The following is a 72,089-nucleotide window of genomic DNA, read 5'->3' on the forward strand; positions in this document are numbered from 1 at the left end:
ATTAAATAAATGTGATCTTTTTGACAGTTATGAATTTTTGAAAATTGATTCAATGTTAAGGGCCCCTTCACACATAATGCGAATAAGTACAAATCAGTGCGAATCACGGCAGAACAGCTCATATGAGTGAACCATGAAAACCTTGAGCTGACAGCAGGCGTGAATGAACCCGCTGCAATGGTTTTGTGCATGCGACGGTGTAGTGCACGAGCATGCACAAAACCATTGCAGTGGGAACACAGTGTGAGCAGCTGGAGTATGTGTAACCACATTGTGCAGCTGCTGTGAAAAAAACAAAAAAATAAATAAAAATACAAGCCATCCAAGGGATTCAAACCTGCAATGTACAAAAGCTCTGGTTGCCAGCCGGATATCTTTGGCTGCTTTCAGTGATGCCGGTATTTGGTTAGACTCTTTCTCTCCGATTTGTTATGTGTCGGACGCAGCTCGGAGAACCGACCAGCGTTTGAAGGACCCAGTATGAAATAAGCAGAGCACGGTACAAAGGCTAACTGAATTTAATACATAACAGTGATACAAAAAATAACAAAAGAAAGTGCGGTCTGGCGTGGTGCGCTCCCAGCAGCGCTAACGGTCCGGAGCCAGAAGCTGTTCGGACCCAAGGACCCCGCCGACACCCCCCCAGGTGGCCGCAACAAACCGAGTCTGTGAAAGAAGGAACCATTATGTGAGTCCACACTCTACACACAGAGAGAACACTTAAAGGTGTACAAACAGCAAACACTTCCTGGCTTGATTACTGATCAGCTTCCCACCCTGCAGGCATGGAACATCCAGTTCACAAAACTCCACTGCAGTGGAAGCCGATACATGACTAACATACAGCTCAATATAAAAAGGTGTGAGGGACACCACATTTACTGACTGTATAAATGTTAGTCACAAAATCTAACGTACCTCAGGAAGTGTGCTGACGAGCGTGAGACTTCACCCCCTCCTCTTTCACAGACCGTGCATCAAACCCTGGACGTTCTCTGCATCCACTGATGATGAGATGGCTCCCGAGACGACGATCTCACCCGTCTGGTCACAAGGTCGAGTCTCTGGCAAATACACACTGTATACTCCAGTCTTAAATGCCACCATGTTCCACTCCATATAGATGCACCTCAGCTGTGAGTCCTGACGAGCCGCAGGTGATCAGGGTGAGGTCCTGATAACCTCAGCAACACAGCCACTCAGTCCCAAATGCAAGCCACCTGGAAGGAAAAACAAAAGACAGAAACAAAAAGGCAGCCAGGCCCCCCAGCCATACAACAGTACCCCACCCTCACGGGAAGCCTCCCGGCGACCACACAAACCTGGCCCAGGAGAAACACCCCCCTCCAGGGACCATGGCTGGAAACCGCATCTGCATTCGTCTTCCAATAGAATGGTTGATGTCCTCTCCTCTGGCTGCATCCTTGCCTTTGTTTCAGTCAGTCACTTAGCACAGGTGTGGCCAGGAGTTCTTAAACCTGTGCGGTCAGCCTTTATCCAACCATGTGCGGTCATTAGTCATAAAACAAAAAAGACAAACACAAACAACCAAACCACCCCCCCTCCCCAGGGGACCGTCCCATCAAACCCCGGGAAGAGGAGAAAAGAAAAAACCCCAAACTTAAGCTTACAAATAAAAACGCTAAAACACCCCCCCCCCCCCAAACGACATGTAGGGACCAACACCCCCCAGAGGACTTCCCGCCAGCTCCAGGAGTAATAACCACAGCCGAGGTCCCTCTGGGATCCAACGTCACCCACGGGGACTCCCAGCGCCTCCCAGAGGACCACTCGTCAACCCCAGGAGACGCCTCCCCTCATGACCAACGGACCCAGCCCCGGCCGTCTATGGCTAGATGGACCCACAGCCCTTTCCCCCCCAGAGGACACCACAGTCAAACCCTGAGGGCGGAAACTGGGGGGAAAAACAAGAAGAGAGGAAAAAAAACATACAAACAAAACAACCCCAACCCCACCCCCTTGGCGCAGTGGAAACTGGAAGCACGTCCAGTGTCACCAACCGTGACTATACCCCAGAAGCCAACCGGGAGGAGTGGAACAGCGGTTATGGCAAACGGCACAAAACGGCGCCACTCCTCCGACTTCTACACCAGCCACTAGCTGCGGGTATATCCCACTGCCCCAAACCTCAGCCACGCCGATGGCAGACGGCCAAAGGCGTGCTGAAGCCGGAGGTGGAACAGGGAATCAAAAAACACCCCCCCCCCAGGTGCAGAGGTTACCTGGGAAACGCCCAGCATAACCACACTGCACCACTCCAGCAACGCCGACACTACGGCTCACCCGGCTGGAGCCAGAGGAGAAGAGAGGGAAGAAAAAGAAAATACCCCAAACCCCCCCCCCCCCCCCCCTTCCCGGGTGCAGAGGCTACCTGGGAAATGCCCAACACAACCAAACTGCACCCCTCCAGCAACGCCGACACTACGGCTCACCCGGCTGGAGTCAGAGGAGAAGAGAGGGCATAACAAAAGCAAACAAAAAAAAAAAAGAAAAAAAAAAAACCCAAGTACCACCCCATCACCCCCCAGGGGACCGTCCCATCAAACCCTGGGGAGGTGAAACAAAAATAAATAAAAAGAAAGACTAACAGACCAACATACAGTTGTTTGGGTCCTTTTTTATTTTATTTTTTTTTTTTTTTTTTTGACAGAACTGCAGGGTCACGACCCAGACACTAATAGTGTAAAACAAAAAATAAAATCCCACACAAAAACCAACTCAAAAAACACCCACACGAAATGAACTAACACAAAACAAATAAGTGATTTATACCATCAAGCTCAAACAAATGGAACACACCTGTTCCAACTTAAGAGCTTGACGGTAATGTGACTCAGTCACCAACAGAGGGAGCCAGAGTGCTAAAAATAAAAAACCCCCTTTGGTGACAGAGAAAACAAACGAGCTGCTTTTCTGTGCGCAGCTGTGAGCAACACACAACCAAAAATGTGATTCAACTAAATAACACCGGAGCTGACACAACAGACGCAGTAGCTATCATTACCCGGGGAAATGGGGCTACGACTGTAACACAGGAAGCACCGCGACCCGTGCCACAGAGCTCCGCCGTGCGCGTTCACCCATTACAGACTCAGTCCTGCAGCTCCCGTTTAAACCTCTTATCCGGTCGGAGCGTGACGCGAAGCCGTCGCCAGTCACACTCCACCACGACCCTCGGATAAGGCACAAACACAGGAACACGGCTGCAAGAGAGCACAAATCAGTATTCAGCAATGGGTCTCAAACACGCACCATCCGGGCGGAGAGCACCCGCAACTGATCCGGATAACTACTGAACGTCTGCTGCCGCCTTCCCGGCGCGTTACCGTCTCTGCTACCGCTGGGTCCGTGATGTTTGGCCAGAGACTACTGTTATGTGTCGGACGCAGCTCGGAGAACCGACCAGCGTTTGAAGGACCCAGTATGAAATAAGCAGAGCACGGTACAAAGGCTAACTGAATTTAATACATAACAGTGATACAAAAAATAACAAAAGAAAGTGCGGTCTGGCGTGGTGCGCTCCCAGCAGCGCTAACGGTCCGGAGCCAGAAGCTGTTCGGACCCAAGGACCCCGCCGACACCCCCCAGGTGGCCGCAACAAACCGAGTCTGTGAAAGAAGGAACCATTATGTGAGTCCACACTCTACACACAGAGAGAACACTTAAAGGTGTACAAACAGCAAACACTTCCTGGCTTGATTACTGATCAGCTTCCCACCCTGCAGGCATGGAACATCCAGTTCACAAAACTCCACTGCAGTGGAAGCCGATACATGACTAACATACAGCTCAATATAAAAAGGTGTGAGGGACACCACATTTACTGACTGTATAAATGTTAGTCACAAAATCTAACGTACCTCAGGAAGTGTGCTGACGAGCGTGAGACCTCACCCCCTCCTCTTTCACAGACCGTGCATCAAACCCTGGACGTTCTCTGCATCCACTGATGATGAGATGGCTCCCGAGACGACGATCTCACCCGTCTGGCCACAAGGTCGAGTCTCTGGCAAATACACACTGTATACTCCAGTCTTAAATGCCACCATGTTCCACTCCATATAGATGCACCTCAGCTGTGAGTCCTGACGAGCCGCAGGTGATCAGGGTGAGGTCCTGATAACCTCAGCAACACAGCCACTCAGTCCCAAATGCAAGCCACCTGGAAGGAAAAACAAAAGACAGAAAAAAAAAGGCAGCCAGACCCCCCAGCCATACAACACAATTGTTCTGTCTCAGTTATTTTCATTAGTTACTTCATCCAAACCATCAACATGTTTATTAGACCCCATTCCTACCAGGCTGCTCAAGGAAGCCCTACCATTATTTAATGCTTCGATCTTAAATATGATCAATCTATCTTTGTTAGTTGGCTATGTACCACAGGCTTTTAAGGTGGCAGTAATTAAACCATTACTTAAAAAGCCATCACTTGACCCAGCTATCTTAGCTAATTATAGGCCAATCTCCAACCTTCCTTTTCTCTCAAAAATTCTTGAAAGGGTAGTTGTAAAACAGCTAACTGATCATCTGCAGAGGAATGGTCTATTTGAAGAGTTTCAGTCAGTTTTAGAATTCATCATAGTACAGAAACAGCATTAGTGAAGGTTACAAATGATCTTCTTATGGCCTCGGACAGTGGACTCATCTCTGTGCTTGTTCTGTTAGACCTCAGTGCTGCTTTTGATACTGTTGACCATAAAATTTTATTACAGAGATTAGAGCATGCCATAGGTATTAAAGGCACTGCGCTGCGGTGGTTTGAATCATATTTGTCTAATAGATTACAATTTGTTCATGTAAATGGGGAATCTTCTTCACAGACTAAAGTTAATTATGGAGTTCCACAAGGTTCTGTGCTAGGACCAATTTTATTCACTTTATATATGCTTCCCTTAGGCAGTATTATTAGACGGTATTGCTTAAATTTTCATTGTTACGCAGATGATACCCAGCTTTATCTATCCATGAAGCCAGAGGACACACACCAATTAGCTAAACTGCAGGATTGTCTTACAGACATAAAGACATGGATGACCTCTAATTTCCTGCTTTTAAACTCAGATAAAACTGAAGTTATTGTACTTGGCCCCACAAATCTTAGAAACATGGTGTCTAACCAGATCCTTACTCTGGATGGCATTACCCTGACCTCTAGTAATACTGTGAGAAATCTTGGAGTCATTTTTGATCAGGATATGTCATTCAAAGCGCATATTAAACAAATATGTAGGACTGCTTTTTTGCATTTACGCAATATCTCTAAAATCAGAAAGGTCTTGTCTCAGAGTGATGCTGAAAAACTAATTTATGCATTTATTTCCTCTAGGCTGGACTATTGTAATTCATTATTATCAGGTTGTCCTAAAAGTTCCCTAAAAAGCCTTCAGTTAATTCAAAATTCTGCAGCTAGAGTACTGACGGGGACTAGAAGGAGAGAGCACATCTCACCCATATTGGCCTCTCTTCATTGGCTTCCTGTTAATTCTAGAATAGAATTTAAAATTCTTCTTCTTACTTATAAGGTTTTGAATAATCAGGTCCCATCTTATCTTAGGGACCTCGTAGTACCATATCACCCCAATAGAGCGCTTCGCTCTCAGACTGCAGGCTTACTTGTAGTTCCTAGGGTTTGTAAGAGTAGAATGGGAGGCAGAGCCTTCAGCTTTCAGGCTCCTCTCCTGTGGAACCAGCTCCCAATTCAGATCAGGGAGACAGACACCCTCTCTACTTTTAAGATTAGGCTTAAAACTTTCCTTTTTGCTAAAGCTTATAGTTAGGGCTGGATCAGGTGACCCTGAACCATCCCTTAGTTATGCTGCTATAGACGTAGACTGCTGGGGGGTTCCCATGATGCACTGTTTCTTTCTCTTTTTGCTCTGTATGCACCACTCTGCATTTAATCATTAGTGATCGATCTCTGCTCCCCTCCACAGCATGTCTTTTTCCTGGTTCTCTCCCTCAGCCCCAACCAGTCCCAGCAGAAGACTGCCCCTCCCTGAGCCTGGTTCTGCTGGAGGTTTCTTCCTGTTAAAAGGGAGTTTTTCCTTCCCACTGTAGCCAAGTGCTTGCTCACAGGGGGTCGTTTTGACCGTTGGGGTTTTACGTAATTATTGTATGGCCTTGCCTTACAATATAAAGCGCCTTGGGGCAACTGTTTGTTGTGATTTGGCGCTATATAAAAAAATTGATTGATTGATACTTTACCACTCTGCTACCATCGCTGTTCTATAACAGGTGTGGAAAAATGCCTGAAATTAACAAGGACGTAAACATATTTTTTAAAAAAGAGAAAAAAAGTGCTGTGATAACTGACCAAATGGCATTTGTTCCAGTGTATTTCTGCTGATATGTGACTGAAAGTGGTGTATTTGTTGCACTGTTGGCTTGTCATATAGCCTGCAGTGCGCCGCTCACAGGACATGTGTGTCCTGTCAGACAGATGTGACATTCAGATTGCCTGCTGCGTGTCCACATGAACTGACGGTCTGTTTCAGCTGGGACAGCCTAACAATGTGCGTGTTCTCCAGCCCGTCGCAAAAGCGATATATGGTTTTATGTATTTCCACGTGAGGACAGCAAGTGCACACACACACACACGGCCATCAAAACACATTACGTGTTCTGCAGGTGTGACGTCCAGGACCAGACGTGTCAACACCCACTGCTGTTGGCAGCCAACCATGCCCTCTGTCCGTTCAGTGCACAGATCAAGGTGTCACTCTGTGACGAGAGGCGCCTCGCATGGGGGTGTGTGAACCACACGCACATGTGTTGTAAGGGGAGACAACACTCTGGCACGCCACGTGTACTTGGCAACTCCAGTCGTAGGGGCACTTAGACAAATTTCATATCCAGCTCGGAAGTGATCATCTGCTGACTGTTTTCGTGATGACAGCACGAATGGCAACACATTTTCTAAGTACCAAGCGAGTGGTGTTAGATGTTCGTGTGTATCACCTGGAATTTGGCTGACACCTGCTGTGAATGGGCTCTCACAGTGCAAACTCTGTCTTTCAGCCACAGGTGTGCACAAGTACTTGTAGCAACAGGTGTACGAGGTGTTGGAGGCAGCTATGATTTTACATGTAGTGCATACGATTCCTGCTTTATGTGCAATTCAACTACATTCATACTATGTGTGAACGGGCCCTAAAGATAGGAATTTAAAATCTTCATAATGATATATGAAAAATTGTGGGCTGCAGGCTGTTCACAAACAAACAGAGGTGAAACCATAACTTCCAGCAATGACATATAAGTGTAAAGCACATTGCATGAGCCTGTGAAGAGCTGCTTGGTAGCATTTGCAAATATATATTAGTTCCTTTTTAAAAATGCACAAATTGCTCTCAACACTTTGCTGCAGGAATTTCGTCACACCACAGTGAAGAAACAAGCTCGATAAAATGTTTTGGTGATATAGACCTTGGGTCAGATAAGAGTTAATCAGTTAATCCTGTTGTCTTCCAAAACATTTTATTCATTACTGTTTTATCTAGTTCCAGTCTTAAGAATACTTGCACTGTGTGAGAAGTTATTTGAATAACAGAAAACAATTTGTGAAGTTGGGGGAATATACATCATCATGCTTGGACATTGCTTGTGGTGTCCCACAGGGGTCCGTATTGGGTCCGAAACTCTTTTTACTTTATATAAATGATATTTTTAATGTGTCCAAGATATTAAAATTAGTATTATTTGCAGATGACACAAGTATTTTTTGTTCTGGGGAGGATTTGCAGAAACTACTAAGGAACATCACTACAGAAATGGGAAAGCTGAAAATGTGGTTTGGCAGAAATAAATTATCATTAAACTTAATTAAAACAAAATATATGTTATTTGGCAAATGTAATAAAGACATACAAGTACAGTTACAAGTACAGGGGGGTGGATATTGAAAGAGTATATTAAACTAGGTTTCTTGGGGTGATAATTGATGATAATATAATCTGGAAGTCTCATATAAAACATATACAGAGCAAACTGTCAAGAAGCATTTCAGTTCTGAACAAAGTTAAATACATTCTGGACCACAACTCACTCCGCATTCTCTATTGCTCACTGATCTTACAATATTTACACTATTGTGCAGATGTCTGGGGCAATAATTCTAAATGTACAACACAACCATTGTTCATACTGCAGAAGAGAGCCATAAGAATAATTCATAATACTGGTTATAGAGACCACACAAATTCACTATTCTTAAAATCAAAATTTTTATAATTTACTGATCTGGTTCATTTTCAATCAGTACAAATCGTGTATAAAGCAATAAACAATTTACTTCCTGGAAATATTAAAAACATGTTCTTTAATAGAGTAGGGGATTATAATCTGAGGGGGGAGTTTAACTTAAAACACCAGTGGGCACGTACAACATTAAAAGGTTTTTGTATTTCTGTTTGTGGAGTGAGGATGTGGAACAGATTGAGGGTGGAGCTCAAGTAATGTCCAAGCATGAACCAGTTTAAGCAGCAGTATAGGTACATGGCTTTTTCTAGGTACTGTATAAGGAGGAAGGGTGTTGAGGGTTAGGGTGTTTTGATCATTGTTTAGTTGTGTGCACTTTGTTTTTCTATCTTGTAAATATGTAGTATAAAATCACACGCATTGCATATGTATGTAGGTATGTGTGTGTGTATATATGTATATATCTACACTAGAGATGTTTATGATGACGGGACTTGAGTTTGTGTTGTGTTAAATGGGTGATTCTTAGACTACGGGCACTTATTATGTCCTTTAATCATATTGTATGAAAAACAGAAAAAGGGGAAATTTCACACTTTTATAGTTATCTTTACAATGGAAGTGTGTTAAGAAATTTGTTCTAGTAGTCTATGATGACTTTTTTTTTACCTTTTTTCAGCATCATTATATGCAAATATTGCCGTTTTGTGCTTGTCCCACACCCAGACTTTTGATCTTCAATGATAAAAATGAATGGTAAAGAAACGTTTTTTCTAATGTTTTAAAATATCTCAATAAAATATCAGTAAAATAATCAAAACATAATTGGGGTATTCAATGTCATACAACTGTTGTGATTTTTTAAAACAAAATGTAGCTGTCCCACACTATTGCCGTAATTTCCACCACAACACTAATGTCCCTTTAAACAGTTTGTATGAAAGATTGTTTGGGTAGTTTCTATGGAGATAAACAGTGACATCAGAGCATATGTATATAGCGCCAAATCACAACAAACAGTTGCCCCAAGGCGCTTTATATTGTAAGGCAATGGTGTGGTGGAAATTACATTTACAAGGCCAATAGTGCCCGTAGTTAAAGAATCACCCAAATGTGTTTGTAGCATGGCCCAAGCAGAGGGTCACCCCTTAGAGTCTGGTCTGCTTGAGGTTTCTTCCTCAATACATCAGAGGGAGTTTTTCCTTACCACTGTCGCCTGTGTGCTTGCTCTGGGGGTTGGTAATGAGTATATATGTATGTTTGTATGTATATAAGGGGTGGGCGTTTATAAGCTTTGCTTCTGCTCACCCCCTTTTGGTCACACGTCACTGTGGAATTGTCTTGTGTATCAGTTTTTTGTTACTGTTGAGTTTGTGCGCCAAATTCATTCATTCATTCTAAGAATTGACTTTATCTACTACATCTACAAAATCTCAAGAGATTTTGACTTGTTTAAAACCCCTGCTGGAGCTGTAGTCACCCCAGCACGAACAGTTGGGTTTTCTAGACGTTATGAGACACCAAGCATGCATCCTGACTGGTAGAGGTACTGACGTTACACATTTGGTGGCATTACATAATATTTAAAATTACTCACTACTGATGCCATTCGACAGGATGTGGTCAAACAGTTGGCACTTGTGGAAATTTCCTAAAAAACAAAAAAACAAACAAAACCAAAACCAAAAAAAAAAAAAAACATGTGTTTAAGTAAAAATGTAAAATAACTATTTTAATGTGTACTGCTGAATACAAATTTCCATTTTGCTCTCTGGATGTGAAAAACCAATGCTTTTGTTTGAAAATTATTGCTGAAATGCCTTTGAAGGTTTAAAGTTACATCTCAATGAGTTTGTGTGAATTATAGGCATTGCTGATTTGGTTGTGTATTATTGTTATACATCACAAATTTTATTTATTTATTCATTTTTATCCTAATTTGCCATTTTGGCCCAGGATACCACCTGGGGATAGGGGGAATATGATGTGGGGGTGTGAGGTGGAGCGGAGGGGTTGGACAGGGGGTGAGTAAGGGATGAGTCAACAGTCCTCCAATATAAGACATCCTGATGGAGCCCAACAGTAGCAGACACTCAGAGAGACCAGCTAAGGTAAGGTTAACACTGCTCTCCATCCTGATGTCCAACTCATTCAGCACCTGCTTTACTTACAATTATTTTTGCCATTTAATCTCCACTGCCTTAATTCGCCATTCTCACTTCTTATCTTCTGTAATTATATCCAATTTTTCCTTGTGCATTGATTTAGTAAGATGTGTATCTTGGCATTCTAGTGGATGTATTTTTTAATCAAATTAATTTAAAGTGATGAAAGGAGACTGGTGTGGTGTATATGGAGTATGTTGTGGATGTCTGTGGCAGTGTGGCTGAGAAAGAAAGACTGAAAAGGTCTGATCTTTGCACCAAATTACACAATTTCCAGGTGCACCCATCCAAATATTTATTAAAAAAAAAAAAAACATACTACATGAAGGAAATTCGTAGACGTATAAAATTATGTCATAGAGATATGTGTCAGATATGTTTGTGTAGTGGTAGGTGGAACTTAGGAAGAAAAAAAAAAAAAACTAGTCCTGCTTAAAATTATTGTGCACGCTCCCCCACCCCAATTTCAAGTTCAAAATTCAGAATTTATTTCAAAAATAAATACCATGCAACCAGTTCTGTATAATCATGTAATAAAAAGTCCAAAATTATTTAACAGCAACAAATGCTTTGTTAGACGAAAATAAAACAAACACAAAAATGGCATCCGCTTGGTTATTTTGAAGTAGTTTCTCGAACAAACTATATAACAAGTCAGACTTTTCTCTGCTTAACTCTGTGTTCACATGACCTGAATTAACAGATGAATGATGGTTTTGATAAAGAAAATGGTTCAGTTGATTCCAGTTTCATCTTCAGAATGGCAAAGCCAAGACAGTGAAGAGCACCATAAATACAATTACAAATGCTCCAACACAATCGTCAAAGAGCTTGAAATCAGTTTCAAACGTTCATATTTGTAAACTTTTGAAACTGAGCTTTCAAGATCTTTCATTTTAGCTATCAAGAAGTTTTCACAATCTTGAAATTGTTAAGATGCTTACAGGATGTAGCGCTAAGAAAACTCAGACTTCCATGAAGATTGGTGTGGATTGTGGAAAAAACCCCCAAAAAACCAAAACGCACCAAGACATCTAAGAACTCCAGGCTAACCTGAAATACTCTGCAGTGGTTTTGGCCCAATCCATGCTACAGAGTGAATCCATAGGGCTCCATGGGCAAAAGCCAAGATCAACTCCACTATTCAAAGAAAGGAACAAAAAGGCAAAACAAATGTTTTGTCAAAGTTTTCATATAAGACAGTGTTTCTGGAATAAAGTTCAATAGAGAGGTGAAACCAAATTAGACCTGTTAGGCAATGCACTGGATCAGTTTGTTTATGCATGACAAAAACATGGTGGCGGTTCTACCCAGCTGTGGGGCAGCTTTGTTGTCTCTGGTACTATAGAGGCATTGAATGTATCAAAGGAATGTGTAAATCTTAGGATTACAAAGGCATTTTTGAGCAAAATACGTTGCTAGCAGTGGTTGATATTGGGAGGTGATGGTCTAGTGGTTAAACGTTGGTCTTGAGACCAGAGGATCCTCGGTTCAAATCCCAGCCTGACCGGAAAATCACTAAGGGCCCTTGGGCAAGGTCCTTAATCCCCTAGTTGCTCCCGGTGTGTAGTAAGCACCTTGCATGGCAGCAGCCTGATATCGGGGTGAATGTGAGGCATTGATGTGTAAAGCGCTTTGAGTGTCTGAAGCAGATGGAAAAGCGCTATATAAATACATTCCATTTACCATCTGAAGAACTTTGGTGGAAGCTGAAAACTGCCACTGCAAACAGAACTCCGGCAGAAACTACCAGCAAGCAAGACAAAGTAGCTTATAGATGGCAACAAGAAATGCTCAAATACTGCCAGTGTTGCCAAAAAGGTGCCAATAACTGTGTCCACTTCCCTTTTTTGGTATTGTTTCTTTGTTATGCAAGTTTTTTTCTTTTGACATTAACAGTTTATCAAATATTTAATATTTAATTGATTAATTTGCATTAGGGTTAGCTACAATCAAATGGTCACAAATTTTGCAAAGAGTTATTTTTCACTTTTATCCTATGTTGATTAACTTATGTCCATTGTACGTTATTTCGGGATATTGGTTCAAAATTTCATGAAGTACCTCATCAGATTAAAAAGTTGACTGGGTTATAAATGCAGTAACTATGTTTGCACTTTGCAGACTCTATGTAGGAGAAACTGACCACAGATTTTGAAGAAAGCATATGTATATTATCATAATTAAAGATAGCCTCTTACATAACAAGGTACCATAATTTGACAGATTATTTGAACATTCATATGATCAGTTACACTCAGTTATGGACTCAACAACTTAACTATGACTACATTTACTGTCATTCCAAACACAAAAATACATAGAATAAAAGAATATATTTTTAATACTAAAATTAACCCAGGTTATGTCCTCATTATGAGGTCATTAAGGATTGTAGAGAAGCTTGCATCTTCGACTGGACTGGGTTGCTTGATGCAGTCGAAGATTCAAGCTTCTCTGCTATGGAAACCACCTGGACAACTGAGAGCCTTCACAGAAGCCATTAAGGATTCTACATAATAATCAGTGGATACACCACAATGGATGTTTGATGGCTCTTTTAGAGCATGTAAATCCTCAAACAGTTCAGATTACGATGCTTAATTTGAAGTTTCAAAGCAAATTAATGGTGCATCTGGAAAGTATTCACACCATTTCACTTTTTCCACATATTATAGCCTTATTCCAAAGTGGAGTAAATTCACACACCAACCCCCCCCCCAATCAAAATTCTATTCACAACCCATCATGAAAACATGAAAGTTTTTTTATTTTGCAAATTTGTTAGAAAAAAAAAAAAAAAAAAATCACATGTATATACGAGTACATATCCACACACCCGCTGCTCAGTACTTTGTTGATGCACATTTGGCAGCAATTACAGCCTCGAATCTTCTTGAATATGATGCCACAAGCTTGGTGCACCTATGTTTGGGCAGTTTGCTCATTCTTCTTTGCAGCACCTCTCAAGCTCCATCAGGTTGGATGAGGAGCATCAGTGCACAGCCATTTTCAGATCTCTCCAGAGATGTTCAATCGGATTCAGGTCTGGGCTCTGGCTGGACCACTCAAGGACATTCACAGAGTTGTCCTGAAGCCACTCCTTTGACATCTTGGCTGTGTGCTTAGGGTCACTGTCCTGCTCACAGATGAACCATCACCCCAGTCTGAGTTCAAGAGCACTCTGGAGCAGGTTTTCATCCAGGATATATCTGTACATTGCTACATTCATCTTTCCCTCAATCCTGACTAATCTCCCAGTTCCTGCTGCAGAAAAACATCCCCATAGCATGATGCTGCCACCAACATGCTTCACTGTAGGAATCGTGTCTAATTTTCTACAAACATGCCTGGAATTTATACCAGCGTTCAATCTTTGTCTCATCAGACCAGAAATTTTTATTTCTCATGGTATGAGAGTCCTTCAGGTGCCTTTTGGCAAACTCCAGGTGGGCTGCCATGTGCCTTTTACTAAAGAGTGGTTTCAGTCTGGCCACTCTACCATACAGGCCTAATTGGTGGATTGATGCAGAGATGGTTGTCCTTCTGGAAGGTTCTTCTCTCTCTGGAGCTCTGACATAGTGATCATCAGGTTCTTGGTCACCTCCCTGCTTAAGGCCCTTCTCCCCCAATCGCAAAGTTTAGATGGGCGGCCAGCTCTAGAAAGAATCCTGGTGGATCCAAACGTCTTCCATTTACAGATGATGGAGGCCACTGTGCTCATTGAGACCCTTAAAGCAGCAGAAATACTTCTGTACCCTTCCCCAAATTTGTGCCTTGAAACTATTCCTTTGACTTCCAAGCATGTCATTATGAGGTATTATGTGTAGAATTTTGAGAAAAAAAAAAAATTATTTCATCCATTTTAGAATAAGGCTGTGACATAAAGTGTGGAAAAAGTGACACAATGAGAATACTGTCCAGATATACTGTATTGTTGAAGAAATTATGAATAGTGTATCTTATATCAAAGTGCCAATAATTCTGACCAAGGCCGTAAAGGAAAATAGAAAGGAAAAAAAAAACATTGTATATTCTGGCCATGCTAAATATTGCATTTCTTTTAGAAATACCAGCAACACACTGAATGCTATCCACCCTGGGACATTTGACAAATATGGACTTCATCATGGCTCTTCTGGTCTCAGTGGTACAGACGCTCAGTGTCAACAAAGCAGCTCCTTTGTCAGGAGAGGCTGTGGTTTTCAGAGCAAACGTTAGAAGGAACGCAGAACAGCTGGTTGTGAAGATAAACCGAGACATTCAGGTAAAACTGGTGGTAATACAGTTTGTACACAATGTGAACCAATAAGTATCTGATTGATTCATGTTCTCTTGTTCCCTGCAGTTCCCTGCTGACCTGACCATTGGTCCAATGGATGATAATCTGGACGGCCTTTACTCCATAATGATGGTCCTGCAGACTTACGAGAGCCTGCTCTCTGATAATATTGATAAAGTCTCACAGGTGAAAACTGAGATCTCGTCGTTGACCCGCTACATTGACCACTGGAGGGTGCAGCCGGGGCTGTGCAGAGGTGAGCAGCCGTCCAAGGCCAACTTGCCGGGCCACCTTGAAATCCTACAGAGTCAGAAGGAGTTCACCATCACTGTGAGCATGGAGGCTCTTAAGGGAGTCAAAGAATACCTCAACAACCTACTGAACAATCTGGATCGTCTCCAGATTTGCTGATGGACTGGCACCAGAAACCGTGTTTTTAAGGCGTTAGCCTGAATTTGGGGCAAGATTTGTCAAATTTGCATCAGTGGTGCCTCAGGGTAGCACAGCAGTGGTGTTAAAATTACGTACAGACACACTCAGAAAATTAGTATTTTGTAATATTGTCAAAAGAATGTTTGTGTATTTTGGACATATTGAGATTACTCAGTGGATTATAACATGGTACTACAACACCAGGGTTGTGGCTATAGGAAAAGACTCGACAGAAGCTCTATTTTGGCAAATAACAATGGGGGTGGGGGGGGGTGTGTCTCCATAATTCCGTCATGGTGCTGAATCAGCTGTTTAAGTTTGAACCCCCCCCCATGATAAGCAAGGACATCACGCCCAGGAATTCCTACAACAGTTCAGTTTTTGTACAGTAACAACTATTGCAATATGGCAACTATTTATATCTACATATATTGTATATTTTTGCACAGTGGAGTGTATTTTTTGGTAACCTTTACATAACAATGTATCAGTCTATTTAACTGAAATAAAATATTTTTTGGAATATATCAGTTTGCTCATGTTGTGCAATGACTGCAAGACAAGCAAATCAAAGTCAACAGGAAGCGAGTATATACGTGCTAGAACACAGACCAGGTTGATATTCCATCTGTCGGTGGCTGTTTCTGAACATTTCTACAGTCAGGGTTTACACATGGGAAGTTTGTCACCGGTTTATGATTAACTCCTGTTACAAAACTATCACAGAAAGAACTCGTGTAATTACACCTGTCGTGTAGCAGTGACAGTAAATTTTGTTCATCCCACAACAAATGTGCAGTCAACCCAAGAAAATGTATAAATCAAGACAAATTTAATTGCTTACAAAATGTATTTGTAGAAGCCTCGTGTACATAAAAGAAACTATCTTCACAAAGTAAATTTTTATAAGGGGAAAAAATAAGCACATGATGAAAGCAGATTTTACAGAATAAAATGATAGAACAACAATAGTGTACCCACAAAATGTAGAATTTAACACAAACCTGATTTACTAAAACCATGATGGTTTCTATAACTTCAGTCACTTGAATCAAGATATGTTACGGTAACCAATAAGCACATATTTAATTAAATTTATGCTCATTATAAATACCGCCCTCAATATATCACGCTCATGAATGTACAATTAATTATCAAACCATTTGTTTGTTCTGATACTTGTGTTTTTGGTGCTGCTACCCATTAGTTTCTTCTTGTACTGCTCCACCAAGCTTTCAAAATGATCTCCATGCCTGCGCTGGTAATTCCCCCTTTCTGCTTTTGCCTTCTGGGGAGAAAAACAAAACAAATACATAAAAGAGAAGCATTTCATGCGACAGGAGCAGAACAACAATCACCGAAATTTCATTTAAATGGAAGTTTAACACAGGACCAGTATATTGTGCAGATGTCTTACAACCCCACATCAGTAAAGTTGGGATGATACACAAAATCCTCCGCCTGTCCTCGCTCCTCAAAGACTTAACCCTTTGTGGATGCCATTTTTGTTTCAAATCATTATTACAATCACCTGTTGATCTCATCAGTTTGAAATGACGTGATATTTGTTTGATGGAGTTTTTTTCTTGTTTGTTTGTTTTTTTACCCCATTACTATCCCTAAATTGCCCCATCCCAGCATTTTTTGGAATGTATTGCAGGCCTGAAATAAATAAAGTTGACCACACAAAACATGAAATATCTTGGGCTCATACTGTCTGCAATGAAACAGACATCAATGTAAATGTAAGGATCACAGAGGGGGCTTCTTATTTACATTGTCCATATCATCCCAACATTTTGTGATTTAGGGTTTTATAAAGATAAACTACATAACAGCTAAGTGACCTCTGCATGCATGCGTGAATATGGCTTCGATCACGGAGAAACTTGGAAGAGCTGACATTTGCTGTTTTTATGCTTATGTATTTTGGGTTAAGGATGAGTGCTGTGAAAATGGAAGGCTGATATATATTATATATATATATATATATAAGGAGAAATTAGCGATATTCGCTAACAACGGTGAACAATTGAGGTGCTGCAATGCACTAGGGAAGTGCACTGCACTCCCATATGGCTGCTTTTTTACAGTGTGTAGTGTCTGCTGTTCACACTTTTTCCTCCTCTCTCTGTCTCTCTCTCTCTCTCTCTCTCTCTCTCTGTGTGAGGGAGCGAGAGACTCATCACTCTCACACCGTCTTTGCGGCTTATTTGAGCAAACTTTGGGAACATGAAGGCTTTCATTTGTAAAATAAAGCCTTAATGTGTCACTGACTACACAGGCAGAAGGAGCTCTTTTTATTGGAAGACTGATGGAGTTTTTGTTCTTTCACTGAGAGACTCTGTGCTCTTTCACTCTCTGAGCTGCAGTGCTGTGACTGCTCGGCTCTGCTGAACGGGCCGCTGCCTGCTCGCCCCTCCCTCGCCGGCAGCGGCCCGTTCAGCACAAACAGCTTGGCTGGATTACAAAAATATCTGAGAGCACAGCGCAGTATAACGGTGCTGTCATGACAGTATAATGGCATAACGCCATTGTTCCATTGTCTGGGGAGAACCCTGTGTTATTGATTTATAGTGTTTTTGTAGTTCAATTGGTTTAGTCAATTTAGTTAAGTGTCATGTTGCCATTACCATGAGTGAAACGTGTAGTGTTTTGATGTCTTCCACCACTGTCTCTGTTTGTGGGTGTGTAAAATTAAAAGCACCTGCTTGCAGCAGAATGCAGAAAAGACAAAAAGCTGTACGTGCGTGTGTGTGTATAGCTTCGAACACTGACATTTCCCATTTGGTATGCTTATGTATTTTGGGTCACGGGTGAATGCTGCCAAAACTGAACATTGATAGGACTATTTTTTTTTAATATTATTTTTAATATTTTTGGAGAAACTGGGGCTATGAGCAAACAACACTGAACAATGGACGTTGATAATTACATTCTAGACTCACATGCCATTCCAGCAGGGGGCAGTAAATCACCCATATATTAAAAGCGTGTGTGCATCATTTATGAAGTAAGTTCGATGTAAGTGCATAATATAATTGTAAATACGTTAAAAATACATGGATGACACAAGAAAGTGAAAACACTTGTTTCCATTGTGGTCCATTTAAAAATCAAATGACAAAATAGATGTAATCATAAAATAAACTAATAATAACAACACTGATGATGATGATAATAATAATAATAATAATAATAATAGTGTATATATGATAGCAAGAACCAAAACAATTTATAAATACATTTAGACAGTAAATTAACATTTCAAAAATTATGTAATTAACAGGAAATAAAAGGTTTGACTTCATCTTCTATGAACTGTTGAGATTTAAGGTCTAAGGTTCTAAAAGTTTTCTCTGGGCCCCTCCCCAATCGGACCGGGAGTGACATGTTTAGCCTCATGTTCTCCTTGAATTACTGGCTGTCTGAGTGGTGTCCAAAAAATGAGGTGGGCTTCATAGATAATTGGCAAAGCTTCCGGGGAAAACCTGGTCTTGTTAGGAGAGACGGCATCCATCCCACTTTGGATGGAGCAGCTCTCATTTCTAGAAATCTGGCCAATTTTATTAAACCCTCCAAACCGTGACTATCCAGGGTTGGGACCAGGAAGCAGAGTTGTAGTCTTACACACCTCTCTGCAGCTTCTCTCCCCCTGCCATCCCCGTAGAGACGGTGCCTGCTCCCAGACCACCAACAACCAGTAAAAATCTATTTAAGCATAAAAATTCAAAAGAAAAAATAATATAGCACCTTCAACTGCACCACAGACTAAAACAGTTAAATGTGGTCTATTAAACATTAGGTCTCTCTCTTCTAAGTCCCTGTTAGTAAATGATATAATAATTGATCAACATATTGATTTATTCTGCCTTACAGAAACCTGGTTACAGTAGGATGAATATGTTAGTTTAAATGAGTCAACACCCCCGAGTCACACAAACTGTCAGAATGCTCGTAGCACAGGCTGAGGGGGAGGATTAGCAGCAATCTTCCACTCCAGCTTATTAATTAATCAAAAACCCAGACAGAGCTTTAATTAATTTGAAAGCTTGACTCTTAGTCTTGTCCATCCAAATTGGAAGTCCCAAAAACCAGTTTTATTTGTTGTTATCTATCGTCCTCCTGGTCATTACTGTGAGTTTCTCTGTGAATTTTCAGACCTTTTGTCTGACTTAGTGCTTAGCTCAGATAAGATAATTATAGTGGGCGATTTTAACATCCACATAGATGCTAAGAATGACAGCCTCAACACTGCATTTACTCTATTATTAGACTCAACTGGCTTCGCTCAAAATGTAAATGAGTCCACCCACCACTTTAATCATACTTTAGATCTTGTTTTGACTTATGGTATGGAAATTGAAGACTTAACAGTATTCCCTGAAAACTCCCTTCTGTCTGATCATTTCTTAATAACATTTACATTTACTTTAATGGAAGTCTTTCGGAAAGCACTGTAACTAGGTTTAAGGATATGATTCCTTCTTTGTTATGTTCTCCAATGCCATATACCAACACTTTACAGAGAAGCTACCTAAACTCTGTGAGTGAGATAGATTATCTCGTCAATAGTTTTACATCCTCATTGAGCGCAACCTTGGATGCTGTAGCTCCTCTGAAAAAGAGAGCCTTAAATCAGAAGTGCCTGACTCCATGGTATAACTCACAAACTCGCAGCTTAAAGCAGATAACCCATAAATTGGAGAGGAAATGGCGTCTCACTAATTTAGAAGATCTTCACTTAGCCTGGAAAAAGAGTCTGTTGCTCTATAAAAAAAGCCCTCCGTAAAGCTAGGACATCTTACTACTCATCACTAATTGAAGAAAATAAGAACAACCCCAGGTTTCTTTTCAGCACTGTAGCCAGGCTGACAAAGAGTCAGAGCTCTATTGAGCCGAGTATTCCTTTAATTTTAACTAGTAATGACTTCATGACTTTCTTTGCTAATAAAATTTTAACTATTAGAGAAAAAATTACTCATAACCATCCCAAAGACATATCGTTATCTTTGGCTGCTTTCAGTAATGCCGGTATTTGGTTAGACTCTTTCTCTCCGATTGTTCTGTCTGAGTTGTTTTCATTAGTTACTTCCTCCAAACCATCAACATGTCTATTAGACCCCATTCCTACCAGGCTGCTCAAGGAAGCCCTACCATTAATTAATGCTTTGATCTTAAATATGATCAATCTATCTTTATTAGTTGGCTATGTACCACATGCTTTTAAGGTGGCAGTAATTAAACCATTACTTAAAAAGCCATCACCTGACCCAGCTATCTTAGCTAATTATAGGCCAATCTCCAACCTTCCTTTTCTCTCAAAAAATCTTGAAAGGGTAGTTGTAAAACAGCTAACTGATCATCTGCAGAGGAATGGTCTATTTGAAGAGTTTCAATCAGGTTTCAGAATTCATCATAGTACAGAAACAGCATTAGTGAAGGTTACAAATGATCTTCTTATGGCCTCAGACAGTGGACTCATCTCTGTGCTTGTCCTGTTAGACCTCAGTGCTGCTTTTGATACTGCTGACCATAAAATTTTATTACAGAGATTAGAGCATGCCATAGGTATTAAAGGCACTGCGTTGCGGTGGTTTGAATCATATTTATCTAATAGATTACAATTTGTTCATGTAAATGGGGAGTCTTCTTCACAGACTAAGGTTAATTATGGAGTTCCACAAGGTTCTGTGCTAGGGCCAATTTTATTCACTTTATACATGCTTCCCTTAGGCAGTATTATTAGAAAGCATTGCTTAAATTTTCATTGTTACGCAGATGATACCCAGCTTTATCTATCCATGAAGCCAGAGGACACACACCAATTAGTTAAACTGCAGGAATATCTTACAGACATAAAGACATGGATGAATTCTAATTTCCTGCTTTTAAATTCAGATAAAACTGAAGTTATTGTACTTGGCCCCACAAATCTTAGAAACATGGTGTCTAACCAGATCCTTACTCTGGATGGCACTACCCTGACCTCTAGTAATACTGTGAGAAATCTTTGAGTCATTTTTGATCAGGATATGTCCTTCAATGCGCATATTAAGCAAATATGTAGGACTGCTTTTTTACATTTGCGCAATATCTCTAAAATTAGAAAGGTCTTGTCTCAGAGTGATGCTGAAAAACTAATTCATGCATTTATTTCCTCTAGGCTGGACTATTGTAATTCATTATTATCAGGTTGTCCTAAAGGTTCCCTGAAAAGCCTTCAGTTAATTCAAAATGCTGCAGCTAGAGTATTGACAGGGACTAGAAGGAGAGAGCATATTTCACCCATATTGGGCTTTCTTCACTGGCTTCCTGTTAATTCTAGAATAGAATTCAAAATTCTTCTTCTTATAAGGTTTTGAATAATCAGGTCCCATCTTATCTTAGGGACCTCATAGTACCATATCACCCCAATAGAGCGCTTTGCTCTCAGACTGCAGGCTTACTTGTAGTTCCTAGGGTTTGTAAGAGTAGAATGGGAGGCAGAGCCTTCAGCTTTCAGGCTCCTCTCCTGTGGAACCAGCTCCCAATTCAGATCAGGGAGACAGACACCCTCTCTACTTTTAAGATTAGGCTTAAAACTTTCCTTTTTGCTAAAGATTATAGTTAGGGCTGGATCAGGTGACCCTGAACCATCCCTTAGTTATGCTGCTATAGACTTAGACGGATGGGGGGTTTCCATAATACACTGAGTGTTTCTTTCTCTTTTTGCTCTGTATGCACCACTCTGCATTTAATCATTAGTGATTGATCTCTGCTGTCTTCCACAGCATCTTTTTCCTGATTCTCTCCCCTCAGCCCCAACCAGTCCCAGCAGAAGACTGCCCCTCCCTGAGCCTGGTTCTGCTGGAGGTTTCTTCCTGTTAAAAGGGAATTTTTCCTTCCCACTGTCGCCAAGTGCTTGCTCACAGGGGGTCGTTTTGACCGTTGGGGTTTTGCTGTAATTATTGTATGGCTTTTGCCTTGCAATATAAAGCCCCTTGGGGAAACTGTTGTTGTGATTTGGTGCTATATAAATAAAATTGATTTGATTTAAAAACATTCTTGACTTACACACCATTCCAGCTCATTATAGAAACTTTGCATAATTTATTACCACCCTTGAAAAATGTTAGTTACCTATTAAAATGGCTTTGTGTTGGATTATAAGTAGACAAATCCAAGATTGTCTACAAATGCGACAGCAGCGAGGTGGTTGCATCTGGAATACTAACATGACAGTGTTGGGCCAAGAAACATTTTATTTTACTTGTATTTAATGCAGGATAAGCTATGTCAATGCACCTGATTTCTATGATGTAAAAACGTTACTTATCTGGTCAAAAAGATATAATTTTGGGGCAAATGCAGGTAAAGAGAAGCAAGCTGCAGTGTTTTATTAGAAGCACCCATTTTCTGAAAACGGCTAAAATGTGACACAAATCAATATATTTTATTACAACTAAAAAAAAGGGGGGGGGGGGGGGGGAAGTTGTGTTACAATTTTTCTTGTTAATTTTTCTACTGTAATTTCTGATTGATCCCAATCGCTTGAAGTTCACTTTTTTAAAAGTACAAAGTGAAAAGTGGGCAAAAACAATTTCTTTGAAATATTAAACACAAACTGCTTGATTGCCTAAGAGTTGCCCCCGTTATTAGATGGCACACAGGTGCACTCTGGCAGTGTCACAAGTCAAACAATTGTGAAACGATGAGCTATGTTTTGATGCTGGTTTTCACATACTTGTAGTATAAACACAGCTGTGTTGGAATGTTCAATACTGTGGCTGGACTTGGGGGGAAAAAGACTGTTCACTCACAGGGTCCAATCTTAATTACTGGTACAGTGTGCATAATGAGGCATGTGAGAACATAAAAGGAATGCAAGCAATTTAGTTATTTTAAAACAAGTACGGTGTGTAACATTAAAGCACTCAATTGCTATATTTAGAGTAAAATGTTTATCCTGTACGTTACTTTGTTCTATGGTAGGGCAAAGGGAGAGTATTGGGATTAGGCCTAAAAGATGATTTAAAGATCTCTCTGAACTCAAGAATAACATTAGAATTACAAATTTTCTTTGATGCAATTTTTTTTTGATGCATAATAGTAATCCAGATGATCTCGTGACTGAAAGTCTGGAATCCATCAATAAGAATATTTAGGATGTTAGTAGACTGAAGCTATTAGAGAAACTATATATATATATATATATATATATATATATATATATATATATATATATATATATATATATGTGTGTGTGTGTATGTTGTTGTTAGTAGGAAAGGTGATGTAACAGTCCCAGCTTTTTTGAAACGTGTTGCAGGCATCCATTTCAAAATGAGCAAATATTTGCACAAAAACGTTTATCAGTTTGGACATTAAATATCTTGTCTTTGTGGTGTATTCAATTGACTATAGGTTGGAGAGGATTTGCAAATCACTGTATTCTGTTTTTATTTACATTTTACACAACATCCCAACTTCATTGGAACTGGAGTTGTATATTGCCACCTATTCTCCCCCCCCCCCCAACGGTCACCTGTAAGTTCACCACCTTGCCACTCGGGTGTTTGTAATTAGGGACCCTACACAAAAGGGGAAACAATGTGTTTGAGGAGCACACCCTGAAGAAGGCCATTTGTGTCACTACACATGGGGTGTTACTTGGCTCACTTTTTCATGTATGCTACATGTTTTTAAAGTTAGCTTTTAACAATAACAATTATGATAGTAACAACAATGTATATTTTTATATTGCGAATTCTTTTACTTAAAAAGTTTTTTAAACATTTAGGATGCATGTTTGGTAATCCTTTGTTGTATGTTTATTTGAACTCTGTTATTGCTGGAATGGCTTAAGCAGTTGGTCACCCCTTTGAATCTGGTCTGCTTGAGGTTTCTTCCTCAAAAGGACAGAGGAAGTTTTTTCCTTAGCACTATACTTACCACCCATATGTTTACTCAGGGCGGTTGGGAAGGTTAGACTGTACACTTGTGAACCCCCTTGGGGCGACTTGTGTTGTGATTTGGTGCTATATGAATAAACTGATGTGATGCGTTAAAGGCATCGTGGAATCTGATTTTAAAATTAAGACAGGTACATCAGTATTCTTTTAAGAATTCCAAATAAGATAATGGATCCTCTTATCCACCTTATCCCATGACTACTTGGGATTTTCTCCATACAACCTTACTCCTCTTTTCCTTCAAGTGTAACAATTACACATGTACAGCGCATAGAAACCTGGGTTCTGGGCTGTATGGACTTTTCCAAAGGCCGCCTTCGATGCTCTTTCTTCTTGCACCTGGTCGGATTTCTTTTGGGTAGAATGTTCTGTCGCTTTCCTTTGTCACGCATTCTGCAAAGGATAAAAGGTGCCAATCTTTAAATACGGTGAACCCACTGCTGGACAGTCATCACATTGTTGCGTCTTAAGCAAACTGTTTTTATTATTACAACCCCTGGCAATAATTATGGAATCACTGGCCTCGGAGGATGTTCGTTCAGTTGTTTAATTTTGTAGAAAAAAAGGAGATCACAGACATGACACAAAACTAAAGTCATTTCAAATGGGAACTTTCTGGCTTTAAGAAACACTATAAGAAATCAAGAAAGAAAATTGTGGCAGTCAGTAACGGTTACTTTTTTAGACCAAGCAGAGGGGAAAAAAATATGGACTCACTCAATTCTGAGGAATAAATTATGGAATCACCCTGTAAATTTTCATCCCCAAAACTAACACCTGCATCAAATCAGATCTGCTCGTTAGTCTGCATCTAAAAAGGAGTGATCACACCTTGGAGAGCTGTTGCACCAAGTGGACTGACATGAATCATGGCTCCAACACGAGAGATGTCAATTGAAACAAAGAAGAGGATTATCAAACTCTTAAAAGAGGGTAAATCATCACGCAATGTTGCAAAATATGTTGGTTGTTCACAGTCAACTGTGTCTAAACTCTGGACCAAATACAAACAACATGGGAAGGTTGTTAAAGGCAAACATACTGGTAGACCAAGGAAGACATCAAAGCGTCAAGACAGAAAACTTAACGCAATATGTCTCAAAAATCGAAAATGCACAACAAATGAGGAACGAATGGGAGGAAACTGGAGTCAACGTCTGAGATTTAATTGACTAAAATATTGATATTTAGTCCACAAAAACTTGACTAAAACAAGCAGTAGTGCATGTAGCAGATAAAGTGCTGTCAAGACAATGTTTATGGGTTTTTCCACATTTTGTTATGGTACAGCCCAATACCAAAATTAAGTAAATTCATTGTTCCCCTCAAAATTCTACTCACAATACCTCATAATGACAATTTTCACATTGTCATTATGGGGTATTGTGTTTTCTTTTTCTTTTTTTTAGATGTTTGCAAATTTATTAAAAATAAACTAAGAACCCAGGATTGGATTGTTTGGCCATCAGATAGTTGTACAGTGCATGCCCTAAGCAAATGCCACGGGATGCTATCATGGCCAGCCACCCTCTGTGCATTCATCCTGCTCAGTACAGATTGTACAGAGGTAGAGAGTCTGGGAGTTGGTCATCAGTGGGGTGGGGGTTGTGAAGACTATTCTTACATCGTCCCAGTCAAAGCAAGGGAGGCATCAGTGGTTGGGGGTTGCATTCACTCTTCTGTAGTCCATGATGGCCTGAATTCCCTTGGCACATGCACTGAGGGTTGGCGTTCTTGATGCGCTCCTCAATCATAAGTTTGTGGTTTTATTTGGCTCTTTTCAAGTTCACTCCGGATGAACTGTAGGCCTCTCCACCACCAGATCTAAGAGCACTGTCATGAGCCTTCAGCAGTAGATGAACATGCATTTAATCCAAGGCTTCTGACTGGGGAAGATTTTTGAGTTATGGCTTCAAGAACGATTGTGTTGATATATTCTAGAAAAGAAGACTTATATGTTTCAATGTCTTGGTGAGAGTCCACAGTGGCTCTGGTGGCAAAGGGACTCCAATCTGTTCACGAACAGCTTTAAAGACCAAACTCTGCCACCTCAGGCCACACTTTCACAGTCCTCACAGAGGGTTTTGCGCATCTGATGAGAGGTGTGTAATTGGGGGGCAGAAGCAGGAAAGGTGGTCAGATCAACCCAGATGGGGGAGGCAGATGATCCTGCAAGCCTCAATGTACAATATTTTGACGGAATGTGGAGAGTACATGTGAATTCCATGGGCAGGTTGAAGGGTTTGCCCAGGGAATACGTTGCTTTACATTTGTAGCAACTGTGGACATAAGACCTAGGTATGACTAAAATTTTGAGCCATTATAACTCAGTCAGCTCTCAGAAAACAATTCTAAAACATTTTACTTATCATGGGCTGGTCAACCTGTTGTACGCAAAGCTTGCAATAGTAAGTGTTATCAAGTTTTGCAATAGCTGCCGACAGGAGTGATACATTGCACATTTCAGACAGTTAAAATAATAACAGTACCTTATCTTAGCTCCACGATGGGAGGGAAAAGGTAAAACTTTCCTCCGTTTCTTGCCATCATTCAACTCTACATGTTCCACTTCAGTGATAGTCTGGAACCCAGAATAGTGACTGTCCTGTTTTTGTTTCTGAGGAACAACTGACACACATCAAAGGAAACAAAGAGTCAAACAAGACACAAGTTTAGGGAACGTTTAATAAAATCAACTGAAGGTTTTCTTTCCCCCTACCCCACCAACCACAGCACTGTTGTTGACACTATAAACATTTATATAATAATTTAAAAGTCAAAGAACATTTTCACACCTCTACTATTTGTAGTCTGCGTTTTCGGTCCTGACTTCTTGGGCCTTTTGTATCTCCAGGTGTCTTAGTCTGAGGTTTTCCCAAAACCTTTAAAGGCCTATTTTGGAGAAAATCCTGGGGAAAGAAAGGAATTTTAACATTAAAGTTAAACTGCACAAATAGTGTTGTGTTCGGCTCTCATAAGGATAACAATTACATACACACCTTATTTTTCTGTTGCCTAATTTCTTTCATTTTGAGCTTTCTTGAATCCTCCAGGGAGAACTCAACAATGGGTCTCTACAAAGCAACATAAAAAATAATTTAACAAGATCTATGGTTGACGAGCGTATGTAACATGAAAAATTTTACCATGTAACTTAAGTCTGGCAATCACAACATGATGATGCAATATGAATATGGGTTTTGTCATGATCACACAGAAATGCAAGTCCTATTGCATAGTGTGTGGGACAACAATCATCTTGCTGACATGAGACATGATCGCAGATGGCGTAGTTCAAAAATAATAAAGCCTAACTGCTGATTTGCATTGCATTAGTCATGAACAAGCCAATTATTTTATTTAGCACCATCCAGATTTATCTGAGTTGCCTGTAGTCTCTTTGACAGGTACTGAAAATTTAATGGAAAAATTCCGCACAGTTCCAGAGATATGCACGAAATTTACCCCAAAAATAGCACTTTTTTCATCAATTTTGTGTGACACTGATATTTAACATTATCATTTAAATTTGAATGTTAAAGAAATAACCTTGTATTTTGTCAGTTTGTTTGTTTGTGCTTCATACTAACACACAGTAATAAATTTTTGTAAAGGTAGAAATGTCATTTCCTAGAAAAAACATCATGTTTCTAAAGCAAGGAAAAACTGTCGCAAGCAGAACACTGCGAATAATTTGATTTATTTGTGTCAAAACCTTAGCTATATCTCCTACTCTGCTTCAACAGAATAATTATATTACTTGTTCAATGATACCAGGAACTAATGGACAGAATTTCATTGTTTCAGGCTTCTACAGACTAAAGAAGATACCTCCAACTGTTGTCGCGAGCGTTACGCTCTAGCACATTTTAGTATATATGCACTGATAGTTTCTAGCAATGACTGAACCAAGATCAATAGAAATATTGAAACTCTGATATATAACCATACCTAAAATGATAACATTTCACAAAAAAGACCACTTTTAAATTTTGATGGTTATGTCACACTTTGGCTTCATTATTTTTGAACTAGGCCAGATGCTTACAATGACAACATGAATTAATCAAATGTGGGAAATATATTGATACTATAAATATCTTTCATACATGCAGTATTTTTTTTTTTCACCAGAATTCTGCATCAGCACTACGCACACTGTGCAACTCAAGGCATACACTATGTGCGTGCTGTGTTCTGTGGTTCTTCTGAAGTACATTTCTGCACTGGGTTGAAATGGTACTGTGTTACACTGATGAAGCACAAATGTATATCATCCTGTAGTGAGCAGCCAGCTGAAGTTAACACCGGACAGCACATTTTATTCCATTCTAAACTTTTACCTTATGCGAACCAAAGATGTCTGGGTTGTTGTTCAGGTAACGAAGGGCAGTGAGGGTGTGTTCATGCTCCTGGAATTGGACAAAGGCATAACCTAGAGACTGTCCCATCACTTGTCCCTTCTCAGGTCTCTTATCATACATCACCCTGCACTAAAAGGAAAAACAAGAGGCACTCACACACATTAAAAGGCACACAAGTGAGAAATACCACCCCCTAGTGGAAAAACATTTTAATTCCATTACAACACAAAATCACTACTTGATAAATGTTGCAATAAAATGAAATTTTGCTTATTCTGCTGGCATGTCTCATGAACATGGCAGTGGTTCTCACCTCTGTAATGCGAACTCCCTTCGCCCCTTTCAATGCTTGAAGACAAAGTGATTTGAGTTTCTTATTGTCCACTGATTTTGGCAGGTTATGGATACACAGACGATTCTTTGACACAAACACGTTTTGGTCCCGGAGTTTGGTTCTTTTTATTTCTTCAAACTAAATAAAGCAAGCACAAAACATAAAGTACTCAACACAGAACCTCTTAAAAAAATGTAATTTCAAACAGATGCTACTTTAAAAATCTTTACCCTGGCTCTCTTGATCATGTCCGCTTCAGGAACACCCTCTGCAGCCTTGGTTCCAGCACGAATAACTAGAGAAAAATGGTGACATTGGCAGAGAATCATAAACAGCTAGAGCACCGTGCATATAGAGCACAAACTGCCAACACAAGCTCCCATTTCTACAAAGTTTTACCTTGGAAAAAATTTTCAAGGTCAAAGGCATAAAACTGGAACCTTCATCCAATTTTGGTGGTGTAGGTAAATCCATAACAGAAAAATGAGAGCGACTGAAACATTTGACTGAGATGTAATGCAAAATGTACACCAAATGGGCTTTTCAACATTAAATTCCAATTCCAGTGTCCACAAAATCCACAATGTGGATATGATCCAGATCAAACTTTTTCAGGTGATACTGAGTGCCAGTCTGCACCTCACTTCAAATATGAGAGTAATTGGGGCACGTTTGATTGAGATATAATGTAAAATATACATTAAATGGGGCTTTAAACGGCCATAAAATCTGTAATCTGGATAAGATCCACATCAAACTTTGTCAGTTGATAAAGGACAACATCCTACATAATGCTCTTAAATATTAAAGAAACTGCATCTTTTTTGACAGTTATGAATTTTTGAAAATTTGTTACGGATAGGATATGGATTTTCCAAGATTTTTCCTGACTTTGACCTTGAAAATTGAATCAGTTCTTGCCTATCAGGATATGAATCTTCTGTAAAAAAAAAAAAAAAAAAAAAAAATTCATAACAATATATGAAAAACTGAGGGTTCCAGGCTGTTCACAAACAAGCAAACAAACAAATAGGGGTGAAAACATAACCTCTGCCCAACTTTGTTGGCAGAGGTAAAAAAAAAAAAAGAAGAAAAAGAAAACACCTTTACAATAAAATCATGAAAGAAAAATGAACTCAAATTATTCTAAAACTTGAAAATATAATTCACAAGTGAGCCAATAAGAAAGTATGTGGTTTACTTACATCCCTCCCTGGCCAAGTATAAGTTCCTTGTGCCTGTTTCTACTTTGACCTTGTTGCCCTTTAGTTTGGTGGCGTCCTCCCTGCTCACTGCTGCCACAATCAACAGTTTTCTGCCATCCAGACGGATGCCACCTTTCTGTATGAAATACTTAAAGTTACAACAAGGCGAGCCAGCATCACTTCTTTTTATGTAAGAAACAAATTTGAGCCAAGAACAGATAAAATAAAAAAAGATTTCATATAAATCCACAGATAATACCTCATCCTGCGCTTCAGCAATGCATTTCTCTGCAGCCTCTTTAGTCTTAAATTGAGCAAATGCACAACCTGGAAAAATTACAGAAAATAAGTTAAACAAGCAGTTTTCTATAAGAAAAATTCAACATTTAATACAAAACATTACGATGCATAATTGTATTATTTGTTATAATGCTATCTAGTTGTTTATATATATATATATGTACACACAAACACACACAATATAAAAAATAAATTAAGCCATCAATAGTGTAAAGTTTTCATGTTAAACAAATCATAATGGTTGTGGAACTTTAAAAGCAGAAACGATATCCTTTCATTATGTAAGTATTTCATTAAATATTTCAAATTTAGAAGGCTCGGCTCCCATCCCTCCTGCAGCGTTTCTGTCCGTCACTATCTTTGCATGTCTCCCACTGAATTCCTCATGCACCCACAGCCACGGCTAAAAACTGGGGAAGAACTACATAATGATCAACATCATGCTGAACAATGTGAGTCACTTCTTGATGCTTTGTTTAATTAATCAACATGCACAACATGGAGTTTGCTGTAATACATTGTACTGAAGGCACCACAGACTGACCTTTCGAATGTTCAGTGTCTGGGTGAAGAACAATCTTTATGTAGTTAAGTTCTCCATACTGCAGAAGAACTTTCTCAAGGTCTTCTTCCTCTGTGTCAAACGCCAGGTTCCTAGATTGCGAACAGAGTTAAAATGAACAAAAATATACAAAGAAAATGTGAAATTATGAATTTATGGAGTGATTTTATGATGATCAAAGTATAACAAGTGGAGCAATACAATAAATACATCATATGCAAATTAAAAGAGAACATTTAATAACGTGTAAAGCAGAGATATTGATGTTACACACCTTTATAAAACAAGGCTGCAGGCAAGGAAGGTGTGAACAAACATCATCTGAATCAATAATATGAGATCATTTGAATGTTTTTGTTTTAACGTTAAGGATTATGCCATATATCTCGATACTAACAGAACATCAAGCATTGTTTAACTCGTTTTAAGGTTTTTCTGTGCTGTTCTTGAGTAGTGTTCTGATGTCAACTCCCAGTAAGCCTAAAGCAGAGGAACCGGTCTCTTTTGTTGTAACTGTACAATTTCGCCTACTACAGAGCAAAAAAAAGTACAGAACTGCAGTTTCCTACAAATGACAGAGTTAATTGTTGTAACTACTGTATTAGCAATGTGCAGTAGAGATTTGTTTTGTTTTTTTAATAAAGCACATTTTGAGGATGTTCCTTTTTCTGGCATTACCAGAGCAACCTGGCATCAACAGAAAAACCATTTGCAACCTGCTTATGAAGAGCTGCTGTCATTAACACCCCCCTCCCTTACATACAGTGATGGGACCACATTCATTTCAATCCTTTTATTTTTATATGTGCTGGCACACAAATGACACCCAAATCTTAACTACCCCTATTTCCCACTGAACTGAGCAGTCCATAGCTGCTATTCCATGGTGCCCAAATAAAACGAGACCTGTGACCAAGCTCACAAAAAGATTCTACCCCCCGTTCTACCCCCCTTATCTGTTGACAAAATATTCTTCAGTGGATGGATGTGGGGACAATTTTCCAAAAGTTGACACAATGGTCAACAAACCTTTTAATGTTACTGCACTGTAACTAACATTTGTTGTTGATGATGTTTCAAAATGAAAATCAGTGCACTGACCTGATGAAAATTGTTCTGCCTTCTTTCACATCTGATGGAAACGTTTTCTTTGGGGGTTTCTTTTTGTCTAAAAGAAGAAAATGGACACATTTAGAAGCATAAACAGACCATAATCATGCAAGAAAAGCTATAGTTTGAAACATCTGAAAACTAAAAGACAAAAAAAGGAATACCTGACTCTTCTTCATCATCATCATCCTCCTCCTCATCATCATCATCGTCCTCCTCCTCATCTTCGTCATGATCATCATCATCTGAACTAAGGTCGCATTTGTCATCGTTGTCTCCTTCCTCTGAGATGTCATCATCAGTTTCTTTATCTCCATCCTCATTCTCCTCACTGGTTTGTTCTTCACTGTCCTCTTCATCGTCTGGTTGAAATTTCTTCACGTGCTTTTCAGTTTGTTTTAATTTGACCCTGTGAACAAAAACTTAACAAGATTCAACACCTCTGATTTCCAATGGATATTAATTCACATGTGATCCATACTTTTCCTTCGCAGGTGATGCTTCATTTGACGAGTCCTCCTCTTCTTCTACGTCACTTTTTGTTTGTGGTTCTTTCACAGTAATTTCCTCAACATTCTTATTCGCTATTAAAAAAAACAAAAAAAAAACATCTATTTATATATACAACCCAAGGGGAAAAATACATTTTTCCCCTCAAAATTCTACTCACAACACCCAATAATGACAACTAGAAAAAAGTTGATTTGAATTTTTTTCTAAATTATTAAAAATAAAAAAAACTAAGAAATCACATGTATATAATTATTCACACCCTTTGCCCAATACTTTATTGATGCACGTTTGGCAGCAATTGCAGTCTCAAGTCTTCTTGAATATGATGCCACAAGCTTGACGCACCTATCGTTGGGCAGTTTGGATGGATGGGGAGCGTCAGAGCACAGCCATTTTCAGATCTCTCCAGAGATGTTCAATCAGATTCAGGTCTGGGCTCTGGTTGGGCCACTCAAGGACATTCACAGAGTTGTCCTGAAAACACTCCTTTGATATCTTGGCTGTGTGTTTAGGGTCATTGAACTCAGCCACATGGGGTGTGCAGCCAGTACATTCTGAGTGCCTGTCCCAAGCCCGGACAAATGAGGAGGGTTGCGTCAGGAAGGGCATCCGGCGTAAAACAAGCCAACCCAACTATGCAGACTCAGAATTGAATTCCCATACCGGATCGGTCGCGGCCCGGGTTAACAACGTCCGCCACCGGTGCTATTGCCCAACAGGGTGCCGGTGGAAATTGGGCTACTGCTGGGCGAAGACGACGAAGAAGAGGAGGAAAACGTTGCCACGAACAGTGGGAGAAGAAGAAAACTAGAAGGGTGGAAATGAGAGTGGGGACTTTGAATGTTGGTAGTATGACTGGTAAAGGGAGAGAGCTGGCTGATATGATGGAGAGGAGAAAGGTAGACATATTGTGTGTGCAAGAGACCAAGTGGAAGGGAAGTAAGAGCAGGAGCATCGGCGGTGGGTACAAGTTGTTGTACCATGGTGAGGACAGGAAGAGAAATGGTGTTGGGGTCATTTTAAAGGAAGAGTATGTTAAAAGTGTGTTGGAGGTTAAGCAAGTGTCTGACAGGGTGATGAGTGTGAAGTTGGAAATTGAAGGGGTGATGATGAATATCATCAGTGCATATGCCCCACAGGTAGGTTGTGAGATGAAGGAGAAAGAAGATTTCTGGAGTGTGTTAGATGAGGTGGTGGAGAGTGTGCCCAAGCATGAAAGAGTGGTGACAGGAGCAGACTTCAATGTGCATGTTGGTGAAGGGAACAGTGGTGATGAGGAAGTAAGGGGAAGATATGGTATCAAGGATAGGAATGGGGAAGGACAGATGGTAGTTGAGTTTGCAAAAAGGATGGAAATGGCTGTGGTGAATACCTACTTTAAGAAAAGGGAGGAGCACAGGGTAACATATAAGAGTGGAGGAAGGTGCACACAGGTGGACTACATTCTTTATAGGAGATGCAAGCTAAAAGAAATCACAGACTGTAAGGTGGTAGCAGGAGAGAGTGTCACTAGACAGCATAGGATGGTTGTTTGTAGGATGACTTTAGAGGTAAAGAAGAATAAGAGAGTGAGAGCTCAACAAAGGATCAGATGGTGGAAGCTGAAGGAGGAAGACTGTTGTGTGAAATTTAGCGAGCAGGTGAGAGAAGCACTAGTTGGAGGGGAAGCAATTTTGGACAACTGAAAAAGTACTGCAGATGTGGTGAGGGAGACAGCTAGGGCAGTACTGGGTATGACATCTGGACAGTGGAAGGAAGACAAGGAGACTTGGTGGTGGAATGAAGAGGTCCAGGAAAGCGTAAGGAGAAAGAGGATGGCGAAAAAGTTTTGGGATAGTCAGAGAGATGAAGAAAGTAGACAGGAGTACAAGGAGATGCGGCGTAAGGCGAGAAGAGAAGTGGCAAAAGCAAAGGAAAAGGCATATTGCGAGCTGTACAAGAAGTTGAATAGTAAGGAAGGAGAAAAGGACTTGTACCGATTGGCCAGACAAAGGGACAGAGCTGGAAAGGATGTGCAGCAGGTTAGGGTGGTAAAAGATGCACATGGTAATGTGCTGACAAGTGAGGAGTGTGTGCTGAGAAGGTGGAGGGAATATTTTGAAGAGTTGATGAATAAAGAAAATGAGCGAGAGAAAAGGCTGGATGATGTGGTGAGAGAAAATCAGGAAGTAAAAGAGATTAGCAAGGAAGAAGTGAGGGCTGCTATGAAGAAGATGAAGAGTGGAAAGGCAGTTGGTCCAGATGACATTCCAATGGCGGCATGGAAATGTCTAGGAGAGATGGCAGTAGAGTTTCTAACCAGATTGTTTAATAAAGTCTTGGAAAGTGAGAGGATGCGTGAGGAGTGGAGACGAAGTGTGCTGGTTCCTATTTTCAAGAACAAGGGTGATGTGCAGAGCTGCAGTAACTACAGAGGCATAAAGCTGATCAGCCACAGCATGAAGTTATGGGAAAGAGTAGTAGAAGCTAGGCTTAGAAAACAGGTGAAGATCTGTGAGCAGCAATATGGTTTCATGCCGAGAAAGAGCACTACAGATGCAATGTTTGCTCTGAGAATACTGTTGGAAAAGTACAGAGAAGGACAGAAAGAGTTACATTGTGTGTTTGTGGACTTAGAAAAAGCTTATGATAGGGTGCCAAGAGAAGAGTTGTGGCATTGTATGAGGAAGTCTGGAGTGGCAGAGAAGTATGTTAGGGTAGTGCAGGACATGTACAAGAATAGTGTGACAGCGGTGAGATGCGCAGTCGGAATGACAGACTCATTCAAGGTGGAGGTGGGATTACACCAAGGATCAGCTCTGAGTCCTTTCTTGTTTGCAGTGGTGATGGACAGGTTGACAGATGAGATCAGACAGGAGTCCCCATGGACTATGATGTTTGCAGATGACATTGTGATCTGTAGTGAGAGTAGAGAGCAAGTTGAGTCTAGTCTGGAGAAGTGGAGATATGCTTTGGAGAGAAGGGGAATGAAAGTCAGTAGAAGCAAGACTGAGTACATGTGTGTGAATGAGAGGGAGCCCAGTGGAATAGTGCAGTTACAAGGAGTAGAAGTGGTGAAAGTAGATGAGTTTAAATATTTGGGGTCAACTGTTCAAAGTAATGGAGAGTGTGGTATAGAGGTGAAGAAGAGAGTGCAGGCAGGGTGGAGTGGGTGGAGAAAGGTGGCAGGAGTGATTTGTGACCGAAGAATATCAGCAAGAGTGAAGGGGAAAGTTTTTAAAACAGTAGTGAGACCAGCTATGTTGTATGGTTTAGAGACAGTGGCACTAACAAAAAGACAGGAGGCAGAGCTTGAGGTGGCAGAGCTGAAGATGTTGAGATTCTCTTTGGGAGTGACAAGAATGGACAAGATTAGGAATGAACATATCAGAGGGACAGCTCAGGTGGGATGGTTTGGAGACAAAGTCAGAGAGGCGAGATTGAGATGGTTTGGACAAGTGCAGAGGAGGGACCCAGGGTATATAGGGAGAAGGATGCTGAGGATGGAGCCACCAGGCAGGAGGAGAAGAGGGAGACCAAAGAGGAGGTTCATGGATGTGCTGAGAGAGGACATGCAGGTGGTTGGTGTGACAGAGGAAGATACAGAGGACAGGGTGAGATGGAAACGATTGATCTGCTGTGGCGACCCCTAACGGGAACAGCCGAAAGACAAAGAAGAAGAAGTCCTGCTGAAAGATGAACCTTCGCCTCAGTCTGAGTTCAAGAGCACTATGGAGCAGGTTTTCATCCAGGATGTCTCTGTACATTGCTGCATTCATCTTTCTCTCAGTCCTGACTAGTCTCCCAGTTCCTGCTGCTGAAAAACATCCCCACAGCATGATGCTGCCACCACCATGCTTGACTGGAGGGATGGTGCCTGATTTCCTCCAAACATGATGTCTGCCATTCATGCCAAAGAGTTCAAGCTTTTTCTCATCAGACCAGAGAATTTTGTTTCTCATGATCTGAGAGTCTTTCAGGTGCCTTTTGGCAAACTCCAGGTGGGCTGCCATGTGTCTTTTACTAAGGAGTGGCTTCCATCTGGCCACTCTACCATACAAACATACATACATTTAAAAATTTTAGTTGTTAAAATTATTATTAGCATTACTATTCTTGTAAGTAGTAGTAGTAGTAGTATGAAAAATGTCTTCAAAAGTGGACATTTTAAATTTTGGACCCCCCCCCCCCAACAAACTCTTTCCATCTGGATTTGCCCCTGGTTTGCAGTCTCTGATCAGGAACAAGAATGTGTCTATTTATGTGGAAAGCATGACCTGATTGAGAGGTAAGAAGATTTTATGAGCACATTTTATGTCATACAGTCCTCAGAAAGAGATTTTAGACATATTTTTGGGGAAAAAAGTTTGTTTGTTATTAATGCATCACGGGTCTGTAGCTGTATATTTAGTCTAACCACAGCAAGGACCCTCACAGAGACAGTCAGAACAGACTTTGACTAAAAAAGCTTGAAAAACTCTGCGCTCTGCTCGCGGTGTCATCACCCCACTGTGAAACATCTACACTCAAACGCACAGCAAGCTGACCATCCCCTCCTCCTGCAGAGTGCACACAGGACACAGAGGAACAGACAAGGACTTGCTGTCGGCAGGGAGGAGAAAAATCAAACAAAACAGAGACATTTTTCTAAAACGTTTTGAGAGCACGTGTCTCGGGGATGGGGTCAATTTTATAACTTGCGTTCAGCCTTGATTTTACATCAGGACGGCGTCAGCGCGAACTCTGCCTTTTGGCAGCCCAATTAATTGATGGAAATCCATTGTAGTGCTGGAGAACTTTAATCCTTGTATTTATTGTACGCTTTAATTTTTCATTTGTTTCACGTTCTGTATATTGACTTAGAATAATTTATAGAATGATTCCACACACACACATAGGTGACAGAATGCACCTCTAAAGCTAGTTTGCAAACTGTCAACAAACACAAAGCAGTAATAGTTTTATTGATATTTATTTATTTACTGCTTTAATTTCTAAGTTTATTTTCAAACTGTGGCAAACAGTGTGACCAAGCAGGGCTGTGAAATCAAATCAAAAATCAAATCAATTTTATTTATATAGCGTCAAATCACAACAAACAGTTGCCCCAAGGCCAAGTCAGGGTAATGTCATCCAGAGTAAGGATCTGGTTAGACACCATGTTTCTAAGATTTGTGGGGCCAAGTACAATAACTTCAGTTTTATCTGAGTTTAAAAGCAGGAAATTAGAGGTCATCCATGTCTTTATGTCTGTAAGACAATCCTGCAGTTTAGCTAATTGGTGTGTGTCCTCTGGCTTCATGGATAGATAAAGCTGGGTATCATCTGCGTAACAATGAAAATTTAAGCAATGCTGTCTAATAATACTGCCTAAGGGAAGCATGTATAAAGTGAATAAAATTGGTCCTAGCACAGAACCTTGTGGAACTCCATAATTAACCTTAGTCTGTGAAGAAGATTCCCCATTTACATGAACAAACTGTAATCTATTGATTGATCTGTTGAAATGAAAATTGTGAAATCCAAGGAAAATTTGCAGGGGGTCTTGGGGGGGGTGCAGCGTCCAGGAGCTGGGGTCTAGGGCCCCAGAATTTAATTTTTATCTAATGATACTTTTTCAGCATCTCCTGGAAGAACAAATCTCAAAATTAGTGCATATTTAAATGATCCTACATTCAACCTTTTATTTGACCTGTCAATGATCATGTTGAAATAACAGAATATGACGTGGAAGTAGGACCTGGAATGATTTTCCTTTTAATTGTAAATCAAATTATGCATTAACTTAGAACAGACAAACTACATGAAATTTATGAAGACTGAAAAGACTGTTACAGCATTTCAAAAACCACAGCTAAAGCTTGTAGAATATTTGGAAAATCATGGTAAAATATTAATAACATACCTTATAGTAAAAAGTCACATGTTCTTGTGTAAATTCATGCAGCCTAAATCCATTCAAAGCCACAATGTCTTTTTTACAATGAAAGAAAGTCTAGATTAGTGAAGAAAAGTCACATAATCTTGTCTAAAATCCTGTTTGAACAGCAGAATGTTTATTGTCCAGGGAGAGAAAAATTCTTGCCGTGTTTCCTGAGAGGGCACAGTTCACTTTTCCCGTTTATCTTTCAGGTGTGTTGTGAAGCCAGCGACAATTCCACGGATTCTTGTCCTTATAAGACTTTTTCAAACAAACAGTCTTTCTCGCCATCTTCTCGCGACGTTGCTCCGTGACACAGATATGCTGCACAAATCTTCTTTTAAAAACTTGGAAGCTCTAAAAGTTGGGGATGTCCACATGCTACATTTAGCTTAAGCGCCGCACAGGAGCCACACAGCATCGCCGCAGCAACCAACCAGTACTGCTTTACGACAACTGTCGTAATAGCTACACTTTGAGTGGCATTTTTTCTCCGCGAAACTCCGCGGATCTGAGGAAACTGATTTGTATCTGTAACACACAGATCAGTGTCCGCGGACTTATAAAACTTACACAATGTCATAAAAAAAAGAGAACGCTTTGCAATAAGCATTTTAAAAACTCAGTGATGTTCAACATTAAAGAGTACATCACTAACACCCCACCCCCTCCCCATGATGAAATCCACGGAATCCCGCAGAGTTTTCACAGCCCTGACCAAGGCTTTAAGACGAGCCCTTAAAAGCAATAATTCATGATGGATTTAATCATTCATGGCTCTTGAAAATTTTATTACAAATATCTGTACTAATACGACTTGTTAAACAGTCAACTGGCCTAAGAGATCAAGTAAGAGATGTGTGCCGCAGCTTTTCTGTCGAGTGAGATGGCGACTTATGTGCACACAACACCACTATGCCAAAACTGCTGTGTTGGTTGTGAACACAGACACATACTGATCCACACATGTAAGGTTGTTTACAATATAGATACAATAACAGAAATAAAAGTTAAATTAAATGTTCTGAGTCAAAAAAGAATAAACTGCTTCCTCTGACAGGTGTACAAAGATGTCCGTACCTGGACTGGAAGAGCTCTGTGTTGCTTCATATTTGTCCTTTGGTACAGCCCAGTCAATCGCTACCTGGCGACCTATAAATGAAAGGTACAATAATAATAATAAAAATAAGTGAAATGCAGTTGCATACAAAAAAAAAAAAAAAAAAAAAAAAAAAAAAAAAAAAAATCTTCTTACACAACTGAAACAGCTCACAAACCTTTAATTTCCTTCAGGTTCATAGCATTCAGAGCTTTCCCAGCCTGAGACACACTTTTAAACAACACAAATGCAAACCCTCGCATCTTCCCATCTGGAGAAAGGACAGACAGGTTATTACCATATTACAGGTCAAGTCACGCTCATAACGAGAACAGGATTTTTTTTAATATACATTTTACCAGGTTTGAGAGGAATTTTGACCTCAAGCACTGCTCCAAATTTGGAAAATATTTGCTTCAGATCATCTTCAGAACACTGTAGATCAAAACATCAAGAAGCATTAGAAATTAAATGATTATTCCAGCAAAATGCCACTTGTTGCAAACAAGTGACATTCAGGCAACAGGGAAAAATTCAGATGTGCTCTTAGAAACACAAATCATACCTTAAAACTGAGATTTCTTATAATGAGTTTAGCTTTCAGCATGCTTTTCCTGATTCCTTTGGATTTCTGCTCATTCCCCTTTGCAGCTGCAGGTGGTTCTTTTGGTGCTAAATGGAAAACAAAAATATGTGGTTACTGAGTAAACACATTGAGCTGCTGCATTTTTGACATTCCTTTATACAGACCAGACTTCCTTTTGTCTTTCATCTTCTTCTTTGCGACTGTCAGCAGTATCTTCTGTCCATCGTAATGTTTTATTTCCTTCATGGCACGCTGTGCATCTTCCTCCAAGGAATATGTAACATATCCAAATCCCCGGCATTTTTCTGAACCTAGCTTGTAAAAAGCATAGAGTTACTTTTACTGTCTTTTGTGGCACTGCAGTTTCTTTTATATATATATATATATATATATATATATATTTTTTTTTTTTTTTTTTTTTTTTTTTTTTTCATGCATTGCACAAATTATTCACACTTTTGTCAAAATGCAAACAAGCAGGAAGGTCAGTTCCCAAAACAGCAAAAACATAAATCACGCGGACTGCAATGAGCAATTAGTTCCTTTATTTACTCTGTTGATTTTTTTCCCAATTAATCAATGAGCTGTGGTCTTTAAACTAGTGAACAATGGTGACAAATGTTGATCATTCATTCAGTGATTTTCTATGGCTTATGGCTTATCTGGATCCAGGATGCAGTGTCAGTAGACTTCCTGTCTACTTCCACACTTCCCTATCCCTGGTCAAGTCCTCAAATTCTTCCAGCGGGATCCCAAGGTGTTCCTAAACCATCTGGGAAATATAATCCCTCCAGCTTGTCCTGGGTCTTCCCCAAGGCCTACCCTCGATTGGACATGCCTGGAAGACCGTCCTCCCCAGGAGACAACCAGGGGCATCCTCACCAGTTGTCCAAACCACCTCAGATGTCTCTTTTCAATGCAAAGAAGGCTCTATTCCAATTCCCTCCATGACATTCGATCAGGGTGAGAACCCTGTCCCTGAATTTACCAGATACCTGAAGGACAAACCTCATTTCTGCCGCTTGTATCAAATTTCATGATTATAGGTTCTGGTGTAGAACGCACCTGTGAGCCAGACCAGTCACTAAAGTTATTAAAGAACAATCCCACAGACAATGTAAATATGTTCTCACCTCAGTTTTACATTTCTAACAACAATCATCAGACGTAAGTTTCATATGGAGTAATCTCACCAGGGTATGCTACTATCTGTGTAAAAGTTAATACTGTATACATTTGCTTGTGGCTTCCTTCAGAAATTTCCCATTGTCTGACAAAATATCTGATCATCTGTCATTTGAGAACTCCGTTGTCAGGTCTTTCTGCCATACAAGTTTGACATTTATGGAGTTACCACTTTGACTATCGTTCACAAGCCTGTGAAGCTGGGTGGTGTTCCCGTGGCATGTTAATTCATTCCGACTAGTGATGGGATGAATAACACTGGTGCGTCAGCACTGTGCTGAGCACACATGAGTGAAACCCCGTATTGGTGTGTGTATCGCTTTAAGAAAAAAAATCACGTGACCGATACAGGAACTATGTCGTTCGGCTGCGCAGTGCCAAATTGTGTTTATAAGGAAACAAACTGTATCGCCATGTTGCAGATTTGTTGGATGGAGTTTCGCTGTTGGATTTTTGCTTGCCCTCGCCTTGTTCCACTGACTTCATGGATCGTTCAAAGACGTTTCCCCAGTCTGGAATACTTTTGATCTTTTGACGCCAAATAAGATTAAATATGTTTGTACTCTTTAACAATACTGGAAGAATAACCAGAAAACATATCCACACCTTTATCAACTCGCACTGAAATGTTTATGCTCACCATCTTCATGTGTACCCTGTGAAAGAGTTTTTTTCTAAGGCAGGGGAATTGGTGTGTAAGAGGAGAAATCGCCTTGGAGCAAAGACACTTCAGAAACCTTTGTTCCTCAATAAAAATGCATATAAAGGAATCTGTTTTTAGTCTTTTATTTCGTATGCTTTAACACTTAAATTTCCATACATAAGTTACAAATTTTAACTCTGAATTTTATTACAGACAAATTTGCTATATTTTACAAACCAACTCAGTTTAGGATTTACACAAACAAGGTTTTAAGCAAATTTTAAACTCTTCTCATGAACAGCTTAACTCGACACACAAATTGAGCACATGAGATTATGTAATGATGAGGTCATATTTTAAATAGAGGACTGGCGATTAAATATTTCACAGGCTAATGTTGCGTTTGCAACACGTTAGCTTTTCCATCTTATTTTCATTTTATTTACCTGCAATGCTTTTATAACTACTGCAGGGGTCACTACTGAGTGACCAACACAGTGTCGACACAGTTTGTGTAGTGTGTCAATACACTCCTTGAGGTATCATCATCCCATCACTAATTCCAACATTATAATTCACCCCCTCTTTTAATTTGGAGGTCATACAATGTTTCATTTGTAAGTATTTCCAAAAGTTGCCTTTCCCTTCCATTTTGAATGTTCGAACAACATCTGCCTAAGATATACACTGGCTTGCAAAAGTATTCGGACCCTTGGTATTTCATGCATTTTAATTTGTTTATTCATTTCAAATACAAAAAGTAAATCGGTTTCTCAATATAAAAATTTGGAAAATTATCTTCCTTAAACTCAAACTGAAAACAAATCTCTACAACTTGATATAAATTAATAAAAAATATAAAAGTCAAGATGATGGTTGCATAGGTAATGGGCCCTTTTGGTACAACACCTGTAAATAATCAGCTTTATTTCCTATTTTCTTCAGACAAGTCAGGGGATGGATACATGAACATTTGCAAGTCATTGACTATGCATTTTCTTTCACCAAAACATCTTGCTGCGAGGCAACAGTGCTAACCACTAATCCACCGTGCTGCCCTGTTTTATATCCTTATTAACTGAATATGTTTGAGTTCTTCGCTGAAAAAAGGTTAAAGATTAAAGGTTTTACTTCTCAACTAAATGCAAATTATTTGTAAAATCACGAATCACCAGAGAAAATCCAGTTAAAATATCTACATTAGCTGCAGCTCTGACTGTCTCTGCACAGATCAGTTATATTATAAAAGCAGAAATAAAAGCGTCACCTCGATCTTTGACCACGAAACACTGCTTGACGGGACCGATTTCAGAGAATATTTCCTCCAGACGCTGATTTGAAGCAGAAACAGGCAGAGAAGCGACAAATAAAGTTTGCGCTGGCATGGCTAAAAGTTAGCTCATACACCAAGATAAATTAATTATTAGATATAATTTAGCTTTGCGACTCGCCCAGATAAACCAAATTCGTGTTAGAAACGTGTTTAACTAAAAATCGTCTTATGTCGCATGTTTACATCATGGTAACGCACGTGAGCTACCGAAGAAGAAAAAAAAACCTTAGCGGATGTTGTCATCGAACGTCCGTCTTTGTCGAGTTGCTTGTTCGCTATCGCCACCTATCGACATGGAGACATTAATAACGCAAAAGCAGGTCTTCATAGTGGAGTAGAGCAGAGAAGGATTTTCTTTCACAACACATCAAATCTAGGCTTGCGTCTCAGATGTACCAATTTGTAACTAAACTTTCAGATCTTCTTTTTAAGAAAATCCTCCTCTATACCACTTCATCATGATGCTGTATAACTGGTGATACAAAAGGCAAATGATGGCATCAGTTTGAACAGTGTAAAAACTTGTCTTTTTTTCCTCATCATGATCTCCTAACTTACATACACACTTGGCATAGGTGCATCCTCGTCCTGTATGTACCTCACCATGGCTGCAGGGGCTGGGCTTCTCGGCAGTTGCTGCCTTGTCTCAATATGGGGCTTCACAAGTGCTCTCCCAAGCTCCTCAAGGAAGAGCTGTCTCTTGAATAGCTTAGAAGCGTTCCAATCAGGGAACATCTCAGTCAGATGACAATCTCATTGTAGGCTAACACATCCACCGTGTTGTAAAAGACGACCAAAGGCCAGCGGATTGTCATACGTTTGCAGCTGTAGGGCCCAGTCACCTTATCAAGATTGCCCAACCTTCTTGGTGGCACTGTAATCCAGGATCATCTCAGGTTCTTGGTCCCATCTGATGCTGACCTTGTTATCTGTATGCAGGGTGCTCATCATCAGTACACCATTTTTCCCTCTTTAGGGATAGTAAGAGACCAGGGTTGTGGTGTCTGCAAGGCAAACTTTGAAGACTAGGGGGTCTTGTTCTTGAATGACAGCAGTTCAGCAGGGAGCTCAGGTTTCAGTTTCTACCTTTTATTTTCTGTGGTATTCAGTTCTTTTTGTCTCTGGTTGTGGGTGGGGTCACTTGCACTCAGTTGTTTCGTCAAACCCACCTGTCTTGTCTGGACACACCCCTTCTAGAATCTTCCTCACATCTGCTTCACCTCACGCATGATTACTCCTCTGGTATTTAAGCCCTCACTTCCTCTCTGTCCCTTGCCAGTTTGTTGATTGTGTATCTCATCCTTGTATCCAGTTTCTGTCTTGTCTGGCTAGTGATTTTGACCTTGCTTGTTTTTTTGTTCTCCACCATGCTGTGAACCTGACCCCTGCTTGTGAACTGTTCTATGAATCTGCCTCTCGTCTGCCTTTTTGTGTACCGAACCACTGCCTGTTTTTTGATAAAGCCTTTTATTGCCTCTACATCTCAGCCTGCAAGTCTGCATCGTGTGTCCTACCACTTCCTGTGCCTCACCAGTCATGTCCAAATCTGTGTGTTTATATGTCTGTTTCTCTCTGTCTGTGTTTTTGCATTTCTGTGGCTTATATGTGTAAGAAATGTGATATTTTTACTGTTTTATGATTTTACCCGTTATCACTGCAGGGTCAAATTGACCTGAAGAGTATGTGGGTGGGTTGCAGATATGTTAAAGTAGTCATTTTGCATTTTCATTACATTAATTAAGTCCAGTAGAAAAGGTTTGGTCAGATTGGTAGCTATGAGTTTGACATGGTAGCGGTTTTTCTGAGAGGACCTACAGGTGTCTGAACAGAGGGGAAAGGACACAGCCCTGATGAGAGCCTGTGTCAGTCATGACAGAGGACATGTGACATCTGTTGTATTCTGTCAGTTAAAAAGTATCATTAAAATCTCATCAGGTAATACAGAATAGGAAGCTGGTCATCCAATTAAAATATGGGGCTGCATCTTATTAACAAGATGTAAAGCTTTGCATCCTCCACACCTTTACCTGCTTTAAAGGCAAACTGTAATGGGTCCAGTTTGTCCAAAGTTGTGATTTCATCCTTCAATTTTTTTCAACGCACTTCATCACCAAGGAAGTTAGTGCTATTGGTCTGAATTCATTCAGTTGTTTTGGGTTTTTTGCTTTGGGGATGGATATTATTGTTGATGTTTTCCAGTTATGTGTCCACTATCTGCACACATTTGAAAGAGAGTTGTGAAAGTTCCACTAAGGTGATTGGCGCAGTGTATGTCCATCAGGGCCAGCAGCCTTCCCTAATTGTATTTTCTTTAACAGGGTTGTGACACATGTCTGAGATATCACAATCTTGTTTTGAGGTGTCAATGCCTTTCTTAATGTGGAGGTTATCTGAAAAGGACCACAAACCTTGAAAAGAACAGGCTAAAAGCATCTGGTAAGTCAGTGTCATCCACACCAGTCACCCTAATGGGTTGTCATGTACTGGTGTGCTAATGGTTACCATAGTTTTAATTCCTTGCCAGGCTGCTCTTAGAGCCCAACTACTGTATTGTTCTTCAATTTTCCCTTTTTTGCCTTCCTCATTTTTTTTTTTTTTACTTCTGTGGAAGCTGCTTTACTGTCCACCCCCCTCCCCCCCCCAAAAAATATATATTTTTTGTTCTTATTGATAACACCCTTTCAGTTCTTTAGTTACCAGTGTCTTATTTGGATAAATAACCACCTTTTTCATTGGAATAACCAGTTCTACAAAAAATAAAACATAAGTTGACACTCTCAGTTAGTTCATTAACGTCACAGAAACATTGCCAGGTTGTATGTTCAAAGCACCCCTGAAGAAAGGAGATGTCATCTCACCAGAATTTTAAAGTCTCCTCCTGATCCAGGTGCCTGAAGGCGGGTGTGTACACAGGCATTAGGTAAACAGTTGTGGTAAGAAGCACCAACAGATGGCATGGACATGGACTTGTACTCTCTGTTTACTGATCCATAACAGAGACCAATAAAAGTACAGTATTCTTCTGCGTGGTGGGTTACATACTGTTCATAGGATCTCAAAGTTTTGTCTAAAATCCAGTGATTAAAATCTCCCATGATAAATTTGGGTGCCTCTGGGCAAATGGAGTTGTCTTTGAGTGATGTCAGCAAATAACTGTGCCAAAGCTGTTATGCCAGCTCACGGGTACACAAATGTGTAAAACATCTATTGAAACTGTTGAGGTAAATAAAACAGACAGAGAGAAATTAACAGTTCAATGTCCAGAGTGCACATTGTTACAATACCTTTTGTTTACATAGAGGCACACACCTCCCTCCTCCTCGACTCCTAGTTATGTCTGGGTCTCGGTCCAGAGGCAATGGGCTTCCAAACCTATAATAACCCCGGGTTCCACTTAATCCACGGTTCTAGTTCATCTGTCTTGTGCCTTAGTGACTGAACATTTGGCAGCAGGACAGTAGGAAGATGCAGCCTACCGGCAGACGGGCCTGACGTTTTTGAGTTTCTGGTGTAAACCACCTCTTCTCCCTCTTTTCAGATTTCTGCTTCTTGAGTTCAGTCTACACAGGACCGCTGGGATGTCCAGTGGTATATCTCCCATGGCCGATGTCTGTACGGATGGAAGGACCTCACGGCTGGGAGTAACTCTCCTAATCTTGCTGCATTTGTCCACACCATGACAAGATGAAAGGTTCAGCAGCAGCATTATCATGATAAAAAGTAAACTAGGGCTGGGCAAGTTATCGTGTTAACACATTGACGCCCACAATTTTTTTTAATCGCACGTTAACGCAGTTGCGTTTTTTTTTTTTTATTGTAAGAGTCTGTTGCTCACAGGCTTTTGTTTTGCAAGTCTGACTGCTGCCGTGGACATGGAGAAGGGCATGGAACTTTTACATGGCCATTTTCATTTTAAAGTGCTTCCAGACGATGTAGTCGACAGAACCGAAGTAATTTGCAGCCACTGCAAAGCTGTATTTTCTTATCAGCGGAGTACTTCGAGTCTTAAATATCGCCTACATGCAGCACACACAGCTGTTACCAGCAAATAATTCAACGAAACACACTGTGTGTGGTGCGTTAGATGCAGCGTGTGGGAGAACTTTAGATAAACAAAGGCAAGAGAAGCTTTCGAATGACGGCACGTATGAGATTCCCTCATAATGCACCATAAAGGAGAGGACTGCAAAAGCCACAACTTTACAACGTGCACCCGCTGTTGCTCTCACTGGGGACTACTGGACATCACTGGGTAGCCAATTTCTTTTTATTTAACTGCAACTGCATAAACAAAATGCTGTTGTTAAGTGTTTGCAGAACAAACATTATGGCACTTTTGTTCATATGGCAGAACATTTAAAATAAAATTGTGCTGTACACTACTTTTGAATTCATTTTTGGATTTTGTGTATAACAATGTGATTAATCATGGAAACCATGCGATTAATCGTGACTGAAAATTTGTAATTGTTGCCCAGCTCTAAAGTAAACACTTGATCGAAATATCTCACAAACTGCATTGCTGGGTCACTGGCAAGTTCACTCTTACAGGGACATAAAAAAGCAAAAAGCACTAAGGAAGCATAAAAAAGTCAATCAATAGCAGAACAAGTAGATTGCTGGATCGCACACACTGGCACTCCCCTCTCCCGCGAATTTAATACTGAAAAGCCCATTTTATGCACATTTTGCATTATATCTCAATCAAAAGTGCCTCAGTCACTCTCATTTGTGACAATGAGGTCAATTCAATTTCAATTTATTTTCATTTATACGAGCACCAAATCACAACAGAGTTGCCTCAAAGCACTTCACACAGGTAAGGTCTAACCTTACCAACCCCCAGAGCAACAGTGGTAAGGAAAAACTCCCTCTGAGGAAGAAACCTCAAGCAGACCAGACTCAAAGGGGTGACCCTCTGCTTGGGCCATGCTACAGACACAAATTACAGAACAATTCACGGACGAATATACAAGAAATTCTATTGGCGCACAGGACAGGAGGGTCGCCAACACAAATACAACTCCCATCTCTGGATGGAGCTGCACCTTAAACAGGGAGAAAAAACAATCAGGCATCAGAAAGACAAAAAATACTGTATAATTTGCCAGCATTAAACATCAAGAAAAACAGAAGAAATACTAAGGTGATCGCCGGCCACTAACCCTAAACTTCACTAAAAGACCCAGAATTTCGATAAAGTTGAGGCTGCAGCCCGCTCCAATTACTAATAAATAAATTAAGAGTAAAAAGCGTAAAACAAAACTGTACCAGTATGCTAGCCATATGAAAGGGAAAATAAGTGCGTCTTAAGTCTGGACTTGAAAATCTGTACAGAATATGACTGTTTTATTGATGCAGGGAGATCATTCCACAGAACAAGGGCACGATAAGAGAAAGCTCTGTGACCTGCAGACTTCTTATTCACCTTAGGGACACAAAGTAGTCCTGCACCCCGAGAACGTAAAGCAAATGCCAGGTGCAAACTGGCATTTGCTTTTAACACTGAAAAGCCCTTTGAATTATCGTCTATCAATCAATCAATCAATCAATTTTTTTATATAGCGCCAAATCACAACAAACAGTTGCCCCAAGGCGCTTTATATTGTAAGGCAAGGCCATACAATAATTATGTAAAACCCCAACGGTCAAAACGACCCCCTGTGAGCAAGCACTTGGCTACAGTGGGAAGGAAAAACTCCCTTTTAACAGGAAGAAACCTCCAGCAGAACCAGGCTCAGGGAGGGGCAGTCTTCTGCTGGGACTGGTTGGGGCTGAGGGAGAGAACCAAGAAAAAGACATGCTGTGGAGGGGAGCAGAGATCGATCACTAATGATTAAATGCAGAGTGGTGCATACAGAGCAAAAAGAGAAAGAAACAGTGCATCATGGGAACCCCCCAGCAGTCTACGTCTATAGCAGCATAACTAAGGGATGGTCCAGCCCTAACTATAAGCTTTAGCAAAAAGGAAAGTTTTAAGCCTAATCTTAAAAGTAGAGAGGGTGTCTGTCTCCCTGATCTGAATTGGGAGCTGGTTCCACAGGAGAGGAGCCTGAAAGCTGAAGGCTCTGCCTCCCATTCTACTCTTACAAACCCTAGGAACTACAAGTAAGCCTGCAGTCTGAGAGCGAAGCGCTCTATTGGGGTGATATGGTACTACGAGGTCCCTAAGATAAGATGGGACCTGATTATTCAAAACCTTATAAGTAAGAAGAAGAATTTTAAATTCTATTCTAGAATTAACAGGAAGCCAATGAAGAGAGGCCAATATGGGTGAGATATGCTCTCTCCTAGTCCCCGTCAGTACTCTAGCTGCAGCATTTTGAATTAACTGAAGGCTTTTTAGGGAACTTTTAGGACAACCTGATAATAATGAATTACAATAGTCCAGCCTAGAGGAAATAAATGCATGAATTAGTTTTCAGCATCACTCTGAGACAAGACCTTTCTGATTTAGAGATATTGCGTAAATGCAAAAAGCAGTCCTACATATTTGTTTAATATGCGCTTTGAATGACATATCCTGATCAAAATGACTCCAAGATTTCTCACAGTATTACTAGAGGTCAGGGTAATGCCATCCAGAGTAAGGATCTGGTTAGACACCATGTTTCTAAGATTTGTGGGGCCAAGTACAATAACTTCAGTTTATCTGAGTTTAAAAGCAGGAAATTAGAGGTCATCCATGTCTTATGTCTGTAAGACAATCCTGCAGTTTAGCTAATTGGTGTGTGTCCTCTGGCTTCATGGATAGATAAAGCTGGGTATCATCTGCGTAACAATGAAAATTTAAGCAATACCGTCTAATAATACTGCCTAAGGGAAGCATGTATAAGTAAATAAAATTGGTCCTAGCACAGAACCTTGTGGAACTCCATAATTAACTTTAGTCTGTGAAGAAGATTCCCCATTTACATGAACAAATTGTAATCTATTAGACAAATATGATTCAAACCACCGCAGCGCAGTGCCTTTAATACCTATGGCATGCTCTAATCTCTGTAATAAAATTTTATGGTCAACAGTATCAAAGCAGCACTGAGGTCTAACAGAACAAGCACAGAGATGAGTCCACTGTCCGAGGCCATAAGAAGATCATTTGTAACCTTCACTAATGCTGTTTCTGTACTATGATGAATTCTAAAACCTGACTGAAATTCTTCAAATAGACCATTCCTCTGCAGATGATCAGTTAGCTGTTTTACAACTACCCTTTCAAGAATTTTGAGAGAAAAGGAAGGTTGGAGATTGGCCTATAATTAGCTAAGATAGCTGGGTCAAGTGATGGCTTTTTAAGTAATGGTTTAATTACTGCCCACCTTAAAAGCCTGTGGTACATAGCCAACTAACAAAGATAGATTGATCATATTTAAGATCGAAGCATTAAATAATGGTAGGGCTTCCTTGAGCAGCCTGGTAGGAATGGGGTCTAATAAACATGTGATGGTTTGGATGAAGTAACTAATGAGAATAACTCAGACAGAACAATCGGAGAGAAAGAGTCTAACCAAATACCGGCATCACTGAAAGCAGCCAAAGATAACGATACGTCTTTGGGATGGTTATGAGTAATTTTTTCTCTAATAGTTAAAATTTTGTTAGCAAAGAAAGTCATGAAGTCATTACTAGTTAAAGTTAATGGAATACTCAGCTCAATAGAGCTCTGACTCTTTGTCAGCCTGGCTACAGTGCTGAAAAGAAACCTGGGGTTGTTCTTATTTTCTTCAATTAGTGATGAGTAGAAAGATGTCCTAGCTTTACGGAGGGCTTTTTTATAGAGCAACAGACTCTTTTTCCAGGCTAAGTGAAGATCTTCTAAATTAGTGAGACGCCATTTCCTCTCCAACTTACGGGTTATCTGCTTTAAGCTACGAGTTTGTGAGTTATACCACGGAGTCAGACACTTCTGATTTAAAGCTCTCTTTTTCAGAGGAGCTACAGCATCCAAAGTTGTCTTCAATGAGGATGTAAAACTATTGACGAGATACTCTATCTCCCTTACAGAGTTTAGGTAGCTACTCTGCACTGTGTTGGTATATGGCATTAGAGAACATAAAGAAGGAATCATATCCTTAAACCTAGTTACAGCGCTTTCTGAAAGACTTCTAGTGTAATGAAACTTATTCCCCACTGCTGGGTAGTCCATCAGAGTAAATGTAAATGTTATTAAGAAATGATCAGACAGAAGGGAGTTGTCAAGGAATACTGTTAAGTCTTCTATTTCCATACCATAAGTCAGAACAAGATCTAAGATATGATTAAAGTGGTGGGTGGACTCATTTACTTTTTGAGCAAAGCCAATAGAGTCTAATAATAGATTAAATGCAGTGTTGAGGCTGTCATTCTCAGCATCTGTGTGGATGTTAAAATCGCCCACTATAATTATCTTATCTGAGCTAAGCACTAAGTCAGACAAAAGGTCTGAAAATTCACAGAGAAACTCACAGTAACGACCAGGTGGACGATAGATAATAACAAATAAAACTGGTTTTTGGGACTTCCAATTTGGATGGACAAGACTAAGAGACAAGCTTTCAAATGAATTAAAGCTCTGTCTGGGTTTTGGATTAATTAATAAGCTGGAATGGAAGATTGCTGCTAATCCTCCACCCCGGCCCGTGCTACGAGCATTCTGACAGTTAGTGTGACTTGGGGGTGTTGACTCATTTAAACTAACATATTCATCCTGCTGTACCAGGTTTCTGTTAGGCAGAATAAATCAATATGTTGATCAATTATTATATCATTACCAACAGGGACTTAGAAGAGAGAGACCTAATGTTTAATAGACCACATTTAACTGTTTTAGTCTGTGGTGCAGTTGAAGGTGCTATATTATTTTTTCTTTTTGAATTTTTATGCTTAAATAGATTTTTGCTGGTTATTGGTAGTCTGGGAGCAGGCACCGTCTCTACGGGGATGGGGTAATGAGGGGATGGCAGGGGGAGAGAAGCTGCAGAGAGGTGTGTAAGACTACAACTCTGCTTCCTGGTCCCAACCCTGGATAGTCACGGTTTGGAGGATTTAAGAAAATTGGCCAGATTTCTAGAAATGAGAGCTGCTCCATCCAAAGTGGGATGGATGCCGTCTCTCCTAACAAGACCAGGTTTTCCCCAGAAAGCTTTGCCAATTATCTATGAAGCCCACCTCATTTTTGGACACCACTCAGACAGCCAGCAATTCAAGGAGAACATGCGGCTAAACATGTCACTCCCGGTCCGATTGGGGAGGGGCCCAGAGAAAACTACAGAGTCCGACATTGTTTTTGCAAAGTTACACACCGATTTAATGTTAATTTTAGTGACCTCCGATTGGCGTAACCGGGTGTCATTACTGCCGACGTGAATTACAATCTTACCAAATTTACGCTTAGCCTTAGCCAGCAGTTTCAAATTTCCTTCAATGTCGCCTGCTCTGTCTATAAGAGGACTTGACCTTGAAACTTTTTTCCCCAAGGTAAAAATTTGTGGAATTGTAAACTAGTGTCGGCGGAGGTTTGTGCTCTACAAGAGAGGTGCTCTAGTTTTGTTTCCGCTTTCAGCTGCCCTACTCCAATTGCTGGTGGACAAACACATCGCAGCACTTGGATTTCCTGAGTGATCTCCCAGCCAAGTATTAGCAGTGTGACTGCACCTTTTTTAAAATTTGCAACATACCATGGAATCAAAAATAATTTTAATAACTAGATTTCAATACATAATAAATTTTGGTTGTCCAGGTATTTATTTCCTTCTTTATAAAGAGTTTGGTTTACATTCGTTCTACAAAGTTTTTTTTTTTTAAATGTTGACACTTTTCTTTATAGCAGTTCTGTAATTTCAGAAATGCAACAGAAATAACCACAAACCAGAAAAAGTTGGGACTATATGTAAAATGAAGATAAAAATAAAAATGTTGCACTATTCCACGTCCCAACAGCCAGGGGCTGTGAGCATGGACTGGGCCGCCGGGTCACCCGCCCTCGACCGCCACCCAGTCCTCTCTGCACCCGACCCCCATGGCCCCCTCTGTAGGTGGTGAACCCACAGGAGGGCGGGCCCATGTCGCTCTTTCGGGCTGAGCCCGGCCGGGGCCCCATGGGCTAAGGCCCGACCACCAGGTTGCTCGCATCGCGAGCTCCAACCCCAGGCCTGGCTCCAGGGTGGGACCCCGGCTCCGCCATACCGGACGACGTCTCGGCCCTTGATCTTTTACTGGTCATGGAGGTTCTGAACTGCCCTTAGTCTACAGGGAGCACAAAGCCCCTGACAACATAGATCCTAGGATCATCCGGGTACGCAAACTCCCCCATCACGATAAGGTGGGAGCTAGTGGGGGAGGAACCACAGAATCTCGTCTCTGCTGTTTGCGGACGATGTGGTTCTGTTGGCTTCGTTAAATCAGGACCTTCAGCGTGCACTGGGGCAGTTTGCAGCCGAGTGTCAAGCATCCGGGATGAAAATCAGCACCTCCAAATCCGAGGCCATGGTTCTCGACCGGACAAAGGTGCTTTGCCCTCTTCAGGTCGGTGGAGTGTCCTTGCCTCAAGCGGAGGAGTTTACGTATCTCGGGGTCTTGTTCACGAGTGAGGGACGGATGGAGCGTGAGATCGATAGACGGATCGGTGCAGCATCTGCAGTGATGCAGTCGCTGTATCGGACCGTCGTGGTGAAGAGAGAGCCGAGTAGGGGGGCAGAGCTCTCGATTTACCGATTGATCTACGTTGCGATCCTCACCTACGGTCATGAGATTTGGCTCATGACCGAAAGAACGAGATCGCGAGTACAAGCGGCCGAGATGAGTTTCCTCCGCAGGGTGGCTGGGCGCTCCCTTGGAGATAGGGTGAGGAGCTCGGTCATTCGGGAGGAGCTCGGAGTCGAGCCGCTGCTCCTCCACATCGAAAGGAGTCAGTTGAGGTGGCTCGGGCATGTTTTCTGGATGCCCCCTGGACGCCTCGCTGGAGAGGTGTTCTGGGCACGTCCCACTGGGAGGAGGCCCCGGGGAAGACCCAGGACACGCTGGAGGGACTACATCTCTCAGTTGGCTTGGGAACGCCTTGGGGTTCCCCCGGAGGAGCTGGGGGAGGTGTGTGTGGAACAGGAGGTCTGGGCGGCTTTGCTTGAGCTGCTGCGCCCACAACCCGACTCCGGATAAAGCGGAAGAAAATGGATGGATGGATGGATGGATGTTGCACTATTCCCAGTTTCTCCACTCACAGAAGCAAAAGTTCCTCCAGAGTTGTGTCTTGGTGGCTTCCCTCACTTGACACAGATTTACCATAAAGTACAACACTGTTCATAGTTCTGAATGATTGATGTAAATGAAGTCGAAGAAACAGTCACTGATTTGGAAATGTTCATGTTTTCATCCACTGACGTTTCTCAGAAAAAGCTGCAGGCCTTAAATGTAGGAATGGATGTATATTACCAAATAAAATAAAGCTGACATCACAAAACATGAAATATGTTCGTTTCATACAGTCTGCAGTACACATTTTTCATATCATCAAAACTTTTCTGATTTGAGGTTGGAAAAAACAAAACAAAACAAAAAGAACCATTTAGAAACACTTGATAAGCTGTGTTATCTTCATTTTAAAGGTCAAACTTACTTGTGGAAGATGGGACAAAAATGGTTCTTTTGACACTAAATGTTGCAGACCCCTGACCCAGACGGACTCCAAATATTAGTAAATTAAGTACTTTTATTTATTTATTTTGGTGGTTTTCATGGCATTTTGGAAATGCTCTCCATTTTGAAAAATGGCACATGTACTCAGGGCGGGTCTGCCAACTGGTGTTTAAGAGATGAAACTTCAGCCACTCACCCAACAATGGCACCGTTTACATGTGTACAAAAACATGTATACCATTTTGTTCTTTTACATTTGCACGTTTCAACATTCTAAAGAGCTAACTTCTTGGAGGGAGGGAGGGAGGGAGAGATAATAGAAACTATTTCAGAATCTAAAAAGGTGCAGAGTTTAGGGGTACAAAAAGAAGTAATGTGCCAGCTACAGGGGGGTTAAACAAGCACATGCAATGAGTTGGAGTGAGTTGAGTCAGGCACAGGACAGGTACAAGTTCACAGAAAGTTGAAAACCATCACCAAATAAAAGAAACCATTACCGGAAAAAAAGGTAACATTTAAACAAGGTAAGAAAGGGTAAGTCAGGCAGAAAAGAAAATATATTACTGTAAACTGTAATTAGTTTTTTTTTTTACATTTCACAGGGGAGGCCCCCCTGCCCCTTTGAGTTTGCTACGTGTGACGCTGGTCAGCGCCAAAAATCTTGGACACCCTGGTTTTTTTTTTTTTTTGGACACCCAAAACTTCAATTTCTGCCTAAAACTATGACACACACTGAATTACATTTTAGCCTGAAGAGGGGAAATATGGACTGAATGGAGGAATGTCTTAAGAGTGTCCAGATATTCTTGTGGGTGCCTCTTCATGTGACCTGCATGCGTTGAATCCTCCCACTTCTTTGCCGTAACATCCATCCCACGCTTCTGCCAAAAACAGATCATTTCCTCCAAAAGTCGTGTGTCACTCATGACATCGTTTTCGCAGAAGAAGAACAGGGAAGGTGCAGTAACAGGAGTGTTCCAAAATCCATTGATGGATATGTTGAAGTTATCTACGGTTTGGGCTTTAAATATACGAAAGTATAATAAACTTGTTTGTTTTACTAATGTCTCCAAACGAGGAAACACTGTTTTTCCTAGACCTGTGCAGAGAGGAGAAAAAGAGCATTTATTTATTTGTACAATACTTAAAAAAAATACTGACTGAATGAATAAAACAATGTTAATATTCAACTGACCTGCTGCCATGTTCTCCAGAGAGCCCACTACCAGGCTATCATAGATTTGGCCTTTAATCCTCTTTACGAATGCCTGATATTTCTGTGGGTCCTGGTACACGTGCATCAACATCTGACTAAATGTGTATCCACCAACAGAGAAGGCGTGGACGAGCAGCGGGCATGACAAAAAGCGGTCACTATGGAGCAGCTCCAGTAAACTCTGTCCACTGTCCAAACCCCATCGTGGCCACAAGAAGTTTTTCAGCTTTTGACAGAAAAAGAAAAAGAACATTTAAATATATTTGTCAAGCACTGTAAAACACAATAGAGAAAGTGACGCTCAGGCAACTGTGATGAGAAAAAGGAAAAATAATATAATATCACTGACTGGCAACTCCTATGAAGATGTAAAATTATTAATTCTATCAGTCTTAAAGCTACAGTGTGGTTTATAGTCAGAGAGATTCCACGTCCCAAAGATGCTACAGGTATATTAAAGCCACATTAGTTTTAAATTTGTTGCTTTTTTCTATAGATGGATGGCAGTAAATCAAAACCTGATTTCTGGGGTTCATAACCATCACTTCATTAGTGTATAATACCTGCAACAATGAATCAATGTGTTTTCATGAGCTTAGAATGAGCCCTTCATATCTACATGGGAGCAGACCCCTCTGTTAGATAAAATGTACTGTACAAACATGATTATCATTTATTATCTTTTATTACATCCGCTCTTTGAAACTGTTCCTTTTGTATCTTAAATTCTGCAAACTGTTTCTCTCAGATATTCCCAGATAGATAGCACAGCTGCAGGAGCCAGGTCAGCCTGTTTACGGTTTGACATTTATGAAGCTTCAGCAAATCCACTCACTCTGTACCTAAGATCGGAATGATTCAGTTGATTGCAAACATATCTGCACATGACTAATAGCACATGTTGTAACCGTGGACTCATGTAGCCCCCACCCTTATCTTTGTTTTTTTACACACAATTAAAGGGCCTCGCAGAGAATGACACAGTTGGAGAACTGCACATAGCAAGCTCTGCTGCGTCTCCCCTTTGCAAAGCTCACTAAAGACATCTCAACTCTCTGAGTTCTTGTCTCAAGTGTCATTTCTTGTATGTCCAGGCGAGGTAAAACCTGACACCCTCTCATAGTGGCCGCCATGCTGCACAGCCATGTTGATACAGTAGCCCAAAAAGGACAAACTGTACTTATTCCAACTTTCACATTTTGCAGAGTGGCTGGAAGACTAAAGAAAAGGGTAAAAAAAAAAAAGGACTCAGGGGTTGCTCCCTGTTACACTGTTTCCTGGTTTTTAATACAGGCTAATAAATGTGAAATAGGGGAATCATATATATTATTGATCACAAGAACAAAACCATGACTGCCGACAACCAATTCCAAACAGCTAAACAACCGGAAAGGTTTTTGCAATCCATCTGCAAAGTAACTGGTTCCCTTCTCTCGGCACCGGCGGCATACAGCTGTTTGCACTTCAGCTTCATTCGTGTCACAATGTTCCTTCAGGTGAAAAAGGAAAAAGATGGCAGGTTCAATATCCGGACTGTACAGTGGGTGTGGTAAGATTTGAGGCGCTGCAATGCATCCTGTTTGTCGACTGGCGTGTCTGTGTGGACGAGCATTGTTATGCTGAAATATTGTGTTTTTTCAAGAAAAAAGCTTTTGCAAAGTGTGCTGGGACAGTGATGCTGTGTTCTAAAAAAATTTACAGAGTTACAGATAAAAGCTAAACTGATAACTTTCAGTATTGACACCAGTACACTAGCAGCTACTGACACAATGAGCCAGTGTTTCTGTCTCAGATCAGCCTTCTCTCAGCAAAAGAGACCTAGTGACCAGTGAGCAGAGGAGAGGAGAGGCGAGGGAAAAAAAAAATGTTTATGTAGTTTTGACTTATGGTTAAAATTTTAAACAAACTAATTCCAGACAAGTTATTGAAATTAATGTCACCTCTGTCATTTTACAAAGTCTAAATATCAGCTATATGTTTTAGTTTTAAAGTAATGCACTACTTTTGAAGGTTTAGCAGCTACAGGTACAGGCACACATGCTGCAGTACATTATGGGGAAAATTGCCATCTACTGGCCATCCAGAAGATCTCAGTTTCATCCAGTTTCTCAGGCTCAGGGACCATCAACAGATTACCAGGGTGAAAGGAAATGCTTTGAAAAAAAAAAATTCTAACATCACATTTATGCATTCAATAGCCCGAGTTGCAAAACACACAGATTCAGGGACAGCTTTTACCTAACCACCATACATTCCAAAACACAGGATAAGATATATTGAATATCCTTGTGTAAGCACATACAGATAACTGGTGGACTTGTCACTGAATAGTAGATGGCAGACTTAGAGAACAATGGGGGAAAGTTGAATTTATGGGACGCATCATCACTGGTGCCCCTCTGGCTCATGGGGTGTTTTGGCCTTTAACACTATACACCCTCAACAGAGGCAGCCAGCTACAGGCTGATCAGACCTGAGCTTGCAACCCATGCCTAATTAGCCACGAGAGTCGCCTTGTTCTCAAGTGGCAGACATCTCATGGGACTATGCATGACAGAGGTGTCCAGTTCCCTGAGTCAAGCCCAAACTGACCGTATACCTCCTGGCTTGTTACTTGGGGGCCCAACAGGGGTCATTACTCTGTAGCCAAAGCTACTGGCTGCTTCTCTCTGCTGCCTCTGATGCAGATTTTTTTTTGGCTGTACACTAGCTCTGGCCCCTGATTCCATAAGACGATTAAATACAAATCAATAGAAGAACTGTGCAGTATATTATGTAGGATACAGAATACACTGTAGCATCTAAATGTGTGTAACATCTCGTGTCCTTTATTTATTATTGCATGTTGTGTATACAGAGGCAGTTATTGATAATTTTAAAAATATTTATAGCTATCACCATGTGGACTGGCATTCTGTACTTTATTCTGTTTTTATCTCTTTGTGCAGTGCATCTGTATTTCGTTCTGTGACAGCATCTGTGATATTTTTAATGAATGACAATAAAAACATGTCTAGTCTAGATTATTTGTCTGATCATAATGATTCCAACAAGGTATAGTTTGGACTAACGATGAATGAATCCTATCCTATGGCGATATGGGGTAAAAACAGCAAAAACGGTGACAAAGGTCACTTTCAGTTTGTACAGGGGTCAGTTAAAGTTTTTCCAATTCTGGTAGGAAGTTACGTAAATCGGCTGAGTTGCTACATGGGGCAGTGTAGCTAGATTTCAAAACAAGCTGGGGTCTGATTAGCCACGGCTGGGTCACCTGGATGAGGGCATATGATGTTGAATGACCTGAAACACCCAATGATTCCAGGAACATCACTGCAGATGTGTCCAGTAGCATCAGTAGATGTATTTGCACAGCTGTAAAAAGAAATAGTGTTCACCATATCTCATGCTTAGTTATCATGTTACAGGTAACATGTCATACAATCAAATGTACATCGACATTATTTGACCTTTACTTTGGAGACCAAGCACTCAACACGGTCAAAACTATTTCATATATTAATCCTTTTATTTCAACCAATAATATGCATAATTTTTTTCCTGAAATTGGAGCAACTTTAACTTTTGGCCCCTGTACAAACTGAAACTGACCTCTGTCACAATTTTTGCCGTTTTTACCCCATAACATCCAGTCATAGATAGTCCAAGCTATACCTTTTTGGAATCGTTATGATCAGACAAATATGTGTATATTTTTCAAAATGACTGGAGAATTTTAAAATTTTGACCTCTGTGTAAATCTTCATTGACCCCTACCTGGCTATAGCTAACACCCTGGGATGGCTATCATACATTTTTGGGTAGGCCATGGTACACTGAGGCTGGATTGTAATTTTAGTCCCCGACTATGCCAAAATTGATGACTGGCTCGTGGACTAGTAGGGACCTCAGGTTGCCTGAGAGAGGTGTTGAAGATGTACGTGAGGACATCTTTGATGTCTTCTACACAGTCCTTTGACACACATCCAGGTATACCGTCTAGACTCTAGACCAGCAGCTTTGGAGGTGCTGATCCTCAAAAGGAATGTCCTCAAGCTGGTTGAAGATGCACACGAAACTTGGTCATCAAAAGTTGGTAGTATCCAGTAGTGGGCACAGTTCAGCTAATCCGATAACAGATAATTATCGAAGCTAATGTTTTTGCTAGCAGATTAGCTTTTCAGATAAGTTTTAAAACCATCATCGGACCAATTATCTTCCAATAAATTTAGTTCCGATAACTTTCAGTCCGATAAAAAAAATTTTTGCTGGTAAAGTGAGCAAAGTTTAACGGTGAAACATTTTAGTCCGTCTGTTGTGTATTTGTGGCAGACTGGCAGCCTGTCGGTTGCTGATTATGTCATCATTAAGCACAAGATGCAATTGGCTGGTTGACGCAGGGAGCATTGTGGTTAGTGTAGTTCAGGTTCACTCTGGACATTACACTGTTACAGTCCGCTCGACACAAACAAAACTGACTAATTTTAACATTTTATTTCTTTGTGGCTGACGAGATAATTTAATCGCCAAGACTCAGTGGGGGAGAGGAGCTCTCATGGCGCAGCTGTGTGTGTACAGAGGGACTTTTCTTCACCATTTAGACACTGTTTTTGACAAAAAAAAAAAGACGCTTTATTTCTTCAGAAGAATCCCACTGAAAGTAACAGGTAAGAATTTATATTTACTAACGTGTCTTTTACTCGGCCAATCAATGCATTAATGGACGTATTTCGGTTGTTTAAGCCGCAGGGCTAAAAACGTGTGAAAAAAGCAGAAGCTTTTTCGTTTGTGTATATAATAACAAGATAAACTGTGACTTGTAATAAATACTGTGTTTTACTGCTTTTGAAAGATGATGACAGTGTTTGGGGTTTTATTTTTTATTCATTGAATTTTTTTTTTTTGTGCATTCTTATGTGTTTGTGATCATTGAATTCACCCAGCAGCGAAAAGTGAAAGTGAAACTGGGTTATCATAATCCGACAGTGTAATCTGATGTGGTCACGTCTGAATCAACACTAAAAGTTATTAGTTAGCAGGTTATCGGTTTAGTGTCATAAAAGTCAACTTTTCCGTTATCGGATTAATGGTTATCAAAGCTATCTTTTTGGTTAGTTGTGGCCACCACTGGTGGTGTCTCCTGTGCAGGTGTGCAGTCCTTCAAAGCTTGCAAAGAAGGTAATGAGTTTGTTCAGCAGACAGATGTTGGAGTCACAGGTACGTGGTTGGGGTTTGTAGTATGTGATGGTCTGAATCCCCTGCCACAGGCTTCCTGTGTCTCTGCTGTCTCTGAGGTGATGGGCTATCTTTTAGTGAACTGCTTCTTTTGTTTGTTTTTGGTTATTTGGGGGGTTTTTCTGATGCCACAATACAGGTTGGCTCTGGCTGTTCTCAGGCTAGCATCAATACTGGCTCTAAAAGTAGCATTCTGGGCCCTCAGTGGACCTGGATTCTGTTAAATCACTTTGCTACTTTCATTTTGATCTGCTCTAGAGGCCGTTATCAAATAGGGCCATTTCACGGTGGAGAAAATGGCAAATTAGTGTGGACGAAAGGCCAAAACAGATATACAGTTTTCCTGTGAAAACGTAGCATTGTGTGCTAAGCTCGATGGCTGCCTGCTTGCTGGCAGCCACTCAGTCTGTGGTGTAAAAGCAGTCCTGATGTACTGAAGAGGCACCTTCTGGTCACACTCATACCTGCCTCTGAACTGGGAGTCATAGACTCTCATCCACTTGATGCAACAAAATCCAAAAATACGTGCCGCAACAATGGGCATCGGGACCTGTAGAGGACTTCTTACTTCCTTCATAGGTTAAGAAAAATTGAATTACCTCAATTTTATGAGTCAGCAGTCCATGAATTTGAATTACTACTCACAAGCTTTAAAAAAAAAAAAAAAGTTGAGCTTCCATCCTAGTTCTTCTTCTTGTAGAAATCTACTACTATGTATTTCATGGCCACCTTCAACCTGTTTTAAATCTCTTGACTATGGATGTGTTTTCCTTACCTCACTCTCCACAACAAGCACATCCAAACCGATGTGAAAGTAGATTTCACAATATTTGGCCACAGCTTGGGGACGTGAACCTAACCAAGGCAGCATCAGTATTAGAGGTTTCACACTGTCGTCAGTTTGGGTTGGATACTTTGACACAGGCGATGCTAGTTCATTGATGTACAGAGTGACATTCTTCCTGAGGCGGTGGGAAATAATGCCTTGACTTAAAGTTGCTCTGGCCAACATAGTAATTGCTGCCATGGAAACCTGTTATGTCGAGTGCCGACAGAAAGGAGAAAACAAGAGACAAACAATAAATCATTATTTAATGAGTTACTCCAAGGAAAAAGTAAGTTCTTTCAAATTTGTCCTGGTGATCAACTTTAATCTTTTTGTGTTGAGTGAAAGCTAGATTATTTCAAGTGCCACTTGCATCATGAATCATCTCTAAACACTGTGAAAACTGTACAGCAACATCAGAGAGTGCAGCAGATCAACAAAAATTAAATGAACTGCTGGAAAATTTTTAAGAACCGGCTCCACGTGACGTGTTTGTCACCAGCAGCTTCACAGCGTGCTGTGTCTCCAGGCGCTTTCGTCTTCATAGGGTAACATAGGGTCAAATGCACTGCATACCACCACATAAGGTCACCATATCACATGGCCATAAAACCTGTCAGGCCCTGCAGTTGCTTTAAAAAAGTTCACTGTCAAAGAACCATCCTGATTTGCTGAAGGCTTCACTGATACAACGTATGGTTTGTTGTAGTCGTACGGCTGTAGTTCAGAGAACGTCATCTCTTAAGTTACAAATATATACTTTATATAAACAAATCACCATTTCTTCAGAACTCACAACTACACCATTATTACCATCAGGTGGCCATGGCAGAGAGACAGTACACAACCTACAACACGAGCAATCATGATCACCCACTGCTACTCCGAGATCCTCTACACAGATGCACAATGTGCAGGATGTATGAGTCACACGCTGCAATGCGTTGAAAATTTTCAGCATGCTCAAAGTTTTTTGAGGAGCTCAGCTTATTAGGACGTACATTAGCGAGCTTCAGCGTGCTCTTAACTTATAAAAAACTTACCCTTAAGTTACTGAACTTATGCCAGTGTTTTTTAATACGGTTGGCATACGCTGGCTAAATATGACAAGGCCTTAAGAAAATGATGTTATTTAGACATATTCTGATCTTGTGCAACCAAAGTCCTTATGTAAATCCAACAGTTTTTCTTTCTTTTCTTTTTTTTTGTAGAAGGTCCCCAGTTGTGCTTGTACATCTAGAGTTGTACGAGCACGGGCATCTGGTGTAAAACTTGTGCCAAATCTCTATGTGGATTCATACGGAATCTGCTGGAGTGAGCCAGAGCAAAAACAGAAGCAGCCAAAGGAAATCAGTGCTATGACCTGGGTGACAGTTATTATCAACTTTTTGTTTGACATGTTTGGCAATTTTTTTGTTTTACTTTATTTGCATTTCTGGTGCTGACACGTTCATTAAGTTCTGTGGTAGTCAGGAAAACGTCAGTTAAGATGGACACAACTTCACAGCACGTTACTCAATGGTTTAAATAAGTCATGGGTACGCTACACATTATCTCAGCGTATTTCGATTTGTGTGTAACTACCCAGAAACTTGTGTCAGCAACAGCATAACTTACCTACAACTTATGTCGCGCGTGTGCGGGACGTATGAGTGACCTGCTGGCGTTCGTTGGAAATTTTCAGCATGCCCCAAAATTTTTCCAGCTACTCACCGTATTACGACGTACTCCAGCATACTTTAACGTGTTCAGAGCTTACTCAGAACTTACCCATAACTTATTCGATGTGTGCCGGCATTTTTAACGCAGTCGGCAAACGCTGGCTAAATCATTAAGGTGTGACAGGGCCTATAGTCAATATGCTCACACTCATCCAGCAGCATCTTCTCATGTCGGCACGTTCAGTGCTGGGTCAGGCGAAAGTCGTTCGGCGATCTATCCCATCTAATGCCAAAACAGCAGCGATGTCGCTCCAACAAGAGAGGCACGCTGAGCAGGGTGTTGCCGATCTCTCTACACCACTATGTCCTTTTCTATCCATTTTTTAATCACACGATAATAGGGCTGCCACGACTAGTCGACTAGTCACGACTACGTCGACTATTGGAACTGTCGACAACTAATTTATTAGTCGACGAGTCGTTCATTTTACTTAAGTCTTTGTTTTTCTCTCAATTCATAGTTTTAGGCAGCGAGCCGTCCTGCCGTCATTTGGGTGTTCAAATTTTGGGAAAGACGGCTGACTAAAACAGTGGCCGTCTTGTTCAAAGCTGCCTAAAATGCGCAGTTTACCGACGGGGCTGTCGGTGTGTGTGTGTGTGTGTGTGTGTGTGTGTGTGTGTGTGTGTGTGTGTGTGTGTGTGTGTGTGTGTGTGTGTGTGAGCGCACGCACACGCAACTGGCTGCAGACTGTGAGCGAGGGAGGGAGGGAGATTTCCTGAACGGAGGGAGAGGATTTTAACCCAAGAGAACATGTTAAAAAGAAAAAAAACACACACACACACAACAAAACCAAACCGTGGAGCTGCCTTAACTTCTCTTTCCACTTTCTCTACCCGTGCAGTTCTGATGGCACCGACCCGTTCACACCATGTGCGCATCGTATACTGAATTTATGAGATCATGAGATGCAATAACGGTCAAATATCCTTAAAACATCCTTAAAAAATGAGAATATATAAATGAACTGAGCAAAAATTACGCATACACGGGTTAAAAATAAAACCCTGATGTGGAGAAGCTGCAGTGATGTTCTGAGGCACAGATCACATAAAGCAGGTGAGAACTCTGAACTTTAACAGCTGTTATTTTTCAAAGGTATGCATTTGTTCAATCTTAAGCTTAATGTAGTGTTCAAGCACAAAACCTTAATGATGAGGAAAAAGAAAAATGACTTCATCACACTAAAATGAACTGGAGTCAGAATAAAAATACAAGCTGCTGCTTTTTGTTATTTTTCAAAGTTATTATAAGCTGCAGCTCTATGTTTTATTAATTTCAAAGTGAGTTACCTCTTATTTTATTCTGATTTAATTACACAAAAAAAATATGGGACGCCAAATCAGCCTGCATTGTTTTGTTCAGTTTATATCAAAGTTTTCCTGCACATGTCTGTGTATTTTTTTCCTTCTTAATAAGAGTTTGGTGTTTGCATTTCCTCCACAAAGTTTTAAAACACAATAAAATGTTCACACTTTTCTTTATAGCAGTTCTGTAATTTCATAAATGCAACAGAAACAACCACAAATCAGAAAAAGTTGTGGCTATATGTAAAATGAAGATGAAAATAAAAATGCTGCACTATTCCCAGTTTCTCCACTCATAGAAGCCATTCTTCCAGAGTGGTGTCTTGGTGGCTTCCCTCACTTGTCTCCTTCCAGCATGGACATTTAGTTTTTGAGAACTGCCTACCTGACACAGATTTACTAAAGTACCACACTGTTTGTATTTCTGAATGACAGACGTAAATGAAGTCAAAGAAATAGTCACTGATTTGGAAATGTTCATGTTTTCATCCCCTGACGTTTCTCGGAAAATGCTGCAGGGCTTAATTTAGGAAATTACGTAAGATCCGACTAGTCAACTAATGGCAAAAATAACCGTTGACTAGTCGACTATCAAAATAGCCGTTTGTGGCAGCCCTACTAATAAATTGATTCTGAACACACACAAGAAAACAATTTAATGACACGCTAACCTGCCGTTCGCTTGAGTCGCCAAGTAACGTTGTGATAGAAAATTCCAATTAAGTTCCAAGTCTCTCCGTTCCCCTTGGACTCCTGGGAAAAGAACAGTCTCACACCTCCGTGTTGCAGTCGTTTGTTTTTTGTTGTTGTTGTTTACTTGAACTTCCTGAATCACGACACACTGCCCGTAGCTTCCCAGCAGTGAGCGGTGGAGGATACAATCACACAAAGGACTGGGAGGCGCTGGATTGCTGCCATAGACAAAAACAAAAACGGATATCTAGCTCATTTCCGCGATATTGTCTTCCGCCATCTTGTATAAGGAATTGGTGGTACGTTTGAAAGGACTTATTCACCTTATTCACCTCCGCCCACTTTTACAACAAAGGCATAACCACACCCTGCTCAGAGTGCCGCTCTCATTGGACCGACATCTTTGCTATTATGGAATTGTGGGATAGCTTGCACCCACAGATTGAGCTCGCTGGACTACTTTCGCTACCCTGCTCAGTAGAGGTGGGCGATACTGGGAATTTTGGTATTGATCCGATACCAGTAAATACAGGCGCAGTATCGCCGATATCGATACCGATACTTTTTCATATTTAAGCTTCATAGATCAGCGTTGGTATCGATATTAGGATAGATCTGCCCACTTCTGCTCTCGTTGGAGCAACAACACACAGAATGTGTCTCTTTGTCCCAGATAGATCTTTCAGTGCAGCTTCTTGTTGTGACTTTAACACGAAGTTAATACCCAAGTCTTTCATCGCCAGCTGTAAATGGTAATTAAAACATTCCAGTCGTATCTTTCCGAACTCTTCCGCATCAAACTCCATCGTGTCAATGTTTACAATGTGCTTGAGCAATAACAGGTGAAGTTGCTCATAAACTTTAAGTTTCTTAAATATTTATTACAGCCACTCTTAAAACTTCAGTTATCTTTATAATTTTATTACTACTAAGTTTTAGAATTGATTTAGATGATATGTATATACTCATTATTTCACAGGAATATATCACAGTTATTTGGGAACTACTTTTTGCGCAGGAATTCATCAAGCACATCGGCCGTGGGCGCGTACTAACACTTTTTACCCTGACTGAGGGTCAAAAGTCATAAATTCTGAATGGCTTTATATCTATTTGTAATAAAATGTTAATAAAAATCATATATATGTTGTTGTCATTAAAAGACTAGCAATAATATTACAGTGGAAAAAGCAGCAAGGTAAATGAGCACAATAGCAAGGCATACTTTAGATTTATATTTTAATACATAAGGACTTTTTTTATCTGGGCATGTATGGGTTCATTAGAGCTTTTAATCAGTTTGAATACAACTTACAAGGATTCATTTATAAAAATCCATTGAGAATTATGATGACATTATCCTATGACATAGCAGTTTCATCTCCTGTTTTAGGTTTACGTGGTCTCTCTCCCTCTCTTTCTGTCCATGGAAATATAATATAATATATATGATGACAGGAAAAAAATCACAGTAAATGAACAGAATGGCATATTTTCCCCAAATTTCCATACTTTACATAAAACATTTTGTTTCTACCCAGGCTTGTATGGGTTTATTAGAAAGAGCAATTAAAGGGCTTTAAAACAATCCTACTTTTATTAAAATCTGTTAACAAATAGCGATAATAGAGCAAGAAAAGCAGCACAGTTTGTCATAATTTCCCCAAATTTCTGCATTTTACATAAAGTTTTTTTACCCACACATGCATAGGTTCATTGGAAAGAGCTTTCGAAGGGCTTTAAAACAAGCCTACATGTATTAAAATCCATTAAGAAATAGCAACGCTAGTGCAAAAAAAGCGGTCACTTTCTTCATGATCTGCACATCTCCACCCTTAGCAATTGCGCCGCCCTGTGTTTAGCGATGCCAAAAGATTGAGGCGCGCATGTCCATTCCAGGTCTATATTTCCATGGGCATCACACTCTCACAAGCGCCACTCGCTTAGCTTATGGCAAGCTAAAATGAGAGAGCCACTCTGAGCAGGATGCAGAGGCATTTCTGTTTTGGCTTAGGACTTCCGGGTGTTTCAATATAGAAAAATGGAAGTTATTACATGGGCAGAAACAAAAGCTCAAAGGGAACGACTCTGGCTCGCCCACAGGTCATAACAGAGTGGACAGATGACATGAAAAAGTGGCCCCCGATTATGTAGGCCGATATTTTTAAATACTTGGTGTTGTCACTCTGCGTGGACGGTTTGACTATGAGGAACTAGAAAAGCACCGAAGCCTATCAATACTACCTGACAAGTAGTACCTCCGTAATGCCAAGATTACCTAACGTTAATATACGTATGGTGTTATTTCATGCAGTGCTTGGTTGTATCAAATGCCAGAAAATTAGTAAATTAGATAGCAGCTAATGCTACAAACACAGCTTACCCGTTTGTCTAACTAGCATCCGCCATGGCTTCTTCAATGGAGTATTGTAGCCCAACCATTTCTCTGGGTAAGGATGCAGTGGTGTGGGTTTTTTTTTTCTCCACAAAATGAATAGAACAGACAACGTTTCGGTGGATTTTTCAATTTCAGCGCCTTTAGCCAGCACCGGAGATCCTTGTATTTCGATGGAGGAGGGAACAAGTTAAAATGCTGGACCACAGCACTCAGATCTCGCCTTTCCATGTTCAAAACACTGTTCTGAAAGCGATAGTTTCCTCTTCTTCCACTTGTTGTGGCACCCACGACCTGATGAATTAATGCTGCTCATGTTTGGGCACTTCTAGCGTACTGTGTTCCCATCCATCCATTACAGAATGACAATAAAAACGAGGCTGAGTTTTAATTTGAGCATCAAGCTTTCCTTCAGGTACACAGCTCTGTGTGTCCCAGAACGATTGGCATTGTTTTCATGGTTTTTTCATTGAATTTTATTGAACAATAGATAATACACAATTCGATAACTGTCTTCTTGTGCATAGTTTCTTGATGATTGCTTAAAATTCTCAGTTGCCTCTGTTATCGTCCAGGCACTGGCTGCAGGGTGGTGGTGATTCTGATTTTGATGCATTCAGTATTTAAATTTATCAGAACCTTCCTCAAACATGTTGTGGTATAAAGAGCAGTTTCCTTTTTTTGACGTCGTGTGACTTCATTAAATTTCTCAAATCAGGCGGTTGTCAAGTCACTAACGACGTCCACTCTAGTTTCGTTTTTCTATGGGTCACAGCCATTGAAGTAACTGCCCGCCATGTTGTCTCACCCAAAACATGACCACTTTGCAGTTCAACACAAAATTACAGGAAAGTTCATTTATACCAACTTCAGTACCCGATGTGTACAGCTATGTGTACATAAATAAATATATGAATTGTCCAAATTGTTTTATTTATTTATTTTTTATCTTACCTAGCTTTACATATTTGGAAATATATCTTAACCTCACTGATCAAAATTGTCATTAAAGCTTAGATTTAAGTTGGCCTCAGAAGAGTTTCAGTTTTTTTTTTAAGTCTGTTGTGCTGTGATTTTGAATATAACTCATTACCAGGTTAAACTTTGTTTTTCATCAGGAAGTCCGTCGCAACTGGAAACAAATTTTTAAACACAAGTTTTTTTTATACCACTTCTGTAGCTCATTTTATGAGCAATTTTATGAACATTTTGTGAGCAACAAAATGACAGTTATAGGATTAATTCAATAGTTATTAAAAGTTTAAACCAAATTAGAGGGTGATTAAAGAGGTGCCAATGGAGGGATGTGGTGAAGCTAAAAAGTAAAGGCTGGTTGGTCTCTCTGGTGCTCCAAAACCGCTTTGTTTCTGGGTAAATATAATACATTTCTCATATATTATGAAAAAGCTAGCAAGAAATAAACTCTTCTAAAACTGAAAATGCTGCTTTTGTAACCTGATAACACCTCTGGAGTGATTTATAAGACATCTTGTGGATGTGAGCGTGGCGACACCACTGGCTGGTGTTGGTAGCTGCTAACTCCACTTTGTTTCTGTTAAATATAACATCTTTCTCATATATTATGTAAAAGCTAGCAACAAATAAGCACTTCTAAAACTGAAAATGCTGTTTTTATAACCTGATAACACCTCTGGAGTGATTTACAAGACATCTCACAGACAGAAGCATGCACGCGCATCAAAGCTAACTTCCGCTCTTTTCAAAAGTTTATGCATGCGAACACGCACGGCTTCCTACAGATACTGTTAAAACATAAATATATATATATATATTATCTATGATTGACTGATTAAGTTTATTCTGCAACATGAATACAAACATACAGATGTGAATGTATCAATGATACACAGTTAACACAATAAAGCATAAATGCTTATTTCCATTGTGGTCCTTGTGAAATTATGTGACAAAATAGAAGGGCTTGATTGAACATGTACAAATTGTACACAAGACAGTAGGATCTTAATAACTAATGTAAATATCTATCTACATAAATAGATAGATAGACAGACAGACAGACATTTGTTTCCTTTATAAATCATTGGTTGTCTGGATCAGAAATTTCAGTTAAATATATCATATAGCAGACGAACACACTGACATTTGAGAAGTGAAATGAAGTTTCTAGTATTTACAGAAAGTGTGCAATAATTATTTAAACAAAATTAGGCAGGTGCATAAATTTGGGCACCCTTGTCATTTTATTGATTGGAATACAAATTAGCACTAATTATTGGAACACAAAATTGGTTTGGTAAGCTCGTTGACCCATAACCTTACACAGGTGAATCCAATCATGAGAAAGGGTATTTAAGGTGGCCATTTGCAAATGTTTCCCCTCTTTGCGTCTCTTCTGAGTGGCAACATGGGAGCCTCTAAACAACTCTCAAATGACCTGAAAACATCATGGTTTAGGGGAAGGAAAAAGCTATCTCAGAGATTTAATCTGTCAGTTTCCACTGTGAGGAACCATCTGTCAGTTTCCACTGTGAGGAACATAGTGAGGAAATGGAAAACCACAGGCACAGTACTAATTAAGCCCCGAAGTGGCAGGCCAAGAAAAATCTCAGATAAGCTGAAGTGAAGGATGTTGAGAACAGTCATAGTCAACCCACAGACCCTTCAAAAGACCTACAACATGATCTTGCTGCAGATAATGTCTCTGTGTATCATTCAACTATGTTGTGTGTTGGGGGGTTTGGCTGGACATTTTGGTGTTGTTTTCTTTTCTTTGCTCTCCAGGTGGTATGCAAACTGTTTTTTTGTCTGTGGAGAAGGTGCTGGCAGAAGAGTCCTTCACCCTCATCAGCATTATTGTCTGCACTTGTGGAGGATGTTCACGTGCAGGCCTATGACTTGCAGCACCTGTGGATGATGCTCACGTGCAAACTTAAAGACTTTCAGCTGAAGCAGATAATGAGATGGCGTTTTGCATTTAAGCCATGAGTGATTCGAGCAGAATTGCCGGGAACTCGACCTTGTGACGTTCGTTTGTGAGACGCTGAGGACCGCACCTGGGTTTGACACATCGTGCCTGTGAAGGAGGACGGGTGAGGGACACATGCTGTCAGCACACATCAGAGGTGATGATTGTCTGAATAAGTGTTAACAGTAATTTGGTATTTTGTTACGCAGTATATTTGAACATTGATGAGAATTGTGCAGCTCGCTTCTCACTGCCGTGGCGTACGGAATGATGATCCTCCACCTGTTGTGAGAAGCTGCTCATTTACATAAAGCTTAAATTTAGACCTGAATGTGTTGCTGATAGTGTGTGCCTTTGAAGGATATTTGTTGTAGCTGTTGACTTACCTCACCTTTTCCATCCTTCACAGAGTCAGTTTGTCGTATCCACCTGGGGGGTGTTCGGCGGTGAGTCTGGGTCCAGAAGTATCGGGCTTTGATCCATTTGGGCGCTGGAGAGCGCGCCGTCCTTCACCTCGCCAGACAACCGCACATTTATGTTGTACACAATTTTTGCACAGAAGGCAAATAAATTTGTTTTGTTTTTGGAACCGCTTTCTGGTTATTTAGCGCTGGGTTCAGTCAGACGCTGGTCCGCTCCTCAGCTCGCGTCTGCACATAACAAACTACACACACAGCACACTTTGCACAAAGAGATGCTGTATGATGCTGGAATACAGAGGAAGCCTTTTCAGAGTACATGCCACAAACAGAGTTGAGGTATGCAAAAGCACATTTGGATAAGCCAGTTTCATTTTGGAATAAGGTGTTGTGGATGAAACTAAAACTGAGTTATTTGGACATAACAAGGGGCAGTATGCATGGCTGAAAAAGAACACAGCATTCCAAGAAAAACACTTGCTACCTACAGTAAAATTTGGAGGTGGTTCCATCATGCTGTGTGGCTGTGTGGCCAGTGC

General features: G+C 40.5%; 3 protein-coding genes across 4 annotated transcripts; 1 reads left to right on the forward strand and 2 right to left on the reverse strand.

Annotated features, from left to right (window-relative positions):
- The first annotated feature begins 14,191 nt into the window (after positions 1 to 14,191).
- Positions 14,192 to 15,892, forward strand: LOC117515877 (leptin-like). The gene has a single exon (XM_034176641.1). The coding sequence runs from the start codon at positions 14,713 to 14,715 to the stop codon at positions 15,076 to 15,078; it is 366 nt and encodes a 121-aa protein (XP_034032532.1). The 5' UTR covers positions 14,192 to 14,712; the 3' UTR covers positions 15,079 to 15,892.
- A 22-nt stretch (positions 15,893 to 15,914) lies between these two features.
- Positions 15,915 to 43,417, reverse strand: rbm28 (RNA binding motif protein 28). The gene is given in 21 exon segments (XM_034176642.1): positions 15,915 to 16,387; positions 24,332 to 24,446; positions 26,543 to 26,681; positions 26,849 to 26,852; positions 26,855 to 26,962; positions 27,053 to 27,127; positions 28,397 to 28,546; positions 28,731 to 28,889; positions 28,982 to 29,046; positions 29,957 to 30,092; positions 30,216 to 30,283; positions 30,801 to 30,910; positions 31,920 to 31,986; positions 32,093 to 32,337; positions 32,410 to 32,512; positions 39,421 to 39,492; positions 39,618 to 39,710; positions 39,799 to 39,874; positions 40,005 to 40,111; positions 40,190 to 40,336; positions 43,121 to 43,417. Coding segments are annotated over 21 exon segments (2,298 nt in total). The 5' UTR covers positions 43,239 to 43,417; the 3' UTR covers positions 15,915 to 16,246.
- Positions 43,418 to 55,433: 12,016 nt separating this feature from the next.
- si:dkey-5i3.5 (uncharacterized protein LOC565091 homolog) lies at positions 55,434 to 65,969 on the reverse strand. 2 transcript variants are annotated; one of them, XM_034176640.1, is made up of 4 exons: positions 65,769 to 65,969; positions 62,020 to 62,294; positions 55,992 to 56,238; positions 55,434 to 55,895 (listed from the first exon to the last, which is right to left on the reverse strand). In XM_034176640.1, exons 2-4 carry the CDS (start codon positions 62,269 to 62,271, stop codon positions 55,534 to 55,536), a joined length of 861 nt encoding a protein of 286 aa, XP_034032531.1. In that variant the 5' UTR covers positions 62,272 to 62,294; positions 65,769 to 65,969; the 3' UTR covers positions 55,434 to 55,533. The 2 variants fall into 2 exon arrangements, with proteins under 2 accessions (XP_034032531.1, XP_034032530.1); XM_034176639.1 differs by having other exon boundaries at positions 62,020 to 62,277; positions 65,768 to 65,969.
- Between the last annotated feature and the right edge of the window lie 6,120 nt (positions 65,970 to 72,089).

The sequence above is a fragment of the Thalassophryne amazonica genome, chromosome 8 (genome assembly GCF_902500255.1).
Source record: "Thalassophryne amazonica chromosome 8, fThaAma1.1, whole genome shotgun sequence".
Classification (NCBI taxonomy): Eukaryota; Metazoa; Chordata; class Actinopteri; order Batrachoidiformes; family Batrachoididae; genus Thalassophryne; species Thalassophryne amazonica.

Excerpts from the sequence above, each read along its gene's own strand:
- LOC117515877 (XM_034176641.1), top strand. The coding sequence starts at position 14,713 with ATGTTCTCTTGTTCCCTGCAGTTCCCTGCTGACCTGACCATTGGTCCA.
- si:dkey-5i3.5 (XM_034176640.1), bottom strand. The coding sequence starts at position 62,271 with ATGGCAGCAATTACTATGTTGGCCAGAGCAACTTTAAGTCAAGGCATT. Across the intron at positions 56,239-62,019 it reads TGCTTGTTGTGGAGAGTGAG|CTGAAAAACTTCTTGTGGCC; the intron begins GTAAGGAAAACA and ends TTCTGTCAAAAG. Across the intron at positions 55,896-55,991 it reads TCTGGAGAACATGGCAGCAG|GTCTAGGAAAAACAGTGTTT; the intron begins GTCAGTTGAATA and ends CTCTCTGCACAG.